The 70,731-nt window shown below is 49.1% G+C and overlaps 1 protein-coding gene and 1 long non-coding RNA gene across 5 annotated transcripts; one reads left to right on the top strand and one right to left on the bottom strand.

Annotated features, from left to right (window-relative positions):
* Positions 1-34,850: 34,850 nt before the first annotated feature.
* Positions 34,851-35,889, bottom strand: LOC113996724. The gene is made up of 2 exons (XR_005565414.1): positions 35,851-35,889; positions 34,851-35,357 (listed from the first exon to the last, which is right to left on the bottom strand). It is a non-coding gene; the product is annotated as an uncharacterized LOC113996724 (long non-coding RNA).
* A 1,019-nt stretch (positions 35,890-36,908) lies between these two features.
* TBC1D24 (TBC1 domain family member 24) lies at positions 36,909-67,318 on the top strand. Of its 4 annotated transcripts, XM_027737935.2 has the most exons (10): positions 37,318-38,189; positions 46,997-47,100; positions 48,062-48,274; positions 50,097-51,131; positions 53,309-53,326; positions 57,737-57,895; positions 58,609-58,672; positions 60,710-60,805; positions 61,482-61,716; positions 63,388-67,318. In XM_027737935.2, exons 4-10 carry the CDS (start codon positions 50,173-50,175, stop codon positions 63,540-63,542), a joined length of 1,686 nt encoding a protein of 561 aa, XP_027593736.1. In that variant the 5' UTR covers positions 37,318-38,189; positions 46,997-47,100; positions 48,062-48,274; positions 50,097-50,172; the 3' UTR covers positions 63,543-67,318. The 4 variants fall into 4 exon arrangements, with proteins under 4 accessions (XP_027593738.1, XP_027593740.1, XP_027593736.1 ...); XM_027737937.2 differs by lacking the exons at positions 37,318-38,189; positions 46,997-47,100 and adding an exon at positions 36,909-36,955; XM_027737939.2 differs by lacking the exon at positions 53,309-53,326 and having other exon boundaries at positions 37,313-38,189.
* The last annotated feature ends 3,413 nt before the right edge of the window (positions 67,319-70,731 follow it).

The following is a 70,731-nucleotide window of genomic DNA, read 5'->3' as shown; positions in this document are numbered from 1 at the left end:
CCCCCAACCCCAGCTCATGCCCTGCACCCTCCACCCCAGGGCTCCCACATCCCCTCTTCGCCCAGGCTCCACACCACCATCCCAGCCCTGCGTGGGCATCACTTGCAGTGCCACCCTGCAACCAGAGCAGGTGTCCCACCAGGACCAGCACTCAAATATCCTTCATTTGATCGCCTGGGTCAGGCACACACACCCTCATCGGTGCCTGAACGCCTGGGATCAATGTTCCCTAAAATGGGGAGGCCATCCTCTCCCACATCAATAACTTCCCTGGCCAAAAGTCTCCAAAAAAAAGGAGCCACCATGAGCCCTAAGCAGGGTGCTGGGGGTGCCTGGGCAGCTGTCGGGCCTCACCACAGATGGACAAAATCACATCTCCTGCATTATTAATTAGTGGTTTTTCATGGAAAAGGGTTATTTCCTTCCAACCTCACAGAGGATTTAATCTGCTGCACAAATCAGCCATACCATTGCCTCAGCCAGGACAGGACCCTGCAGGGACAGTCCCCAGGGAAATAAAGGGATGAGACATTTCATTATTCTTGTTCCTCTCAGTGAAGAAAAGATAGACCTGACCAAGGTGCAGGTCACTCCCACGTGCCCATCTGTCCCTCTGCATGCCCTTGCTGCTTGGCATCCCACTGCCTCATGGGGATGGAGAGCCTTAGCAGTGGTTCTTGAGGAGACCCTACAACGTGAGATGAAGGAGGAAGATGCTCCCTGTGTCCATCATGGACTCTGGTTACCTCCATTAGCACCCTGCAGATGGTGCTTCCCATGCAGCCACGGGTGGCTGAACTCCACAGTGCTCTGCCAGCAAGCTCAGAGCAGAGACCCCTTGGCCGGACAGAACTGCCCACACCTGCATAGTTGCCTGTCCCCACTTTTGGGACATCCTGCTCTTCTTGTTCAGTCAAGCCTCACTTGCCTGCAGCGTTGGTGGTCAGCAGTTTTCTGGTGGAACACATGGCTTCTGCAAGAGTAGTGTTTTCCCTCCAAGGCAGTTCTGGGTTTCTTGCAGAGACTAAGTCTCAGGCTTGTTTAGCCAAACCTGAGCAGTTTGACATCAGCTTTTCATGAAAACTCCTGGGATGTATCACAGGTTGCTGTCGTGCATCCTAAGTCCCACCACGATAGCCCAGGCCCCTGTGAAGCTCATCTGGGGAGAAGAGTGATGCCCCACCAGCTCCAGAGGGCACAGGCTCGTATGAGGGAACTGAAAATGAAGTTTTCTGAATTCAGCATTTCTGCCCTCTTTACTTTTTTTTTTTCTTTTGGAACTTTCCATTACAGGAAAGATTTTAACAAGTTGATTTATCCAGCCTTTTGAGGACAAGAGCAAATTCTGAAATATCATTTTCACAAGGACAAATCTCCAGATTTTCAGCCACTTTCTCCCAGGGCCTCTCTAGGAGGCCCCAGCCACCCACACAGAAGATGTCCCACATATATAGATAGAGACAGAGAAGGAGATAGAGATGATATATATAGATAGATATAGATATAGATATAGATATAGATGATATAGATATAGATATAGATATAGATATAGATATAGATATAGATATAGATATAGATATAGATATAGATATAGATATAGATATAGATATAGATATAGATATAGATAGATGTAGATATAGATGTAGATGTAGCCGTAGATGTAGATATAGGGATAGAGATAGAGATAGAGATAGAGATAGAGATAGAGATAGAGATAGAGATAGAGATAGAGATAGAGATAGAGATAGAGATAGAGATAGAGATAGATAGAGATAGAGATAGATAGAGATAGAGATAGATAGAGATAGAGATAGAGATAGAGATAGAGATAGAGATAGAGATAGAGATAGAGATAGAGATAGAGATAGAGATAGAGATAGAGATGATAGAGATAGAGATAGAGATAGAGATAGAGATAGATTCGTCTGGTTTGCAGCCAGGGGCTCTTGGGGGTTCCATAAGGCACAAGCCCACAGCATCTCCTCAGGGCCACCACATGGTCCCCTCTCCCAGCCCAGCCCCAGCACTGGAGCTGAACACTGCTGCCACCCCCACCAGCTTTCACAGAGACACCAAGGAGGAGGAGGTGTGGGAATCACGGGGGTCACAAGGTAGAGAAAGAAGAGGAATCAAGCAGGTTTGAAAGATCCTGAAGATTATGACCTCAGAAAAAAAATATGGGGGCAATAGGGCTATATTTAATAACAATGCTTAAGTAAAGATATTTTCTTACACAGAAGAGCCTCCAAAACACCTGCTTGGCAGTCAAGCTTAAGCTTCAGCAAGGATGCTTTTGTTCAGGGTCTGCCTTGCCCAATATCCCTCCCTTTGCCCTATCTTCTAGTTTGTGGAGTCTGCATTCAGAAAGAGTGCCAAGAAAAGGGAAGAAAAGAACAATTTTACTGGAGCTCACAGGGGTGCATTTAGAGACACCCCGCAAGGTTGCACCAGAAGGACTGGAGTTGTGTGTCCAGCGCTGCCAGCTCATGGATGCTGGACCATAGGAGAACGCAAGAGAGACCTTTCCAGGAGCAGTCAGTTGCTTAGGGTCATCCAAATCGCTGCCTTCAAGAGCTACCAACACACCAAAATTTCTCTGATCCCTTTTTTGAATTAAACATGGTCAACTGGTAGTGTAAAACAGCTTGTCTGTTGGTTAACTCTGAATAAAAGCTGCCGCTGAGGCACCACAGATCACCACAAGCTGGTCCCCGTCCCGTGGGTGCTGCTTGCAGAGACAAAAAGTGTTTGTCACATGGCAATTAGCTGCAAGGAATCCCCAAAACCCTCCAAAGCTGCTCCTCGCTGCCTCTGGCCCTTGCAATAAACTTACCACCACTCCCCATTTCAGCTGGCAGCTGGTCCTCATTTCTAGACCTATTTCCTTTCTACTAATTAATCAGCTCCAAATGTCTCTCTGCCTGAACATGTGGCCAGAAACACGATGTCAGGACACCCTCTTCCAGACCCACTCGTGCTGCATGTGAGGGGCCGGCAGTGCCAGCGGCAGAGCTGGGATGACCCTGTGTGGCCACCGTGCTGCTGCACAAAGCCAGACCCTGCCCTGCTGTGGGTCCAGGGCACAGCTCTGCCTGTTTCGCAGGGATGGTGGATGGAGCAGATTGATGTGGATCAGCCCATTGTGCTGCCTCCTGACCCCAGCACCCCCAGAGGGAGGCAAGAATTGGCCCCATTGTCACATGCGACTGCAACTCCCCTCCGTGCAGAGCTGGGGCTGAAGTCTCAGGGGTAAAACACGGGTTCAGGAGACAAAAGAAAAGCAAAGGGTGGATGAATCACTCTGCAGAGCGGGCCCAACAAGGTCAGCTTGGCTTATTACCCACAGCTGACATACTCTGAGCAGAGCTCACCATGGAGCCAGCCATGGGGAAATAAGAACAGGGATCTGTGTCCAGGGCTCCAGAGCCAGAGGAGCTGGGACCAGAGACACCACCAACACCCTGAGCTCTGCTGCTCAGCTCATGGTCAAACTCCCTTCCTCCTGGAAAAGTTGAAAGGAAACAAAGTTTTTCTTTTATTATCTTGGATCTGACTTGCGCAGTGAAGGTGCTCCAAGGCTGCCTGTGCCAGCACATTCACAGAGTTTCCCAGCAGAAGAATGAAGCAAAACAAGGGAAAGCTCTTTGATCTTTATGCGCCTGACGCTTTGAGCCAAGGAAGCAGCCAGCATGGAGCTGCCCTTCCCATCCAGGTTTGTGATCGTTCCTCCTGGCCGTGGCCTCAGGCAGCAGCACCGAGCCTCAGCCCCTTCCCACTGCTAGAGAGGCCTCACTGCAGCAGGGCTGACCACAGAGCTCTGACCTCGATTCTGCTGCTCACCTCAGTGCTTTGCTTTCCTGGGACAGAAGGGAAATCTCCTGGTAATCCTCTTCCAGGTCTCGGGCTGGAAAGCATATTTAAGTGTGAGGTTCCCCCACTTATATGATGCATCTGTAACAGGCAGCACGGCTGCTTCGCCACCATAAAGCTCTGGAGACAGAGGATGCCAACTGAACAACAGCCTTTTTGGCATTTAGTCCCTTCTGAATCAGGAAGGTCACTTGAGGAATTCAAATTGTAATCTGAATTTTGAGGATTTCATAGTACCAAGGAGGATTTTGTGCTGTGTTTGTCCAGCTCTTCTTGCAAACCCCATCTGCCCCAATGAGAATTTGAGGTTAACCTCCAGAAAGGGAAAGGTCGAAATTCCCAGGCTGATGGCCAGAGGTGAGGGATCACTTCACTCTCGTGACCAGTGACAAGACTCGAGGAAATAGCATGAAGCAGAGTCAGGGGAGGTTTAGGTTGGATCTCAGGGAAAGATTCTTCCCCAGAGGGTGGCTGGGCACTGAACAGGCTCCCCAGGGCAGTGGGCACAGCACCAAGGCTGACAGAGCTCAAGGAGCACATGGACAACGCTCTCAGGGACATGGTGGGATTGTTGCGGTGTCTGTGCAGGGCCAGAAATTGGACTCAGTGGTCCTGGTGGGTCCCTTCCAACTCAGCACATTCTATGGTTCTATGATTCTATGATGTGGACTTTTCAAATACCACCGTGAAGGTCCCATCCATCGCTGGTGCATGGGTTAGATCACCCAAGGCAAGCAACAGCTCTGGTTGAGCAAGCCAGCAGCTCTTCATGCAGTAAACATGTCCAAAGAGCCTGAACCTTGCCAGATCACACAACACAGATGCTGCAAGCTGTGGACCCTCTCTGGAAACCACCTCACATGGAGAGAGAACTCAGCAGCTACAGCACCAGAGCAAACAGCTCCCTGGAGCGATCCTCAGAGCCTCTGGCTTCTGCCCATGGCATAGCCCTGCTGAGAGCTGCCTCACTGGCAATGGGCTGCACCCACCAGGACCCTCCAGTCAGAGTGTCCCCTGGCCACGTTCCCCTGCACTGTGACCACCCTGCACTGAGGCCCCGCTGCCAGCTTTGTTCCAGCATTGGCTGCATGCAGGGTTCCAGGACCTCCTCCCGCTGAGGGATTTGTTTGTGCTATCTGAGCTATTCAGCAGGATATGAGCTGCCTGTCCTGCAGATGCCCAGCACACAAACCTCTGCTGAGGGACTGATGCCCTGCAGGCACAGTGCTGGCAGCTTAGGGCTGCCCACCCCACTCCCCAGAGCTGGGAAACCCTCTGCCAGCCCCCCCAAGCCCTCCTGGTGTGTGAAGAGCCCTCATATTCTTCAGGACATGGAAGGACTGCTTCCAAGTTGTACTGAACACGTTCTCACATTGCTGCCCAGGGAAAGGGCCAAACGCCTGTGGAACTGAGGCCCACAGAGTCATTGCACCAGTGGTAGCTGCAGAGCAGCCGGGGGGTGGAGGCAGGCAGAGGTGACCAGCAGCAGGGCTCTGCAATCACGACTCTTCTCAGCCCTTCCCAGCACGTTAGAGGGAATGTGGGAGCCCCGGCCAGAGGTGAGGGGTGGCTGATGAACGAGGTGTTAACACCTCGGCAAATGGTTCCAAAGGCTGCACCACGCTTGGGGGGTGCAGACAAAACACAGAGGTGAAGCCCAGATGTTTAACTTCAGCATCTGGATGTGATTCCTAAACAGAGACGTTCACGTCTGACCGGTCTGCCTGAAAATAAATGGTTTGTTTGACCTTCCCCGTAGCCTGCCCCAATATCTTCTGGGTCTCTCCTAAACACACAGCAGCTGCTCCCTCCTTGCTGGGACAAGCCATGTGCCACACAAGCACTGCAGGCATCCCTGCCGGCACAGCAGCAGTGTAGGTGTGGGGGACATGGCATCAGGGGCTTCAGGGCAGAGCACAGCACAGAGCAGAGCCACCAGTCCAGAGGAAAGTCCAGTGGGAAGGAAAACATCCCTCTACACTGCATCGTCCCTGTTTTGAGCTCCACTCAGCACATTTCAGAGCAGGGTACCAACCCTGGGTGTCCACCCTGCCCAAGAGCCTGGCTCATGGCCTCCACCCTGCCAGGTGTCTGCTCCTGCCCAAAAAGGCTGTGGGAAGAGAGAGGGATGGGACTGTAGAGTGGGACTGGTCTGCAACCCTGTCCTCTTACCTTCAGCCCCTGAAATCCCTGCCTGAGACTCACCAGAGCAGCCCAGCTGCCCGAGCACCCCTGGGCTCACCCAGGTACCCTGGGACTCAGCACAACATGGATCTCATTTCACCTCAGCAACATCCCATCACCTGAAGCAGGGACTACAGCTGGTGCTTCCTAAGACAAGGAGACACAAACCTGCTCAATGCCTCGGGAGCATTGAGCTTGGAGGAAGGACCGGCTTGGGGAGCCAAGTCCCCAGGACATGTCGAAGCCAAGCAGTGCCCTTCAGGGATGATATCTAATCTTGGATCAGAGACGCCACGCGCCGGAGAATCCACCACACTCCTAATAAATGGGAATAGTAGGCGCTGGGTGGTGCTGAAGCTGACAATGAAGATAATGATTAGTGATGACGGGCAGTACCAATTAAGGCTAATCTGCCTAATGGCCAAGTCTGAGGGTAGTGCAGTGTGACTGATGGTGACAAGTGATGGCAGCTGGAGGAGGCCACAGTGACCACAGAGATGTCAGACAATGCTGGTGGCAGACAGAGTGAACAAGTGGTGACACAGTAATCTGTTACTTGGGTTGTTTGTAATCCTGCAGACACATCTGGCTCCGAGCACCCCGTGGTCCTGCAAGGCTCCTGAAGGATCAAACAGGGAGCACTGGAGGCCAGACCCCTCTCTGCAGCTTCCTGTGGGCAGTGTGTGGTGCAAAGTGGTGGCACAGTGTGGTGTGGAACATCAACAGCCGACACCTTGGTCCACTCCAGCCCAGCTCCACCAGTGCCCTTCGACTCGCCAAGAGCAGGGCAGAGCCAGCAGGGAGCTGCAGGAGGTGTCAGACCCCACAGTGCAGTGGGAGAGGGACCCTGAGGTCCCACTGAGACCCAGCAACCTGCTGCCCACCACGGGGCACCCACCCTGGCACAGCCCCTGCACCAGCCAGTGCCTCACAGTAGGAGCAGCCCCATGCCATCACCACAACAGCTCCACGAGCCAGGAGCAGTGAGTGGGTGCAGCCAGGGTGCCAGCACAGCCAGCCCGTGAGGGTATGGGTGCACTGGGTGCTGTGTGGCCGCTCACAGCCCAGCCTGGCCCTGAGCATGCTGACAGCACCCCTGTGCCCTCCTGCCCTGCCTGAAGCACCAGGCACAGCAGGCAGGAGGGACAGAGGTGCCCCAGGCAGCAGAACCGCGCCGCAGCGCCGGGGCGGCGGGCGGGTGCGAGCCAGGCTGGCCCTCGGGGACTGGGGCGATACTTCACACGGGAGACAAGGGCAAAACATGTCAGCTGGCCACGATAGGAGCAGTCACACAAAGCAGGCGCCACTTGCAGAGCAATATGTTCACTGTCATCAGCCTGGCAGCACAGCAGGGCCCAGCACCTCATGCCCATCAGATTTATTCTCTGCCTGAAGTTAAAGCAGGGCTCAGGGCCAAACAAAGCTGGGGCAGATCAGCCAAAAGCTGCCCAAGTATGAGCACAGAGCTCCTAGCAAGCTTCAGGACGGCTGTGAAAGGCAGAAGTTCTGCAGCCCAAGAGCTGCTCACCAAGCCTGCCAGTTTGGGGTTAGAAAGGCCGGTTTTATGGCATCTCCCCAGGATGGATCTTATGGTGGTGCATCCTGTCCCCACCTCTCCTCAGGCCAGCTCTGTGGTCTCAGGAGCTCCTGATAAGCCTCTGCCAAGCCAGCTGAGCACTGAAGCATCCCTTGACCGTGCCAGCTGGGCAGTGAAGCGTCCCTTGACTGTACCAGGACCTTGTGCAAAGTACAGGAAGGAACGATCCTGCCTGTAACAGGAACATCAGCTGCCCAAACAAGGTGAGGAACAAAGGATAAGCAATCAGCCTTGGTAAATCATTTACCTGAATCACAGCCCAAGTGAATTGGTACCATTGTTACGAGACCTTTTCACAAAATGAGACCTAGCCCAAGTGGAACAGTACCATTGTTCCTGGAAAATAAAGTCCTGTAGCTACCAACTCAGGAACTGGCCAGGAGGGAAACTTACCAATGACTAAAGCCATTCATCTTGTGACCCTATAAACGTCGGTCCTAAGTGGGGCCCTCCTGTAGCTAAACAGGGCTTATCAGTACCTAAAGGGCTTACAAGAGGGCTGGAGAGGGACTTCTTGCAAGGGCATGTAGTGATAGGGCAAGGGAGAATGGCTTCCCACTGCCAGAGGGCAGGGTTAGGTGGGATACTGGGGAGAGATCCTTCCCTGTGAGGGTGGTGAGGCCTTGGCACAGGTTGCCCCGAAAAGCTGTGGCTGCCCCATCCCTGGAAGTGTCCATGGCCAGGCTGGATGAGGCTTGGATTCACCTGGGCTAGTGGAAGGTGTCCCTGCCCATGGCAGGGGGGGGGTTGAAATGAGATGAGCTTTAAGGTCCCTTCCAACCCAAACCACTCCATGATTCTATGGTGATGAACAAGTTCTGCCAAAATTCCTCCCTAGCAGGGCTGGCCTGCCCGTGCTGCAGCAGACCACGGTGCAGCTGCATCCACCAGACACTGTTCTTGGCACTTCCTTCTCCAAGAAAATACAGGGAGGCAGCTGATGGAGCTGGGAATACCTTGGTGTTCCCGTGAGGATGTGACTGTATCCCAGCTTGTAAGAGTTCACAGGGACTTGGAATGGAGGCTGGCAGTGGTGGTACAAGCCCAGAGCCGACCTGGCAGCGCACACCACACGCCTGGCAGGACGCACCAGTGAAGGATGCAGGCACCTGCAGCCCCCATAGCACCCTGTCCAGAGGAGCCACAGGTCCCCCAGTTCCACATCCCCACAGGCTGGGGGTGCTCCCCACTGGCAGTGATGGGGATGGCAGCGGGGCACGGCAGCACAACACTGCTCCCAGCTGGAGCAGGCATCTTCAGAGGGACGTGCCCCACTCTCACCCCCCACCCGCTGATCTTATCTGCCACAAGGCTCCAACACACTTCAGTCTCAATTTTGGATCTGCTCTGGTTTTAATTTGGGGGACGGTGCTGTATCCAGTGGTGCAGTCCTTGATTAGCACACGCACCGACACACACGCACACACCGCATTGCCAGACTCAATCACACATGTTTGCTCGAGACCTTTCCGAAATCTTTGGATTCAGACCAACTTTTCTTTTCTTACATGCATTTGTTGTAGTCCAATATTTATAGTTTACTTAAAATAAATGGCTCCTTATGTTTCCTGCTTCCCGCTCCTTAGGTGAGGGTCTCGTGGGGTTGCTGCCTGTCTTCTTCTCTCTTTCCTCAACCTTTTGCTGTTTTTTTCCTCTTCCATAAACATTTTTTGAGCAGATTCTACATTTGCCAGATGCTGCTGAGCCTTGTTCCAGGTCTTTTCAGTGGTTCTGGTGAGCAAGACAGTGGTTCAGATTGAAGCAGACAGCACAGTGCACAGCGGGGCAGCTGTGCCACAGTGCCTTCATGGAGCAACATGCTGGAGGAGGAGGAGGGTGAAGATGAGGAGAACAAGGCAGGGTGGTCTCTGGGTCATGGAAGCCAGGCACAGATCCTGCCTATGGTGCAGACTCGCTTGCAGCACTCGGATGTGAGGATGCAGCACCCGGACTCATGGCTGTTGCAGGGAATAGAAGGGGTGGCAAGATCTCCATATCCACCCTTGCTACCCTGCTTGGGTTGTGAGCATGGGGCTCCCACCTGCAAGCCCCCACTCCAGGAGGGACCCTCTCCCCAGCCCAGGCTGGGGTGCAGGGTGGTGGAGCCTCATGAAGCTCTCTGCTCCCACTTGGGCCAGCTCCGAGCAGGCTGCTCCTGGGATGCTCCACTCAGGTATCCCAAGGACGGATTCCCACCCTTCTTCATGTGAGTATCTCCAAGGACAGGTTCCCACCCCTTTCCAGGTTCCTGTTGCAATATTTGAGCACCCTCACAGTGGCCTTATGATTTGACCGTGTGTTTGTAGGGAATTTCCCCTATTCCAGCTCCTGCCTCTCACTGTCTCTCTGTGCACCTTTGAGAAACCCCGGGTGCAGCCTCCTGTTTGGCCTTGGATGCCCAAATGCCCTGTGCCTACAGAAAAGGGGATGCCAGTCCTCAACAAAGGATGGAAACCTCCCAGGAACCTCATTGCTGGGCAGACAGGTATGGGGGAGACAGGGAGGGGGAGCCAAAGGACTCCATGGGAAAGGAGTAGTCCCCAGGCTGCCTTGCAGCATCTGTGGGTGCAAGAGGCAGGGATGTTGCTGGAGCATCCCTGCAGGCAGCGGGAGGATGGAAGGATTAAACCAATGTTTGCATGGCCTTTCCCACCCAGCAGCTCTTGGCAGCTCTCTCCATCGCTGGGGACCATGAGCCCCATTTGTTTTGGAAGAGCTGTTTGTTTTCCAACCCTCTGCTGTGAAGGGAATGCCTTCACTGCAAAAATCATCCTCCCTTCTTATTTCAGGCCCTGGTGCTCCACTAGACACCTTCCACTAGCCCAGGTTGCTCCAAGCCCCATCCAACCTGGCCTTGGACACTTCCAGGGACAGGACAGCCACAGCTTTTCGGGGCAACCTGTGCCAGGGCCTCACCACCTTTCTTGTAAAAAACTTCTTCCTAATATCTAATCTAAATTTCCCCACTTTTAGTTTAAAGCCATCCTCCATTGTCCTATCACTACAGACCCTGCTAAGAAGTTTGTCCCATCTTTCTTATAAGTCCTCTTCAGGCACTGGAAAGGGCTCTAAGGTCTCTCCAGAGCCTTCTGTTCTCCAGGCTGAACAACCCCAAATCTCTCAGCTTTTTGCCACAGTAGAGGTGCTCCACCCTCTGACCATTTTTGATCCCAAAAGCTTCTTCCAGGCAGAAGCCTGGATGTAAAGGCAAGACTGTAGCCTGGCTTTCTCCTGCAGACAGCCCTGCAGGCACACCATCCTGTTGGGAAGTGCTCCCAGCCAACAGCACCACGCAGGGCTGGGCTGTTTCCGTCGATCACAGTTACATTTTTCCTTTTCTTTTGTCCTTCTTTTCTTTCCTTTCTGTTTTTTTCTTTATCTTTTTATTTTTTTTTCTTAATTATTATCATGTTTTATTTTTCCTCTTTTTTTTACCTTTTTCTTTTCCTTTTTCTTTTCTTTCCCCTTTCCCCCTTTTTCTTTTTCTTTTTCCTCTCCCTTTTCCTTTCTTTCTCTCCCTCCTCTCTGCTCCAGCTGCATGCAATCCACTCAAAGACCAGTTGACTTTCTCACACCCGTTAATCATTTGCCAGCCTGTCCTTTGAGCAGGGGCTGCACATGATCTCAGCAGCACCACAGGGTTGGGGGGCTGGAGGGGGGGGCAGCACAACCTGAGCCCCCTGTGGGGTGAAATGCCAGCAGATGAGCAAAAACTCTCCCAAAAATGCTCCTGCAGATTGTATGATGATGGCCTAAATGGAAGTGCCTCCTCCAAATAATCCTGCTGGGAATGGGGCCACCAGCAGGCACCGCCTTGGCAGAGCCACCACACCAGCACCCAGAGGGCAGCTGCCAAAAACCTTCCAATCCCTGGGGATAAAATGTCATTAGCCTGGGCAAAGTGTGGCCTCAGCTCTGGGGGTCAGGGTAATTTGCACTGCTGGGTGTTCAAGTGCCAGTGACACTTGGTTCACCCAGGGGCTGAGAGTTGTCCCTGCCCAGTTTACCCTAGAACAGGCGGGAGGCCCCAGGGATGGGCAGCCATTAGAAGAACACTTCTGACAGCAAACCCTGAACAAGAAAGGAGCATAGCACGAGCCGACCAGTATTTTCTGGAGTTCTTCTGGGTAAAGGCTCCAAGGTTCACGATGGAGGAGGGCAGATGGCACCCAGGTCGCTGCTCAGGGCACATCCCAAGCCTCACGGCAAACCAACTCCAGTAGCTACAGGGTTTATACCCAGGAGCTCAACAAGCATTCAGGTGCCTTTCTCCTGGTCTTCACTGAGCCCCTGGTCCTTGCCCAGCAGCAACCTTGGTCCCAGTAGCACGACCCTCTTGGATAGGGGGCTCTGGGCTGGGTTGATGCCACCATCCCAACAGCAAGAAACAAGACCCAGAGAGCCAAAACACCTCGAGTCCTGCAGACTGTTCACTGCAGGCTGAGACCACATGAACCAGGCCTGAGCATGGACTCCTTGGCCACCCTCAAAGGCCCTGGAGGCCTCACACAGCCTGGGGGCACCAAGGGCCTCTGCTTCCCCTGGGGAAATCAAGACTCCTCGTAGGACAGGATTTGGGATCCCAAGCGAGGCCATGGAAGGCAGCTCACACGTGAACTTCCCAGACCCCTGAGCCACTGTGCAGTGGGATGGCCCCATGGGAGCTGACAGCCCTCCAGCCACTGGGATTGCAGCCAAGATCAACTGGAGCAAAGCAACACTTCCTGGAGCCATGGGGTCAACATAACCCCTGGCTGTCCTGGGCATCCTCATGGGGACACAGCCGAGTGTGGCCACAGTCAGCCTCACACCCTGGGAAATGTCCCCCACCCATGTACCGTGGCACCCCCGATGTGGCCCCAGGGATCGGCACAACACTGCCTGCTCCCCTGGGCCTCTGACCTTCCCTGACTTCCACAGCTCCCAACTCCTTCTCTTCTGGCACAAGGAGCCTTCAGAAAGGGTCCTAGGCATCCAGTTTGGAGGGGAGCTAGAGCCAAGTGCCTGGGGCAAGCCACAAGGATGCTGAAGCATTTGGGAGCGTGGGGGCAGGCCAGCAGGACCTGGCAGGCGATGAGACGGGAGGACAATACAACAGCCCGTTTGTGCTCCTGGTTCCCGGCCCCCCTGCCCTGCCCCATGCCATAGTAAGGCTGGTATTCAGGAATTAATTGATGTAATTAAAGTGTGGCATGACTTTGCCATGGCCTCCGAAGGCGGTGGCGGCGGGCCAGGGTCTGCGGGTGGAGGAGGAGCCCCTTGCATGCTATTCTCCCTATAGAAAAAGGGCAGATCTTGGGTAGATCTGAGGCATGAAATTGGTAAAAAGGGGTTGTCAGGAAAGCGTAACGGTGCCAGGCTTGCCGTCGTCAGCAGCTGCAGGGTGATAATTCATCCCAAGAGGCTGCTGCATCCCATCCCACCACAGCAGCACCTCTGGCAGGAGGTGCCAGACCCGACACCGAGAGGTGTCCAGGCATGTGCCAACCCAGCTGGGCTCCATGGTTGCTCCACTCCAGTTCTTACTGCAGCTCCTGAGCATGGACAGGGCTTGGACATGGGGCTGGGGGCTGCGCTGGCAGGTTGGGACCATGCACCAAAGGACAGGGGTGTCTCCAGCCTCTCCCTTCCCCTGCCCCAGCTCTCAGAGGAGGCGCGATTCAAGCAGTGACAGTAACAATATCCCAACACTGAGAGCACACAGGGTGAGGGAACAGAGCCTGGCCTTGATTTCTGACCGCTTGCCCGGGTGGGAATAATTTTCCCACTGGGGTTCCTGTGTCAGAGGGCTGCCAAGCCTGGGGCTAGCCATGGCACGCCAGCTGGAGCCCTCCCAGCTCGCTGCCGGCCTGGCAAGGCTGTAAGCAACCCCTGGTGCTTCCAGCAGTCGGGAGAATGGAGCAGTGCAGCCCAGGGGAAATGGGATGCCACAAAGGGCTCTGTGGTGAGCTGATGACAGGGGATGCCTTGTTGTTAATGAGGTGCAGAAGAGAAGGCGAGATCCACCCCCTCACCTCCCCAAGGGCGCTGGCTCTGCAGCCATCCCAGCGGCTCTCCCTGGGTACTGGAGCAACAGCAGGACAACCCAGCACTCGACACATCTCCCCATCTAAGCACCAAGCACGTCCGTGTGTGCTGGAGGGAGTCAGGGTACAAGTCAGGGTGCTGGGCCACAGGCAAGCAGTCAGATCCTGCTAGCACTGGGGTCTGGTTACTGCAGGGGAGAGGAGTCCATCCCTGTCCCTACAGCACAGTGACAGCATGGGGACGGACCTCTGTCCTCTCCTGAGAGCTCCATGGCTCCTTGCACTGCACCGTCTTGTCCATCCACCCTCCTCAGCATGGTCCAGACAACAGCCCAGCCTGGCCAGGAGGAGGGACAAACCAGTCAGCTGGGAGACAAACAGCTTGGGTGTCAGCATCTCACCGGGGTATCCACCCCAGTAACCCCTGCAGCCTCAGGGGGTTACTGTGGCTGTGCTCTGCTTTCCCCCCAGAAAGGGAGAAATGAGCATGTGCAAGCTTATTTCAGACTGCCATAGAGGGATCACAGTTGTCCCTGTGCCAGAGTGGCACCTCCAGCCAGCCACTCCATCCCACATGAGCTCTGGGATGGCAGAGCAGGCAGGACACTCACACGGCTGCAGCCACTGGGCTCACTGGGCTGGGGACAAGCCAGGAGAGCAGCACCTCTGCGGACTCTCCAAGATCCAGAGCAGCAGGAGCCACTGGGTTTCTGGCACTGCTCCACCATCTGAAGCAGGAGGGAGAGCAGACATGAGATCAACCTCCAGAGCAGCCACCGGGAACCCAAACAGAGCCATCCAGCTGCACCACAGAGAGTTGAGACTCTCCCCATCCCTCCTTTCCAAACCCAGAGGCCACTTCTCCTGCCACTGCCAAAGCCACGCATCGGCTCCTGTGCCTGCAGAAGCCACAGCTCGAACGCCCTGCACTCTCCATCCTCTCCCAGTGGCTCTCAGACACCGTGGCTTGGCCCATGCCCTGCAGACTTGCGCCGGTAGCCCAGAGTAAACAAACAGCCCTTGCTCCAGGGCCGCTGCCTCCTGCCACCACAGCCATCTTCAGCTGGCCTGGCTGTGCCACAGCACAGCTCAGAGCTTCTGCAGGGTCCAGTCCTGGGGGGGCTGTGGGCTCAGGTGCCACCATGGCTGGCACAGAGCAGGGCTGAAACAACTAACAAACAAGGAATGTGGCTTGGCCTGCACACCAAAACAGAGATGAGCTGCTGCAAAAGCTGTATCCCAGCGAGACAGTGGAGCAGGGAGGAAGAGGATGGTGGAGCTGCCACACACTCGTGGGGAGCAGGCAGTCTTGGCAGACACTAGATCCCACCTCTGGGTGCTGGGGAGGGGAAGCACCCCGAGGTGCGAGCAGGAGTGCCCAGCTCCGGCCGTGGGATGAAGGCAGGTCAGGCTGGGCTGGAGGACGTTGTGCCATCCCCTTGTGCCACAGCCAGCACTGCCAGAGGCCACATGGCCGAGCACACACAGTGACAGTAGCAAAGGAAGGGCAGTAAATCATTAAGCTGCTCTGGCTGCTCTGTTAGACCTCACACTGGAATCTCTGGGCACCTCACCCTGCCCATGACTGCATGAGGGTTGGAGCTGGGGTCTCGGAACCCACCACCCTCTCCCTTGTGCAGACCCTTGTGCTCTGTCCCAGGGAGCAGTTGCCTCACTCCTTGGGCTCATTATCATTTTCTAAGCAAACAGTCTTGCAAGTGCAGTTTGGAGCAGAGCATCTGCTGTGAAGCTGGGACTGGGTTATGTCTGCAGCCCTGATTCTTTGGAAACTGCTGAAGCAGGCGAGGGAAGAGTTCCCGGTCCCCTCGAACGCACTCGACCTCCCCGGAGGAGTTGGCTGAGTGAGCGGTTTGAGCAGGAGAAGACTTGTGCTTTATTCCCAGCTCTGCCATTAACTCACTGGGTGGCTTTGAGTGAATCACTTCCCTCTGCCTGTGTTTCCAGCCGGGAAGTGCCAGCCGGGGCAGTTGCTGCTCCCCAGGCACAGGGTGGATGTACCTGGCTGGCTGCAGGACGGGCAGCAAGGGCACAGCATGGTGGAGAGGGGCAACTCTGGGCTCCATCAGGACCCTGAGGACCAGGACATCCCTGCTAACAGGCCCAAGGCAAAGCTGGCTGACACTCTGAGCCATAACCAGCCTGCTGCAGGCAGAGCGTGGACAACACTGCCTGCCAAAGAGGTTTACTCCCTCTCTCCCCTGTGCCCCCCCTCTGCCATTCCCACATCCCTGGAGCCCATCTTGTCCTTGGACAGCCTCACATGCTCCATCAAGCCAGGACAGACAGGACTCCCATACCTTCCTCCCCAGCGCCATGAGCCTAGTTGAAAAGATCCAGGTCAGACCCAGCCAGACTGTCCCCAGGATTTCAGATCCTTTGGAAAAAAAGAGCCTTGATGCTAGAAATAAAACTTGAAATGTTCTGGACCTTCATGATGACTCAATGCTGCTAATGGTGCACAAGATCTGTATCTTCTGGGCTTCTGTGCACAGATGCACAGCACCCAGGGGGCGGCACCCACAGACCTGTGGGGTGTTGTTCCCATGGCTCTGGGCAGGGCAGTTGCATCCATCAGGTGTTTGGGGTCAGGTTTCTGGAAGAACTTCCAGAAGAGGGGCCTCTGGGACACTAGAAGGGGATGAAGTAAAGGTAAGAAATGGAGGAACTGGTGGGGAATGTGTATGGGTGTCCCAGGCCAGGGCAGGTCAGGAGGTGCAGTAGGCAGTTGCTTGGAGGAAAACAAGGGTCAGTCCATGAACACAAATCCCCCGATGATATTGGCTCACAGTTTCCTTCCACATGGCCTTACCCAGGGACATGCAATCCCTGCATTTTCCTGAAGAGAAAACTGTGACAGCAAGAGGCAAGTCAGGTATGGAGGTCAGCAACAGGGTGAACATGAGAGCAAGCTTGGAGCACCCTGCCCAGCCCCTCCACCACATACAGCCTTCCCACAAGAGCACTTTTCCCCTCTGCAGGGCACAGAGGTGCCCCGGCAGTGCAGCCAGGCACCAGACCCTCCACAGCTCAGGATGGAGAGCCACAGAGACAGAGAGGGGAAAAATGCACCAGAACACAGGAAAAATGCACCAGAACTTGGGGGCCTTCCACAGATAATGCAGCTACTGGGGTCCTGGGGGGAAACAGGACAGGCAGGCACCTGCCAAAGGGAACACACAAAAATCCCAGTGTCCAGCTCTGTCCACAGGACTACAGAGGTTTGAGATCAGCTCTCCTGTGCCCCAGGCTGTGGTGTAGCCCTGGGCACATCAGCCCCAGTCCCTGTGAGGGCACTCCACATACCGTGGCAGCTGGGTTCTCTGCCGGAGAGTCTGCAGTCAGCTCCTGGCACAGCCGTGTCCTGGCAGAGCCCAGTGAAGGCTCAGGGCCTCCTCTCAAGGCTCCACAGGAGTCATCTCTGGCAGATCCACTCCCAAATTAAACAGTCTGTTCCTCTCCACTCCCCGCTGGCTGCAGGCAGGGCAGGGCTTTGTGTGCACTGGGCAGGCAGCAGGCAGGGTCAGAGTACCCTCTGTCGCTGCTCCTGATCCAGCACCCAGCTCCCAAACTGGAAAAGGAGAAAAACTCCCAAGGCCCAAGCTTATCACTCATATAACAGGCACAGCAAAAGGAAGTTTATAAATCTGGTCCACTTCTCTAAGTGGATTTGCATTTGGCATCTCTTTCAACAGGGGCAATGAAAACAGACTTTGATATCATATGCTATCATTTTACAAATAAAACCAGACCACAGTTGCCAAATAGATCTGAGCATCTTAAAAGTGCTCTTTGAATTAAAGAGACGTTGCCAAATTCGAAGGGCAAGTTCTTAGTTCAGGAACTGGCCTGCACCAATTAGACAGGAGGGCAGCAAGAGGAGAGGCAGGCCGAGCAGCTCGGTGTGCTCAGCGCAGCTCTCCGTGCACGCAGCTGCCTGCACACGTGTCTGCTCTGCACCGCTGCTCCAGCAGCAGCATCCCTGGCTGCCGGGAGCATGTCCTGGGCCCGCTCCCGCAGCACACCTGCCTGGGAGGGCCGGGCTCCCGCAGGAACTGCCGCTGGCCGTGCGGAGCCGAGCTCTCCCACGGCTGCGGGGCCAAACCAGGGATCCCACCTGCAGACAAACCTGGGGGGTGAGATCCCCTCGGGGACCGGCCCACGGCACAGAGCTGGGAGCCCTCGGGGTTGGATCAGAGGGGATCTGCACTCGGGTGGAGCAGCAGCTCTCCAGCCCTGAGCATCTCCCGTGACGCGGCTGCTACAGGGAGGCAGCGGCGAAGCAGAGCCGCCCCCAGGCTGCTCCTGCCCTCCTCAGCTCTGCAGGGCCCGCCCGCAGGGCTGTGGGTCAGAGCATCGGGGCCCTGCTCTGCGGAGAGAATGAGGGCCCAGCAGCTGGGACAGATACAAAGCCTGTCCCTGCACATTTCTGTGTCTGAGTCACTGGCTGATGCTGGCTAACAATACAGGGAGTTATCAAAAAAGCAGTTGTCGAAAGGGATAAGTCTGATTGTTCTTGTCCCTGTCTGCCTAAACCTGTCTGCATACCTTCACACCACATCGGCACAGTCCCCAAGGCTTGGAAAGGCTCCCACTTCCCAAAAGTCAGCAGTTTGGAGGGCTGCTTTGAGGAGTCCCAGCCTCCACTCAGTGTGCAGGAATATGCAGGGGATCAGCTATCACTCCTGCTGGCCTTGTCCCCTGGGGAGAGGGACCTCTGTGCTGGATGGAGTTGCCAAACTCTCTCCGTCCCAGGACTCCCAGTCTCAGCTCCTCACAAAGAGGACTAAAATTGGGAGAGGTGAATCACCCCCTTCTTCACCCCCAAGGCAAAGCTGGTCAGGAATTTTCCTAAAGGAAAATCCACTTGTGCCCAGCCACACTTCTCAGCTCTGTGACCTTTAAAATTGACTGTCTGTTGGGAAAGCAGGAAAAAAACAGATTTGTTTGGTTCAGTTTGATCTGACTTGAAATATTTCTGGTTGTGGTCCTGATCCAAAGTGTTTCATCTCAGATCGGTTCCACATTAATCCGTAATTCCCTGGCAGGCTCCGCTGCCAGCAGCGCTGTAGCTGGGATGCTGCTCCCTCCTGGGGCCCTGCTCCTGTGCCAGGGTGGATCTCTGTGGCTGCCCCTACCAGCCCTGGTCAGGTGTGCCATGAGGGTCACAGGCAGGAGGTTTGTCTGGAGGTGCAGGTCCCCAGATGTGGGTGCAGGTCTGTGACAGCCACCTCACACTGTGCCCGAGCAGTTCAGTGCCCACATCTGTGCACTGGCTGAGGATTTGGCCTACGGAGCATCAGGCTCAGCGGGAGGTTCCTCTGAAGCAGCTCCTCACTGTCTTTAACTTTTTTCACTTCTCTCTGCTCTAGGATCATCCCATTTCTTCCCAGCATTTGCCCCATCCCCAGCAATCTTTGCCTTCTTGATACTGTACCCCCGCCCCACTCATATGGCCCCGTGAGAGCACGGGGGGAACCTGAGCCCTGCGTGAACAGACATAAAACCTTTGCTGCCTCTGGTGCCTGGCTGCTCTCCTGCCGTAAGGCACTCGCTGTTTCAGCACACACAGACTGAGGGCACCGTGTCAGGGCTGGCAGTAAACAGGGGCTGCAGACAACGGGGAGCTGTGTGTGCCTGTCCCACAGCAGCTCCCCTGGGCAGCCCCGGCTCCAGGCAGACACATCCCGGTGCAGGAGGTGTTGATGGAGCCACGGGCCTGCGTGGGGCCTGCTCACAGGAGGCTGTGTCTGAGACAGAGCAGGGCTGCTGCAACCAAGAGAGACCTCTACCTCTGCAGGCAGAGACCCCAGGGCAGTGTGAACCCGGGATGTCACATGGCACATGTGCTGTCCCTCTCCTTCAGTCCTGGGTGTCCTCAGCCACCAGCAGAAAGGGCTTGCAAAGCATAAGGATACTGTCCTTCCCCCTGGTGGGATGCACCTGTGGGTGTGCACGCAGAGAGAGCTGCTCTGCAGCAGGGTCAGCCCCATGGGTGTTTCTGCTGGACATGCACACCCTGCCCTGCCCTGAAATCACGAGGGAGGCCTCAAGCATCACTCACCTCGCTGCCATTTGCTGCAGAAGTTTGTCCATACACCAAAACATCCCAGCCAGCCTCAGTGGCATTATCTGGAGGGTGGGAAGGAGCATGCCAGTAAACCTCTGTGCCACTAGTTACAGTCTCCTTCCTCTACCTATTACAGAGCAACTGCAGGTAATGTGGGAGCCAGCTTCTGCATGTCCTCAGATGGGAGGGAGCAGAAGGCATGCTGAAGCTGGGGACAAGTCAAGACAGTGGCCTTGGGTGGAGGTAAGGTGTGCAAGGATCCTGATGAACACCATGAACCTCTGTGGTCTAGCACAGCCTGGAGCCCACAGCCAGGCCAGTGCTTTCAGAGGGGAACATGTTTCCTCCAGCAATACTTGCAAATTGTATTGCAAGTACTGTAATAACCTCAGTATCTCTGTTTCCCACTATCCTGCAAAACGGTTTTATAAATGGATAGCTCTTGCCATGGGAGACTGGTGTGCACACAGCCCCCAAGAAAGATTTTTAGGTTGGTTCTGCAGAAAAATCTTACAGTCTCTGGGTGTTTCAGCCTGCCTGACTGAGATAACAGGCACACTATCATCTCATGCAGCCGGGGCTCCCAGGAGCAGCATTAGGAAGGCAAACATTTGGATGCTCTAGATTGCTCTCCATGGCCCCACAGCACATCTTTGCTGTCTTGTTTGTTTCTAAAACTCTCCTGGTCTCCAGGCCGGCTTCTGCACAGAGCTACAGGACACACATCTACACACTCCAGCAATTTATCACTTGAGTACCCAGCTCTCTGAGCTCATTTCCTGGTAAAAAACTCACTGCACTTCTCCTCTTTGAGTCTGAACACCAACACTACCTGCCACAGGAGGGGAGCATGACCCCATGGATAAAGACCCCATGTGCCATCCCACCTCTGTGCTGGAACATCCTCCCCTGTGGAGGGGGACTTCTTATTTCATGAAAAGGTTGAGGCTGGAAGGGACCTCCAGAGCTCACTTTGTACAACCCGCTCCAGGAGGAGGGAGATCCACATGGAAAAGCAGATGGCTCTAGGGCCAGGCTATTCTGACATGCCCACAGGCAGCTGCCACAAGACAGTGGAGCCATGCTCATATATGACTGTGTTACTGCTGCTTGGCACGTTGCTGCCAGCTGCCATCCATGACTGTGTGGGTGCTGCAAGCCGTGGGAAATGCATGGAATGCTGCAGCCATGAGTTGGTTCCACAAACAGCTGTGTGACCACAATGCACAGACCTGCCGAGCAGGGACCTGTGCCAGGAACTGCACAAGGAGCCAGACAGCTCACAGGCAGCGCCGGCGTGGCACGAACCACCTCCATCCACCCCTGACAGCACATCTGCTCCCATGGCAGCACAGCACCAAGGAGGCTGCAGGAGGGAGATGAAGGATGGGGCAGAAGGGCAATGGATGGGCACAGAGTGGTAGAAGAATCATAGACCCATGGAATATCCTGAGTTGGAAAGGGACTCAGAAGGATTATCAAGTCCACCTCCAGGCCCTGCACAGGACAACCCCAAGAATCCCACCATGTGCCATGAGAAGAACTGTGAAAGGGAGACTGCTAGTGTGATTGGCCATGACAGAAGACAAGGAGCCAGGAAGGGTATTTTTTGTGACATAAAAATAAGGTCTTTCAGCTCTTCATCTTTGCTACCTCCAAGGCTTTCAATGCTGAGGACTGAGATGTACAAGATAGTTCAGAGAAACACCAGCTGTGCCTAAACTGTAGGACCCAGGAACTCATTTCAGCACTGGTATTTGGTGGGAACCAAATCACATCACAGCTCCACAGCAGGATAACAGAGTCATCCTTCCCACCCGGTGCCAAAGACAGTCAGTCCAGGCAGCAGGAGCTGAGCAGTTAGGCGCTGTCCTGGACTCACACACTGCCCTAGGCAGCGATAGACCCTGCCTTTAGCAAGACCTCAGGGTGCTGGGCAGATGTTTGCAGAGCATCAGAAACATGGAAATGATGTGCTGGGGGGCTCAGCCAACTCTCCTCTTTCAGGCTCAGAGGAGGTCACAGCCTGCCCAGTTGCTCATGGTGTCTTTATTCTGGCTCCCTCTTAAAATGTTTGCCGTTCTTTGTCTAGAAACACCTTTGCTGCTTGAAGCAGTTGTTCTTCCTAACTCAGCAGTAACTCACTTTGTATTGTTCTGTTTATGTTTCCAAGGACAGTTTGACTGGTTGTCCTTATCTCCTCTGTTCTTCTTAAAGAGCCTTGAATCACACTGGGGCAGCATCTCTGCTCACTGTTTTTGTGGTTCAGAATATGTTGATTGTGGTCACTCACACCAACTATGGACTGTTTGACCTGCCCTCTCCCTTGCTGAGTTTTGGGGGAAGGAAAGATGGGCATAGAGCCTGGAAGGAAACTGTGACATGCTCTAATCCCGTAGTTTAGGCATAATTTATTGATGCAGGGTAAAGAATCAAAGTCAGGGGAGGTTTAGGTCAGATATTGGGAAAAGGTTCTTCCCCCAAAAAGTGGTCAGGCACTGAACAGGCTTCCTAGGGCAGTGGTCACAGCCTCAAGCTTGGCAGAGTTCAAGAAACATTTGGACAATGCTCTCAGGCTCAGGGTGGGATTGTTGGGGTGTCCTGTTCAGGGCCAGGAGCTGGACTCGATGATCCTGGTGGGGCCCTTCCAATTCAGAACATTCTAAGATATTATGATTCTGCTGTGCTGCAGAGGGAGACTGACTCCCAACTTTTACTTTACTGCCACAGACAAAAGTCCTAGGTAGTCAGGAAAGCCAGACTATTTGGGTCACCTGTCCCAGCATCTTCATCCTCCTCTCTGGAGTCCAGTGGGAAGGACCTGTCTGGAGCAAGCCCACCCCACCAGGGCCAGCATAGTCACTTTGAAAGGCTGCAGCACCTCACTTCTGTGTCCCCATTGTGTCAGCAGGTCTTGCTCTCTGTTGTCAGAAGCCCAAGATCAAGCATTTCTTCACCCAGTTTTTCCTCTGAGTACCTGATCTTTGAACCCCCGGTGCAGCAGGATGTGCGGTTTCAGTCCAGCTGCTGAACATCAGCATCTGTTCGCTGGTTCCAGTGGCACAGAACGAGTTTACACCAAAAAAAGATCCCATCCAGTAAGCAGGAAGCATTGTTCTCATTACCTCTGCAATGCTTTTGGTCACAAGTTATCCCGTAGGGAATGGTGGAGCTGGTTGTTTCAGCCTGGTTTCCACTGGAAACAAAACTTAAGCAATCATGCCATTTGTGTTTGTTCATCCATCCCCAACAGCTCGGAGCCCATCAGCAAATTTCACCCAAATAACACTGAGATGTCAAGAAGCCGATGGTCTGACTGGACCTGTGACATGAGACCCTGGTGTGACTCGGTGTGTGTGACATGAGATCCCTCTTTTCTACCAGTTGCGTGGCTATGAGAGCTCAGCTTCTATCAGACACCAGGAAAGAACACACAGGGCTTCCCCAAATGCAGAAACACAGAGCTTCCTCATGCAGGAACTTTGGGTGGGACTCACTCTTTCCAGGACACCAGAGGATCCACCAGAGAAGAGAGAGCCCTGGGAGAGGAGGTTTGCTGCCTCTGGTTTTGCACTGAGGATGTCACCACCATAAAACAGAGAAGTTAACACTGATAAACAGAATGACTGAGAACACCTGTACCTGATGGAAAGAAGCCCCACCTTGGGAGACCAGCACTCAGAAATGCCAGGCAACACCAACCATGTCCCTGAACAGTATAAGAGTCAGGATTTCCTCACCCTGACAGATGAGGTTTAGAAATAATGGTGTCTTTTCTCCAGGCTTCACCAAACACTCACAAGGAAATCCAGGGGAAACAATTGATGTCAGTGACTGATGTGCCCACTACAGTGCTTGAGCTGGTCATAGGAAGAAGCACAAAAATAATACAAGTTCACTGTTTATCTAACATCAGCCACAGGCAAAGTCAACAAACAGCCTTGGTATCTCTCAGGAGACACAGAGCTGACAGCCCCAGCCTGCCCTCAGCGGACATGGGACACATTGACTTTGGCAGCACTGCCTGCTGCCTGCTGTCATGTCAATAAACATCCCCATACAGATATCTGAGGAAGGTGAATGCTCCTGGGACATGGAGAGGAGCAGTGCTTGTTATAAAAAGGCAAGGGAGGGCAAAAAATCACTCTTATAAATAATAACACCTCCCTCTATGATGTGCCAGGAAAAGTAGGAGCACTGATGGGGGAGGCAGTCCCAGATATTGTCTGGAAGACACGGTATTGGCTGTACTGCTGTGCAGCTGGGTACAGCTGAGAAGGTGGTGATGCTGCTGCTGTTTTCCTGTGTGCTTCTAAAACACCCTTACCTCACCACACAGTGTGAACCACTCTGGTTGCTCATCTCCAGGAATAGAGTCCCCATGTGCCAGTTTGCAGGGAGATGGATGCAGCTCTGTACGAGGCTGTGGCTGGAGATCTAACCCAGAGCAGTGTTCCTTCCAGCCCACACCTCCTCTCAGATCCAGCCCCTTTCCCACCTCGGCCAGCAAAAGTAGCTGACATAGTAGCTTACACGTGGCAATGCTGTGATTACATCCTTGTGATACTGGTACTGTGGGAAAAACTATGGCTCATGGTGCAAATTTCACTCTCTGAGGTGTGACTAGTCTAACACAGTCCCTTCAGCTGCTCACTTGGAGAAGGGAAGCTTGTTTCCACCATCTTTGAAGAAAGAGAGCTGCCTGAAATGGAAGCAAGAAGCAAACGAGCAGCACAGGTGGCAGAGAAAAGCCAGGCCATCAGCCCTGAAATGTACAGCACAAGACAGGCAACAGCTCGTGAAGTGCCCGCTGAGCAGCAGCTGTGCCCTCTGGGGTATCAGCTGGTTGCCCCCAGGCTCACTGAGAGTGCACTCTAAGCCATTAAAAAGGCACTAAACATTATTAGTCCCGGTGTCAAAAAAGTATTGAATATCTCTGCCTTTTCCATGCCCTTTGTTTCTAGGTCCTCTGCCCCAGGAAGCAGCAAGCCAACACTTTCCTTAGTCTTCATTTTGTGTCTGGCATACTTGAAAGAGGCCCCTCTTGGTGTCTTTCATGTCTGCTGGCTCCAGCACTTTGGCTTTCCTCATTCCACTCCTGGAAGCTCAGGCAATGCCTCAATGCCTGCTGTAGGTAAACTGTCCCCGTGTCTACCACTGCCCCTGTGTCCGCTCTTGGGTTCCCCCCAAGCACTGCTCTTACATCAAGGAAGTTGGTCCCTGTCCAAGATGCTGCTATTTCAGTGGATCCAGGAAAAAAAAAGGCAAAGTTTCAGTGCAGTCTATCCAGGGGGAATCAAGAGTGAAATTCCACTCTTCCCAAAACATCTAAGCTGCACATACAGTGCAGGACCATTTTAAGAGCAACAATGCCCCCTGCCTGTCTCCATTCCAGTGCTCTCTTCCGATTCCTCTGAATTTTCCACCTACAAATCAGTTGATTTAGATCCCTTCTCTCATACCACAGCTAGGACATGCAACTCCAGGTTTAGGGGAGATGGATCTTTCAGGACTGAATTCTATTTCAAGATGCTGGAGAGTAAGAGTGGCTTCACTGAAGTTTCTGCTGTTCAGCCTGAGCCAGGGCTTGGTCAGGGACAAGCCAGGTCCCTTTCAGAGGCCGACATCCTCAGGAGCACACAGAAACTCAACTCCTTCTGTTTCCAGCTTCATATTCCATACTAGTAACTCCATCCTGCACTCTTCTTTCAACTCCACCACCTTTTCCAAACTCCCACTGTGCAAAGAGAAGATGCTGAGCTCTCTAGGGTGCTCTGCATCTTCTTGCTCTCCAAGGGTAGAGCCTTGTCTTGACTTACTGCTTTCTCCAAGGGGGGAACATGAGCAAAGATGGAGGAGAGGCAGGCCCTGGTGCCAAAGGAGGGCTGCTGGGCTGGAAAGGGTTTGTGCAGTGAGGTGATACACTCAGAGCCATGACCTGGGTCCCCACAGGGAGCTGGCTTGTCTAAGTACCCTCAGAAGAGGACTAGGAGGGTCTGAACCCAGAGAAGATCATTGAGACTCCACAGAACAGAGCAGAGGAGCTGCCAAAACTACTCTCTGGACAGACAAGGGGCTGCGGTAGGATCATAGACAACCCTGACGCAGAGGAAACCGGGCACTGGGAACCTGGAACAAGGGACTGGGAAGCACAGCAAGGGAAGAGTTTGGGGTGATGAGTCACAGGCTGAGCGCAAACACAAGCACAGGCTATCACGCGGTAACCAGTTCCTGCGTGTCAGCATTGCAGTCCATGTGCATTCGCTTAGTCCGTGCAAATAAGGTCATTTCAGCCAGCTTAGTGCGGTTCTGTCACGTTGGCTAACTCAAATTGACTTGCGTGTGCCATGGATTAAGGGTGTGCACACAGATGCCCCCCACCGCCAGCTGATGTGCAGCAGTATATTCCTCTGTGACAACTTGTCCAGTCTGTCTGTGCCTCCAGCTTCAGAACAGCTTCATGAGTGGGACAGGGAAGGCTCAAGGAAAAGCACTTGGGGTATGGTAAGGTGGTTAAGGAGGTCACACAAACCAGGTGGCCAGTGGGGTTATGCTGAAGCACAACAAGGACCCATCCCATGCCAGTTCAGCCTTCCACCTTGGGCATGCCTTCTCCAGGACCACAGCTCTCCATGTTCCTCTCCTAGGCTGGAGCCTACTGGGCTTGGAGATGGCTGCTTGACAGAACTGCCTCGTTAGGAGGTTTCGCAATCAGCTCCCTGTGACTGCATTAAGCAGCCTGCATCATCTGTTTTGACTTTGCTGGATTTGTCTGTGTTCAATATATTTCTCGCAAGGGTCCCAGTTCAGCCCTCATTGACGTCAATGGGAGTCAGTCCATTCCCTTCAGTGAGAGCAAGAACTGTCCCTTGGTGCTTGTATCTTGGCTGTTCCATTTCAGTACCCAGCTCCATACACTCTCCTACCTTTCCCATCCTTTCCACATGGCTGGCAGCTCTACCCTCTCCCTTCTGGCTGAACAGCCAGATCCTGTCCCAAACTCTCTCCTTGTTCCCTGACACTGTTGTTCACCACAAATCTTGATTTTCTGAGCACCTTCAGCATCATATTTCCTCAGCTGGGCCCTCAGCAATGTTTCCATTTCCTAAATTTTGCCAAAGCAGGTTTTGTTGGTTGGCCTCTCCACCTGGGCAATGTCCTCCTTCGACAGCACGGTCATCCAGCTGGACAGTAAGGAAGGCTTTCCCTTCAGTTAAGTTTATTTCCACATTAGCTCCTCGAGGGTCAGTTCCCATCCTAACTTAGATCTCTGTGTGGATGATAATCAAAGAGGAAAGCTGGACAGTCACAGGACTCTGAGAATCTGTTTTCAACACCACGCTCTGTTAAGGATACCCACTGAGATTTCAGATAAGCCATTTAAATTCTTCGCTCCCTCCTGTAAAACCGGGAATCGTGCTCCCCTCTCTCCAGTGTTTTTTGATGGTGAGATGTCCTCATAGTACTTTTGAGACCACTACTAAAGCTCACGCAGAGAGCTTTACATCCCCAAGCCTTTCTGAGTTAGCACCACCGCGGCTTCTAAGACACTTCAAAAATGGACAAACAAAGATACAAAATATTTGCTGATCACCCACTAGATAAACCTTTCACCACATCCATGGAGTGTCAGAGAACAGGCAGGACAACACACACCATGCCTTCATTGTTCCCAGCCCTTTCCTAGAGCACTCACTCCAGCAATGCTGTAGAGAGGATCCCGCACTCAACAGCTCCATGGCGTGACCGGTGCAGCCCTGCTTACGTTCGCACGTTCATCCTGGAGCCAAACTGTCTGTCTGATTTATGTTATCCTAAGGAAGATCTTGAGTTAATGGCACCACATTTCTTCAGAGAAGACCCATCTCATGGCAAAGGGAAAAAGACAAGGAAAGAGGGAACCACGGGAATTCTTCTCCTTCCACATCCCAGCTGGGCTTTGGCTGGAGCTGGCTCCAATTATGCTGATGAAGCCCAGCACTGCGTGCACTTCTGAGGCTGCCACAATGACTCCCAGTGCCAGAGATGCGCTCTCAGGCAAAGTGGGAAGCAGATGGGCCAAGAGGGCACCCCCAGCTCCTCGGGGCAGGCACGGCTGGAGAGAAGGGGGTCGTTTCTATCAGTCACAGAGATTCTGCTGGAAGGGGTTGGCTTCCTGTGGGCTCCAGCAGTGAGGAGGGAATGGCAAAGCACTCAAACAGCAGTCAGCCAGGGTTCCAGGGGAACACTTTCAAGATGTGGTCTGTCCCACTTATAGGCACTGACAGAGAATTCAGCCTCAGGAGCAACCCTATATCCCACCAGATATAGAGAGGAGACAATGCTTCAAAGGCTGATGGTGTCCAGGGTCCCCCTGCACGTCATCTCCCTGAGGATCTGCTGAGGCCCATTAACTCTGCCACAGGGAAAGCCACTTGGACTGAAGTGCTCACTCAGCTCTCATCTCACAGGCAAATCCCAGGGAATGAACTGCCAAAGCCAAGACCTGCCAGCTCTGCACTCCCTCAGCCCTTTACCTGCACAGCAGTGGTACTGGCAGGGGATGGGGACATGCAGTGACACGGCTGTCAGACTAAGGAGGAATCAGGGATGTGAGAAAGGAGAAGGAGGAGGGATGGAAAAGGTGAACATCAGCTGCCAGAGCCTTGCTCAGGTGGGAGCTGGGCAGAAATGGCAGTGAATCCACTATTTACGAGGAGTAAAGTGCTACAGAGCACAGCTGGGCCTGGACTACCTTCACCAACACCACAGCCTGCCAAGCTCCTAATAAAACCCAACATGGGTTGACTTGGGTTCTCATGGTGCTCCAGAGCAACAGCTTCCCCCTCCCCACCTGGGGCCCACATGCGCTGTGAAGCAAGTGCTGCCCCAGCATCTCACCACATCCAAGGTCTCCAGGGCCTCCCCACCCACCTCTAGAGCCAAGAGAGCAGCCCAGGAATAGTGGGTCCATGCCCTCACAGCTTAACCTGCCCTCCACAGCCCCACCTCTCCACACACACCTCCCCACTCCGAGCAGGGATGGAGTACGCCCATGGTCTGTTGTTGTTGGTTTTGGCACAGCAGTAGCAGGCTGCTTCCAGCAAGAGTGGTATGAATAATTGCCCAATTAACTGGAGGAACTTCCAGATGTGTGTTTGCTTTCATACCCATCCAGCCCCCCTCAATCCCACGTGCCTGACGCTGCAGAGAGCGGTGGGGGTGGGAGAGCCCCGGCTCTGCGAGCTCGCACAGCAGCGTGGGCAGGGCTCGCCCGCTGCCTGGCTCAGCTCCCCTTTCCATCCCCACCTCCCTCACGCTCTTTAAATGGGGAAATGGTCTTTTTTTAACGACCCTGGGGAGGAGATTTGCCCTGCCTGCCAGAGCTTGGTTACACATGCCAAAAGCCGAGCAAACAGAGAAGAAAGTTGATCCCATGTTATGATTTTTATCAGGTGCACATACAGTGAACCCTCTTAAGACGGGTATTTTTTGCCATTTCCCCCCGCCTTTTCCCACGGAACAATCTCACACTCAGCAGAGGTTTTATTATCAGCCAAACTGCTTTCACCTTGCGGGACACTCAGGAACCTTTCAAGGTTGTGGTTCTTCCCTGTTATCAGCAGGATCCGATTCTAGAAGCACCACCCATCTGCTTCACACCGGCTGAGAAAGGGAGGCTCCTTCTAGGATCCAGGTAGAGATCTGACCTGGGCACAGGGTGTCTGGAATTCAGTCAACAGAACAAGGCCAAAAGGTGGCTCAGACCCCACAGACGATGTGAGCTTTCCCCCATCCCTCCCTCACACAAAAAGTGAAACGGGTGGTTTTCACCTCTGATTTTAGCACCCAGTTTGGCACCTGAACATCTAAGCTCCAGTGAGAAGAAACAGAAGCAGCTACAGAGCAACCTGCTCCACCCGATAGTGCTTAAGACAAACGAGCTGATTCACTCACAGGAGGCTTCAGTCTCTCCCCACTGCACAGCACAGATGGAGCTCAGAGGACAGAATTATACCAGATGGCAAACTTCTAGACAGATACTGTTTGGGGAAATAAATGCCATCCAAAACACACTCTCTGTCCAACCACAGCAGGAATGAAGCAACTCCAGTTCAAAGCATTCTCCCAGACCAAAACCTCAGCCCTGAGACCCTTCAGACAAAATGTCCAGAAATAACAGCAGATAGGGGTGATGGCTCTGGAATTGGCATTAGCTTGGCACTGTGGGCTTTGTGCGACTCCTTGTGTCATCCAGCTTCCAAAGCTTTATCTTCCAAACCTTCAGACAGCAAGCAGCAGAGAGCATTCAGGACTTAGCAGCAACATAACCCCAGCCAGAACATCTCCTTTAGCTCCAGCACATGGATGCACACACGGCACTGTTGAAGCAGAAGGCTCATAAGACCTGCTTCTCACCCAGCAACTGGCAAAGTTGGAACCAAGGAAGGAGGATGAACTTCCCCGTGATCCTTCCCTGTGGTGAACAGAGAGCCAGGCTCACTGCAGGCCAAGCAAATGCTCTCTCTAACTGAGCAGCTTCAGGGAAAGTGTGCTCCTGAAGCCAGGAAATGGTTTGGATGATGCTCTGCTCCCGTCCTTTGAATCAGGACAAGTGGACAGGGCAGACAGCCAAGCTCAAAATACCTTTGAAAGATGAACGATGATGTTTTCCTGAGAGGAGCTCAACAGCCAACATTAACTTTTCAATCATCAGCAAATAGCCCAGTGTCAAAAACTCTTTTTCATGCCAAATTTCCATACCACCCATCACAAGACTGGGATATAAAGTCCCATTTCTCACAAACACTGGAAAAGTCAGTGCTGCCAGGAATGACTTTCCCTTGCCCCTTAGATTACTATTCAAATCCAGCCCACCTACAGCAATGACAATTCATTTGCCCCCTTCTCTCCACAGCACATTTTCAGGTCAAATCCAGACACAGAGAAGAAAATGATTGGGTTGTTTCATGCAGACAGAGCATGAACCAGTTTGCTGGAGAGCAGCTGTCCAACTGCAATGCCTGCCTTTTGGAGGAGTTACTCACAGCTCTTATGCTTGACCTGTTGCACATAGGGCAGCTTCTGCCACATATGTGGGAACATGAGGGAGATCTGAGATCCTGACCTGAGGGGTGAGACTGTGCAGGACCAGAAGTGGTAAAGATGGGGAATTCGATAACTGCCCAAAGGGAGGAACTGTGTGTTTCCTAAGGACAGCAAAAGCTCACATCTGTTCCGGGCACTGGTGTCTCAACTCTGCCATCAGCGGGGCAGGGCACTGAGCTCGCCGCCCACAGTGCTGCTGTCAGAAGGCAGAGGAAGCTTTTAGACCGTGCAGTATTTAGCAAGGGTGGAACAACTGGCTTCCCTTCCACAGCCATCACCCTCCCCACCACCCCACAGGACTCTAAGAGGGCCATAAATGTTTTCAGCATGGCTCTTTACCAAGCATATGCCATAAATTACAGTCCTGTGCCGATAATAAGTCAGGTAATAGCAACACTTTTTTGTCCTGCCAACTGCACAAAAGGTGGCAGAGGGGAGGGATGAAGGTGGGGGGAGACGCCTATTAGCACCAGGCTGGATTTTACACGCGATGGAAAGTGTTTGTTCAGCTGGAAGTGAGAAGGGTCCTTAACCCAGAAGCACACACTAATGCAAACAGAGTGTGTGGAGGGTGAGGGGCACAGCACAGAGCAGCGATTCACACTCCGGCGCAGGTGCAAGGGCTGCAAGGACCAGGCCTGGGCCAGAGCACCCACCGAGCCTGCTTTTGCTCCAGCTCCATTTCACACCTTATGGAAACACTAATTGCAGGTTCTGCCTTGCCTTAGAGGAGAACACAGGCAGGTGTGAAAGCACCCAGTGCCACAGATTTTGGTGTAAAGCCCACTTGAGAGCTGAGCCAGGGACCTGCCCTGGCCCTTTGGCTGGAACAGACAGGATCCCACTCCAGGCAGAGGGCCTCTGGGCACCACACCCTCTTGTCCTTCACCCAGGAAGGCTCAGCCTATTCTCAGGTCTCCAGAAAGCAAAGCCATGGGTTCACAGCCTGGTTTTGCATTTACTTGTCCAGCCACCTCTGCTGTGAACTCTTCCGGTCCCTCACTGCTCCCACTCCATCACCCTACAAGGTAAATGCACTGAAGACCCAGAGCCAGCTGCCCAGGCAGAGGCACAATGCTATGACGGATCCCAGTCCCCAAAAAACGGGTCCTGCTTTGCCTGGTGAAAGCCAGTGAGTCCCCTGAGAAGAGACAGTGATGTGTTTGGGCTGGTCAGAGCAGTGCAGGGGGAAGGAAGGGACCAAGCCACTATCGAAGAGAGTGCAGAGGAATCAAGGAACATGTATGTATCCATCCATGTCTGTAGCACGTAACTCACCAACAGTCCCTGGAGTTTATAGGATGCACCTCCACTTGGGAATAAACCAAACTCCTTCAGAATAACCTTCTCAGGAAAAGACCTTGGAAAATAAGCCATTCCCTAAAATCCCACAGGTCATCAGGCAGACACTCCATGGATGCAGGCAAACTGTGACATCCAAAATCCCTCTGCAATGAACTCTCCTCCTCCAGAGAGTCAGGAGCTGGCAAGAGTGCCCCAAAAGTGCCCAACAGCCAGAGGGGTCTCTGTGGACTGGACCTTACCAGGTACCAAACACCAGAGCAGTACCTGTAGGCAAAACTGGATGCTAAAAGGCAACATCCCCCTCTGGAATACCTGGTGTGATATGCTGAGAGTGTACTACACACCACCACCCCGTCCCCTCAGGGAGGAGGGAGATTAAAGTCATCCTAAAGGAAATCTGCTAATTCCTTCCTCACAAATCCGCTGTCCAAATCAAGAGGATCATCCAGTACCAGAAGTTAACCTTTCTCATGGTATTCCTGGCACAATGTGACTGCTCACCCCTAAAAGGCAGGAGCTGCCATAGCTGGGGCAAGGGAAGGGACAAAAAAACAGGAAAAGGTGGCTGCAATCCATTTGGTGTCATTAAAACATCCACCAGCACCCTCCCAATTTTGGGACCACTGGCTTGAGCCTTACTCTCATTGCCAAGAGGAACAGCAGCAGCTCATCCAGAAAGGCAAAACCAGGTCTGGTTGCTGCAGGTGGAAGTGATCTACACCACTAAGCAAACCTTCCATTAAGATGCTGGCACGTGATAGGAAAAGGATTTACTTAATTATCCCATGGTAATTCCCTGTTTCACCCACAGGAGGTCACACTTTGCCAAGGCTTATCAGCTTTCCATGCAAACAGCCCAGTGCAAACAGCACTGCTGTGGGACCAGCAAAGCCACGGTTTTACTAGCCCAGCATCCTAGCATTCTCTGATGATCCTCCATCTGCTCTCCAGCCCACCCTAGCCACAGTCCAACAGCCTGAGCACAGGCTGACACAGATCACTCATGCAGCCTCCAAAACACCCAGCACCCACTCCGCACACATCATCTGACATTTTTACAACCTCTACAAGCCCACAGACTGCTGTCGCCTTTTATCCTGCCATTACACAGGCCCCCCTCCTGAAGGATGTCCCCATGCTGATCTTCTCTCTGTGCAGGGCTCTGCCTCCTTGAACACTACCCCCTATGGCACCCAGAGTACTGGAATTAGGTAAAACCATCAGGCAATGCAGAGGCTTTGGCAACAAAAGTGTCACCATTACACTCCTAAAATATCTCTTGATAGTGCACCACTACACTCCTAAAATATCTCTTGATAGTGCACCACTGAGCATCACGTCAGAAGTTTGGAGAGAGCCTTCAATTATTGCTATTTTCAGTACACTGAGAACATATATCAGGCTAAAGGGTATGTTCAGTTCCAGTCACAGTTTACATTTCAGTAGAGAAATTATTCCAGGAATCCAATCCCTCTCCCTGTGCCTGCTCTTGCTTTCCTAAAGCCTGTCAATTCCCAGCTTTTTTTGCCTCCTTTTTTGCACCATGTGAACACCTTCCCTCGGCTGCCATTTCCTGGGAGGGACATGGGAATACCAGCCCTGCTTTCCCTCAGAGAGGCACCATGAGCCCAAATATACAGACTACACAGGCCCCACATACTACAGGGAAAGGATCTATAAATGCTGAAGACAGATGGAAGTTTTTCATCCTCCTACAAAATCTTACCAAATGCTGCCCACACTTATCTCTGTTCCCACACCTCTCCATCCACTTTCATCCTCTTCTAAGCCTGCTTTCCTTGCAAGCTCAGCTTCATTTAGCACAGGGAATATAATCCTTTCCATGTGTGGAACTGCCCTCTAGGACTCTACAGAGCTTACAAGTGAATATAAAATGATGTACTATATTTCCAACTTAACATGTGAATAAACAAATGGCTTCAGGAAATGGCTCTGGCATGTGCCCCATGACATCAGTTCATTGCTCTCCACAGCAGCATTGACCAGTCACAAGGAAGCCTGGAAGGAAGCACTTCAGGAGGGCTGCTCAGTGCTTCCCACCAATTTGGAGCTTAGACCTTCCTTGGAGCAGTGGGACTGCCCTGCCTGGCCACCAGCAGAGGCAGGGGCACGGCAGTGCCCGAGACCCCACTCACCCTGTCACCCTGTGTCCCTCTGCAGGACTTAACAGGGACCTGTAAGAAAGATGGGGACAGACTCTTTTAGCAGGGCCTGTAGCAGTAGAACAAGGCTGATGGTTTTAAACTAAAAGAGGGAAGAGTGGCGAGGCCCTGGCACAGGTTGCCCAGAGAAGCTGTGGCTGTCTCATGCCTGGAAGTGTTCAAAGCCTGGTTGGATGGGGCTTGGAGTAACCTGGATTAATGGAAGGTGTGCCTGCCCACGGCAGAGGGTGGAACTGGGCGATCTTTAAGGTCCCTTCCAACCCGAACAACTCTAGGATTTTATCTTGCCTCTAATCACTGCCCAGTAGTTTTAAGGTAAATACAAAAAACCCTCTTAAGATCCCCATTTAAAATCCAGATGCAATGGCTACAAGTCCTCTGTGTGTTCTATGTTTCATTATCATGCTTTTTACTTTCCTTGTGGTCCTTTGTGGTTTCCTTAAGATTGTAAACCTTCTGGGTAAGGGATTTGTTATCTCTTTGGCAAGATCCTCCGTTACCAAGCTGTGTACATTTACAACACCATATAAAAGATTAGGACTTTATTGGTCACTGAAGCATTGCTAGTTAATAATCTTTAATGTGGCAGTTATTTATCCAGTCGTAAACAGAACACTGCTGCCAAGCCAAGTCAAATAAACACTATGGAAATCCTCCATCTTTAAAATGAACCAATTTCTGTCCCGGACATTGTAGGCTTTGCAAAAAAGCAGTCACATTGTTACTGAGCACAAAAGTAGTCAGATTTTAAAGCTTTCCTAAAGCAATAGTTGTATCCAGTATTTGCCCTGAGCTTTTCCCAGCCCAAAGGGCAGAAACACAGCCCAAGGCCTCCTCACCCCTCACTGCTGTCTGTGGGATGCTGACCAAGGAGCCAGGCAAGGGCTAGGGCTGAATATCTGCAGCCTATGCTGTGTATCCTCTGAGTTATCTCTGTGGATGGAGATCTGCACAGCTGATGTCAGGAAAGGCTCAGCTGGCTGAAGGAGCAGGTCCTGTGGAGACATGGTCTGGCTCTGAGGAACAGAACAACAGAGAACAAAGTTGTATGACCAGAACTTTGAAGGACACCATGGGGGAAAAAAATAAAAAACGTAACTTTTTTCTGATTAAGCATCATTTATATATTAAAACACACACCCTGCATATGCTAACAGACTTAATTAAGTACATGCTCCCACATATATGACTCATCTAGGCTCTCTGCCTAGATCATGCTATACGTGAAGAAGGAGCAGGGGGATAAGATTGGGCTGTATATATGGAGGGTGAAAATTTCACCTAGTTAGGAGGAAGACCCAAAAACACCTTGGAGACAGTTGATGGGCTACTCTCCTCTCCCTCCTCCGAAGGCTTCTTGCTAAATTTCTGCATAAGATTATTATTACTTGGACTAACATTATACTACTGTTATTGTTAGAGCTCTATCACAGCTAGTGCATTTATCCAGGGCAATTCCAAATCTCTATTTCATTAATGGGTTGGGTTGGAAGGGACATTAAAGCTTACCTAGTCCCAACCCCTGCCATGGGCAGGGACACCTTCCACTAGCCCAGGTTGCTCCAGGCCCCGTCCAACCTGGCCTTGGACACTTCCAGGATGGGGCAGCCACAGCTTCTCTGGGCAACCTGTGCCAGGGCCTCACCACCCTCTCAGTAAAGAATTTCTTTCTAATATTTAATCTAAACCTACTGTCTTTCAGTTTGAAGCCATTCTCCCTTGTATTTCTGCTGCTTCAGTAAACCACACTATTCATGAATTTGTGATGGTGAAAATTCTAATAGAATATTACCCGATTCCCAGTTTGAGAACCTGTGCTTGCGGAAGTTCCTATCGAACACAACCACTTACAGTGCCAAATTGGTTATAATCAGAGATTAAGCCCAGCCACCCCCAGCCCCTCTGATCTCCAAAGACCAGCTGAACAAGGGTGTTTCTTTTCTGCCAAATTTCTATACCCTTATCACCACACTGCTCCTACTGCCCTGTCTGCCCACACTGCCCCTCACCACCACCCACCAGCTCTCACAGTCCCCATCACCTCTCACAGCCACTCATCATTACCCTGCATCCCCCTGATGCCTCACAGTCCTTCACTGTCACCTCTCACAGCCTGATCCTTCAAAGCTCCCACTATCACTCACAGCCACCTCTCACAGCCCCCCATTAACCCTCACAGGTCCTCACCACCCCCCATCACTCCTTACAGGCCCTCATAGACCCTCAAACCCCCCCCATCCCTCACAGCCCCCATCACCCCTCACAGCCCCCATCACCCCTCACAGCCCCCATCACCCCTCACAGCCCCCATAGCCCCTCACAGCTCCCTGTCACTTCTCACAACCCCTCACAGGCCCCATCACCCCTCACAGCCCCCATGGCCCCTCACAGTCCCTCACAACCCCCATCACCCCTCACGCCCCCCCCCATGGCCCCTCACAGCCCCACCCGCCCTCAGGGCCGGGGGCGCCTCGCCCGCTCCCGCCCGCCGGGGACTGCGTGCGCGCGCCCGTCCCGCCACCGCCCCCTCCGCGCAGGCGCGGGGGCCGCGCGCGCCCCCGTCCCGGCGGACGCGGCTCGGCGGCGGCGGAGTGCGGAGAGGGCGCTGAGGGCGGTGAGGGCGGTGAGGGTGCGGCTCCGGGGGAGGCCGGGCGAGGGATGGAGTTCGGGGCCGGGCGGCCGCATCTCCTCGCGAGCGGCCAGGCTGGACCCCGGAGGGGGGCGGCCCCGAACCGGCCTTCTCCGGGCCCCGTGTCCGGGCCGCGGGTCGCCCGCCGTGCCCGTGCGAGGCCGGGCGGGAGCTGCGGGGGAGGCTGTGTCTGCCTGTGGGCTGCGGAGCCTCCCGGAGGAGTGGGTGGCCGCGGGGGCTCTGGACAGCGCTCAGGGGCTGCTGCGGTGTGTGCGGGTTAAATGGCCTGTGAGTGCCTTCCAGTGCCTCCAGTGCGGGTCCACCCTGTTCCAGTCCCTGGAATGTGGGAAAAGCTGGGGGTGAGGCGGAGAGGATCCCCCGGTGGCTGGTGATGCTCACCCAGAGCTCACGCCTGTCCTTGCTGGCCGGGCCCCTCGGAGGGGCGGTGGGTCCTCTAAACCCAGCACTTGTGTTCTGCGGCCTCTTCCTTCAGGGTTTTAAGATCTGTGAAATGAAAGTAAAATTTTGTTAAGGGTTTGTTCTCACGTTGCTCTTCCTCCAGGAGCTGCTCTATGAAACACACATATATATATACACATATATATGTATATGTCTGTACAGCCTGTCCTTCAGTGAAAATTGCTGCTGTAGTATTGGGACTGCCAAACTGTTCCCCACCACCTGAACATCAGATTTAGGGTACCTGCCGAAATGCTTCTCTGCCTCTCTGGGCCTGTGAGCAGGAGAGCAATAGCCAAGGGGATGCAGCATGTCTAGGGGTGTCCTAGGGCAGCAGGAGGGATGACACCTTGCAGGTGCCTCTACCTGTGATGAGAGAAAACTGGGAGCTTCTCAGTTGGACTGTATTATATCAATCCTTGCATTTTTATATGTATATATATTTTATCCAATTCCTACAGGAAGCTGGAGCATCTCAAAGCTTTTCTGGCTTACAAGAAATCCCAATAGGATTGTCAGAGCATCCAGGAATACCCAGAGCACAGAAATTACATAGGTCACAGCTAGGGAGCTGTATTACTAGAAAAGAGAATTCCCTGTTGTTGGAATTTCCTTCTTTCTGCAATCACTAGCAATTAGAGTGTTGCAAAAGACTTCTCTTCAAGATAGTTACTCGGGAACAGCACTGACAACTTGAATCCAAGGATTTCTGCAACATTTTATGGTAGCTCTTTGTTCCTTTGAGCAGTATGTGATACTTGTATCCTTTGTAATTTGCAAAATGGCTGTGGATAGTATTGCACAATAATTAGCTGTTGGGAATCCTTGTCCTGAATGTCTTTTCTGTCATTAATATTTGAAAATTAACAGGTGTTCCTGCAGCCAGGAAAAGGAAAAACAGCTTTCTCCCTATCTTTTTTTTTTTTTTTTTTTTTTTGCTGTTAATAATTAAATGCTGCCAAGTAAATGTTTCTAGCAGGCTGTTTGTGGATCTGTCACATATTTAAGCACGTCTGCTCTTCCCAGCTCAATCCTTTAATTGTGACCTTTGTTTTCTCCCCTTGGTTCCATTTGCTTATTCATTCTGTTAATCTGAAATCTGTAAGGGCCTCCATCCCCTGATCAGCCTTGTCATTTGGACTGTAAAGAAAAATGAAACAAAAAAAGCTATCCCTGCAGTAAAATGACCCTGTCTGTATATTTAAGGCAGGCAAGCAAAGCAAACCAGTCCACACTGCACATGTGTCTCACCATCTCCAGCACCAAGGTTATTGCAATCTGATAATGCTGCCCTGGCATTTGTTTGGGTCACAAGTGCCTTTCCTTTAGTGCTGAAGCCACATACAGTCAGTGACAAGCAAATTATTGGCAAGATACCACGAGTTCAGTGCTTGCTGTTCTTCTGGCTCTGTAGGATCCACTCTGCCCTGCCTATGAGGTTGGGGAGGACATTAGAACTGCTGCTGTTGGGCTATGGCTACAGAGCTCAGACACATAAATGTGTGTTACCAGTCCAAATAGATAAATTGTGCCAATGGTCTGAAAGAAAAATATCTCCTTATATTTCATCTGTACACAGCCTTGGATTGGGATTGAGGACTAAAGAACTACAATTTCTCTTAAATTTGTTTGGGGAGGCCTCTATTGTCAGGTTTAGTTGCAGCAGTCTGACAGGTTTGCATGGGGTGTGTTGGGGGGTCCAGTGGATTTTGTCACAGGAAGGGTATTCTTGAGCCATTTTCTGCTTTTGTACTTGACCAGACAATCATGTGACCTTTCTGCACTGTAATTAGTAATTGACTGCCGTGGAGTCCACATGTCTTGGTGGGAGTATGTGCTGGAGATGTCCAGCTCTGCAATAAAATGTTTTTAATTCTCTAATACTAATATATGGAAGTGCTCATATCTGTGGTGTTCACACTCTTTAGATTTTAACATAACTCATTTGTTCTCCTCTTGCTTAAACTTCTGAGGTTAGAGGACAATTACCTGAGCTTTCAGACATGCTGCAAAGGACCATGAGCTGTTGATTCCCACTGTCCTGGGAAGGAGATTCAGAAGAAATCTGTGTGACTGCCAGTGTCCGTGTTAATGGGGGTGCTAGGGGTGTAGGCAAATACATTATCACAGAAACACAGAATGGTTTGGGTTGGAACGGACCTTAAAGCTCATCCAGTCCCACCCCCCGCCACGGGCAGGGACACCTTCCACCAGCCCAGGTTGCTCCAAGCCCCATCCAACCTGGCCTTGGACACTTCCAGGGATAGGGCAGCCACAGCTTCTCTGGGCAACCTGTGCCAGGGCCTCACCACCCTCACGGGAAAGAATTTCTTCCCAATATCTAATCTAAACTTTCTTTCAGTTTAAAACCCTTCCCCCTTCTCCTGATGATGCACCAACACTGGATTGTTTTGTTATGTTTTTATGGGAAAAACTATTTGAGGGAGAAATAACTTGTACACAAATTTGTTGTAGTGATTGTTTTTCAGGAAACTAGTACTGGGCTATTTCCAAATCTGTTGGGCTGAGTATCAGTCGTTTGAAAAGAAAAATAATGTTCAGATTAGGACAGATTTTTCTACCTAAGAGGACAGATATCAATCCTCAGCAAGTCAGATGGTCTAACCCCATAGTCCATTGTGTATCTTCAGCTGGGTTTGTTTCAGAACTGGTCTTCTAAACACTGTAAACTGAATTCTAAAACCCCCTACCTGTGCAGCAAACACCTCTTATTCCCAGGAAGAGAGACATTTTATGGAGATTGCCCATTTAATGCAGGCTTTTGTACATCCTGTATAGAGGGGGGAATTCATGACACAGCTGCCACAAGTAGTAATCCTGCTTGTTATTTTAGAGACTGAAATGAGTTGTTTATGCTGCAAGCACTTTAATAATGTGGTTAATTAGCTGTTCTTCTCCACTGTGAGGATATTTGTCACCTTGTTTTCTGTACCACAATTCCAAGTATGAAGGTTGGGAGCCATGCAGGCAGATACCAGTTTTTGTTTTTTAAAGGTTTGGAGGTCACTGGTGCACCTGATGCACATCAGTGTTGCCCAGTGCATTGCTTAAAAAACAGTCTAATTTTTACAAACATTTTTTTCCCTTCACAGACAGGCCCAGGAGAATGGAATAAGTTATAAGAAGGTCTATACAAATTAAAATTCAAAGCTAAGACTAGAAGATTAGCAATGTACACTAATAGTAAGATTATAAACTTGGCAGCCAGTCTGTTTTTTTAAATGCCCTTTGATTTTAAAATCATAATCAGAGTAATGCAGGACTAGTTTGGGATTCTACACTGATCAGTTTTTCTTTATGAGATGCTGTTTCTGTAGCTTTGCTGCCGCACAGGAGTGTTTGTTGCTAATCTTTTACTTTTAATAGTGCCTGAGTTTAGAAAGACAACAGAAATCAGTACCCAGATGAAGAAGTGTTGTTCCAATTCCCTGAAATGCAGCTGTTGGCTGAACTTAGGTCCTCCTTTAGCTGTAAAGTGTAGTTGGAACTGGTTGGTGTCTGAATATCTTCTGAGTGTAGGATAGCCTACACTTTTTTCAGGAAAGGGTAATCCATTATTTGGCATACAGGATTATTGAAGCTTTTCTCCTGAGCAATCTCAGAAGAAAGGAACAAAATCTATAGGGTTTTGCAGAGACGGAAGAAAATAAATCCCGAGTAAAATGACACCTTTAATTTTTATATGCTCATCTTACTGTAAATTGACTTTTTTTTTGGAAGAAAACTGCTACACCCTTACACTTAGTGAAATAGTCTGAGACTGTAAGATTTTCCTACCCTGATTTACGCTGCTGGCTGAAATTATGGAAGCACAAGTCTACCCTGGAATAAACAAGTTCTAGGGATAACTGCTGGCATGAATAGAGTATATGTCCCACTGGCTTACTACAGAGTCAAGGAGTGTGTACAGTGATTTCCATAGGCTCAGCAGAGATTAGAACTTGTGTGTTCCACTGCACCAGCGTTACTGCTTCATCCACCCGTTCCCTAATTTAAGTATCTCTTAAGCTCTCCAGCACTGCCACTTAAGGCTTTGTATATTCAAGTATTGCACTGAGGGGTCTTAAATCACTATAAACATATCAGTTGATTTAACAGAAAAATTAAATTTGCATAAGTTTCCACACTGATACTTGAATTGCTTTGATTAATTTGCCTTTTTGTTTTGTTTTAAAGAACATGTGGGGAATTGGGACATTGGCCTGTTTCCTTAATAGACTTTAGATGGTACCATTCGTATTTTGAACCTTTTGTAAGAGACAATGTGCAACATTCATCTGTGTGGATGTATTTTTGATAAATATGAATATTGTGAAGAAATTGAGCATTACTTTTTAAAAATAGGATGTATATGTCCATATATTGTATATATACAATATGTACAGTGCAATGTATGTTTTGTGGGTGTGTATATATATTTGAAAGGAAAATATATTTGTATTAGCAAGTTACTGCTGAGACTATGATGAGCTAGTTCTGCTTGTACATCACTTGAGCAGCAAAGGCTTCCCTGGAGCCTGCAGACAAGGCTCCTGGTGCTACCTGGCCCAGCACAGCAGACATATTGTTAAATCCTACATGGAAAAAGGCTACTATTGTATGGAACAGAAGGATAAAAAACAAAAACCCCACAGTTACAGTATGGTCCAGATCATGACTTGGAGAGGTTGTTGGTAGGAGAGGCTTTGTCACAAGGTGCGTTCCTCCTCATGGAGCAGCTCCCATCCCCTCCCTCAGTGTGAGGATGACCATGGCAGTCTGAGGCCAGGGGTAAGCTAGCAGTCTAAGCCCCGGGAAGCTGAGGGGTTTGTTGTATTCTAGCTGGGCTGTGTTAGCTCTGGGACCTGCACCTGCTGCAGTTTGGGGTGCAAAGCGTCCCAGCAGCTTGGTGGTTGCACAGCGAAAGACTGGCCCAGGGTAGAAACCCAGTGATCCATAGAGAAAACCCCTGGTCACAAAAACCTGTTGAAAAGAAATAATCACATGCTGTGGAGACTGCTCAGGCAGTGGGAGGAGCAGGTGTAGGAGGTGTGAGCTCTTCAGCCCCTGAATGGCTTTGTCCTGCTAATGAAGCCATGGAACATTGCCAAGGACTGGGAATCGCTTCTTGGCAAACCTCTCTCCTAGGAGTACCCTTTCCTGGTATCTCAGATTGTGCCTTCTGCATGTAAAAATCTCCCTGTGTTTCCATTCATGCTGTCAGCTGCTTGTTCTGGACCTGAAGAAGCACTAACTGTGTAGGAAATAAAACCTGATTACATGTACCTGTGGAGTACATGTACCTGTACCTTCTGGTTTAGATAAGAGAAAAATAAATCGGTTTTCGACATAAACCAGTGCAGACACCATGTCTAAGAGGAGAACATTTCAAATCACAAATATTTAAATATGTTTTTCTGCCAGTAAATGTTTGTAGTGGAGAAAGATCTAGAGGTGATAGACGTCGAACTGACAGAGCAACTCAGTGCAACAGAGCAGAAAAGGGGATTGGTTTATTGCATATGGATTTGATACCATGTCAGGTGTTTCACTGACAGTTGCACTGTGTCTTTGGTTCTGTGTAGCTGACTGTACTTCCAAATGGAGAAAGATATAAACTGAAGGTCTTAGAGGAAGGAAAAAAAATAAGAAGACTGAAGACTGCCTGTGAATCAGAGTTTGCTGTTGAAGGGAGACATGTTTCTAGTTACTCCTATTTCTGGAACAAAGGGAAGAAGAATAATTAGCACAACATGAGGAATTTTTTCAGTCTTACACTTTGGAAGAACCAGAAGGAAAATACAGGCAATGTAGTAAAAAAATTACATTGATAATTACATTGATTTTTTTTGCACTACTTTGACATATATCTTTTTTTAATGGATAATTTTTAATACATCATGTAAAATAGTTTTGCTGGCTAAGTGCAGTTTTCTTTTGGTTTGAAGGGAAATAAGATAGGAATTATCCTCTTTAATTTCATTAATTGTTTCTTGTGTGTTTTTATGATGTAGGCAGGAGAGAAAACTGCTAATCTGTGGCTTTGATAACATTTATCTCCAGTATCTTCTTACAGAGCTCTGCTCTTTAGCTTTTTTGACCTTTTGTGGAACCATGAACCATTCTCTTCCAGTTTTTCAACAAGAACGTGTTGTGGTTTTTGCCAGACTTTCCTCTTGCTTGGTTTTGTGTGTTTATATTGTGCCTTTATGGCATTTTACTGATCAATGCAGCTCACAGGGATTGAGCATCATTGTGTCATCCCAGCCTGGATGGGAAAGAGGGGCTGCTTTCTATTGAAGTGCTTGCAGCTATGAGATGTATTTAGATTGGATGTTGGGAAGAAATTCTCTGCTCAGAGGGTGGTGAGGGCCTGGCACAGCTTGACCAGAGAGGTTGTGGCTGCCTCGTCCCTGGAAGTGTCCAAGGCCAGGTTGGACGGGGCTTGGAGCAACCTGGGCTAGTGGAAGGTGTCCCTGCCCATGGCAGGGGGTGGGACTGGATGAGCTTTCAGGTCCCTTCCCGCCCATAGAATCATGCCATGATTTTATGGCATACACATTCTCCTAAATATAAGCTACTGTCACTTACCTACCCAGCAGTGAAGAGCTCAATGTGTGTCTGAACTTTAGACTGTAATGAAGCGCACAACAAATTAATTACAGATAAATTAAAGAGGTGGTAATAAGTTCCTAGGGCTGAACACATAGGATTCTAGGACAGACCTCTGTGACTGTGCTTCATATGCAGCACTGATATCGCAAGAGAAATCATGTAGATGGCTAAAATTATTTGCCTGTAGAGTACTCTGATATCAGGTCTTTTATCAGTTATTTGAGAGACCGAGAAGTTTCTAGACTTTGTCCTAAAAGAATACAAAAAACCCAGCAGGAAGCAGCTCCTAATCCCCTATCACATTGCTGGTAAACTCATATTAGGACATTATCAGGGATTTTCTCCCTGGTACTCAGCGCGTGCTGTGCACAGCGCCCAGGGCACCACACAGAGATCGAACTGCATTTAAAGCAGTTAAAGCAATCCATGGATCTCTGTGTGCTCTGCCAGAAGGGATCGTGTGTTCCCAATCTCTCCATGCTGTTCTCATGCTAAATGGAGTGTTTAATCCCAGCTCTGGAGCACACAGCTGCCCTGGGGAGAGGTGGCAGAGGACCTCACTGAGGCTGTAAAAGTGACAAACGCATAGAAGTGACAAACCGTGCTTGTGAACAGGGTTGTTTGGGCAAAGGGGAACTGTGGTGTCCAATCTCGTTTCCAGATCCACAGAGCAGAGATGACAAGGTGTGCTGCTCTAAGTCCAGGCTTGAGAAAGCTGCGGGATGCACTGGAATACTGGGAAACGAGAGGGAAGCTGCCTGCCCTGTGCCTTTTGTTCTGCAGTTACTGCTGTCTTGCTGTGTTGCTCTGTGCTTCTGTCAGACTCTTCCATGCATGAAGGAAACATCTCGGAGGTGATTTGAGTATTCCTCACGGATGGAAGTCATCTACTCAGACTTTTGTGGTTAATTTTCTCATACTGGGATAAGGACTACTTACAAGCTGTCTAGAGGAAGCAGTTCTCATTCTCTCTTCATGTGCCTTCTGCATGGATTAGTCCAACAAGATTATGAAAAAGAGTAAATTTGAGTCTTTTCCCTGCCTATCAGCAGTATAAACAGCAAATGATACTCTGCAGGTCTGGAGGTTTACATTAGTCTTGATTTGCAGGGCAGCAAAAAGGAATATTTGCTTTCTGTTAGCAACTTATAAAAATACATACCAGTATGTGGTTGTTCATATCTGGCTGTGTCTGTACATAGCAAAGGGCTGAATCCAGGGTGGTGTAACTGCCCACAGGTAAGAAGAAAAATGTTATTTTCAAAGTTTGGAGGTGCCTCTTATAGAGCAGCCACATTAGATTTAAATTAAGTGTCTTAATAAGCTTTTAAACTGTAGTCAGACTTTCAGAACACGAAGTTGCAAGAGTACCTAAATGGAATAGGGGGCAAGGTTTTCCTGATTAATCATAGCTTGAGGTTTTTTAGGACACTCTTCTGTGTTTATTAAAAGCAATATCAAATCATGTAATCTCAGGCTTTAACTAAAGTTGGAATTTATTTTTAAGAAGTTTAGATTGTAAATATTTCACTACTGCAGAGTACTGGGTGTACTCTGGATTTGACTGCAGTAATTATCCTCTGGGTTAGTTGTACTTCAGATATTTCAGTTTGCTATTTCTCACATTTTGGAAAGAAAAAACAAAGCAAACAAACAACAAAAAACCTCCTTTAATAATAAAATAATTCTTTTCAATAATAAAATTATTGAAGTCCCCAGACATGTTATCTTTAGTGAAGGCATTATATTCCCCATAATGAAAATAAGTCATAATTCAAATCTTTTTTTCCTGCTGATGTGTTTTTAGACACTTTCAGAGATTTTTTTCTTCACAGGCAGTATGGGAATTTGCCTGTCGCGCTTGGCTTCACTGCTGGGTATTTTATACAGATTCAGGCAGTTTTAGGCAGTCTTCTGAAAGCAGCCCAAAAGACAATGGGAAGAGCTATGGGAATGAAATGGAAAATGTGGCTAGACTAGCAAGCTAAATATTTCCTGAAAATTCAGTCACTGACTTGAACTCATGCCAGTTACCATGGTCCTTGCTCGGGTTTGAATTGTAATGATTCTTTGCCTGCTTCATAGTTTAAACTTAACCTTGAAAATTTTTGCCTCTGCTGCAGCCATTGTTGGCAAATCTTCAATATGCATTTTCTAGTTGTAATTCTCACTTATGTGCTTGCTTTTTTTTTATATTGCACTTACCTGAAGAGCTCCACTAATAGATCTAACAATCTCCAAATTGTGGGGCAGGTACTACGAAAAAAGTCTTTTCTCCTGTTTCTGTTCTCTGTTAATTCCTGCTGTGTTGTGCAAGTCAGTCTGATGAGAAAGGATAATGACTGCTTCCCCTAAATAAGGAATACAGAACTTTAGAGCTTTGTCGTTGCCCAGAGAAGCTGTGGCTGCCCCATCCCTGCAAGTGTTCAAGGCCAGATTGGGTGGGGCTTGGAGCAACCTGCGCTAATGGAAGGTGTCCCTGCCCACGGGTGGAAGGAGATGAGCTTTAAGGTCCTTCCAACTCAAACCATTCTGTGGTTCTATGGTCATTATAAGTAATGTAATTTTTTTTCTCTTGAGTTTTTACTTGTAGTTCTGTTCTGTCACGTACTTGACAGCAGTTCAGTTCTGTGCAGTTCAATTGCTGATCCCTCCTGTTGGTCCAATGTCCAGTTAGAAGATATTTACCATAATGTGATGCTGGCTTCTCTACAGCTACTTCAGCAGGAAGGAAAGAGTTTTGCTGCAATAGGGGCTATGAGTCTCTCTGCCTGCCTTTAACCACATCTTCAGACAAACATTTCATTCTGAAATGGTTCTTTCCCTTCTGCCTGTGTCTTGGCCCTTTATATGTGTAAGCAAGGTAGTTTAGGTGAAGATGGGACTTTGTGACACAACTGCACTCTCACACAGCCATCCTCCTCTAGTTTAACTCTTTAACTGAAACTCCAGCCTTCTATCCCTCCAAATATGAATCTGCACTGCCTGGTTGCTGCCTTGTAGTGGGAGGGATGGGCAGGAGACAGCCCTGACTCACTGGCCCTTGGCTGCTGAGGGTGAGACATCTTCTGTTTCCTCTTCCCACCAGCTCAAAGTTAAGCATTGCTCTTCACATGATTGCCAGAAGAGAGAGAACTTGCCCTGCAGGAGGGAGGGATGGAGGAAGACTCAGAAAGAGTAGGAGGAGGAGAAGGCGGCTGTCTGGAATTTTCCTGAGATTTCTTGGGCTCTTCTCCTTTGGCAAGTGAATCCTCCTCATTTGAGGCCTGCTGGCTTACAGTAGCTGCTGGCACAGTGTCAGGAGCTATGCACCATTACACTGGAGCACACGACTTCTGTTGGTTTTGCAAGCAGAGTTAAGAGCTGGTCATGCTCTGGCAGCCTTGACAATGCCCATTTGCTTTGCTGTCACTTTTTCTCACAGCATCTCGAGCTGTGAAAAGCATATGCAGCCAGACATACTTGCAGACCCAGCACAGTTATCCCAGCCAAAGAATGTATAAAACTGTGAGCTCAAATCAAAACCTCTGGCAGTCTGACTGCCATCCTCTAGCCATGGATTTCAGTGAGCTTCAGGAGCACATATTCATCAAATTGGTAAATTCCTGGAATGGGCAGTAGCTGCTAGAGGGAAAAATGACTGATGCAGCCTCTAAGTATGCCTGCATCTCTGGATGATGGAAAATAAGACAGGAGAAGAAAGTTTACAGGAAAAAGACAGACAGCCAAGATGTATCTCTGGGTATCTTAGAAGTTGTCTTATATAATGGACATTATACTTAACCCTCCCTCATATAAATCAGGCAGCTCCCAAGGGATGGTGGCACAAGGTGGGAGCATGTTGGAGAATCCAGCAAGAACAGGGCAGTGATAGTTTCTATGCTGAAGTGTCCATGAGCAGAGTGGCTCATCTCTGTGTCCTTTGGCCACTGCAAAAATAGATTGAATTTCTCTTCTACACAGGGACCTTATTCTAGGATTTGAATTAAAAATACTGAGTGTTTCCATGATTCCCAGGTGGAGAATGACGGGGAAATGTTAACTTCCCTGGAGCTGACGTTGGCTCTGCGATGGACTGGTGTCCTACTGCACCTCCTGGAGACACACACTCATCTCACACCAGGGCCCGTTGCTGAACCCCAGAAGATCTCTCAGTGTCAGGACAATGGGTTGCCTCATGTAATTACCATCTGAGAATTAGCTTCAGATGTGGAAGAATGCAACAAAATGGTGAGCATTTTTGTATTGCTCTTACACTGTACAAAGACGATTCAAAAAACCCCTGAAATATGGTAGAGAAGAGCCATCCAAAAGCCTTCTCTGAAAGGCTCCTGTGTGTTGCTGCCAACTTTTAAAAGAGGAGATAAAATTTGGAGTTTCAGCATGTGATTCCAAAATACACAGATTAGTATTTAGTCAGAATCTAAAACTGGCTGGATTAAATATATGGCAGCTTCAGACAAAATGTTCAGTTTACTTTCCTGTGTGGAAACCAGGAGGGCGAGCTCCCTGCCTTGATAGTGTATCTACCTTATGAGTTTCAAATCATTTTAAAGCACCTGATTTATGGAAGACCATGTGATAAATGTCAAGTTCCATGCATTTTCCAGTCTGTCAACACAGGAATGACTAAGGGTTCTTTGGAAGTCTTTCAGTAACAGCTTTTGTTGATTCAGCCTTGCTATATAATGTCTTAATTATACAAAACAGTTTCATAGGCCTGTTGCATTTTATAGGGATTGTCTGCCTTTGCAGAGTGTGCAGCATCCACAGCCATGTTCCCAGCTTCAGTCTAGCACTGTGGGCACATTGGCAGAGGGTCCAGCAGGGCAGACCTGCTGTGATAGTGGAGGTTATTGTATCTCCCCATCTGTTTTGCACTGACTGATTAAAGCTGGTTCGGGTGTGGCCATTAGTGGTCGCAGCCACACTGTCTGCTGGGACACAGCTGTGCCCTAAGCCTGCAGTCAGCTGGTAGATGAGGTAAACACGGGGTGTGAGGCAGCGAGGCCAGAACCTGATGTTTGCCAAGGTGTCTGTGACATCTCCAGTGCAGGGGACAGCAGGCCCTCTAGTGGGAGAGCTGCTGTGTACCTGTGTGACAGGGCATGGCCTGTGTCCAGAGCACCACTGGGAACATGGAAGTTCTGTAATGAAGCTGTTTGAAGCTGACCCTAGCATGTACTGCAGTCAGGAGGGGTGGGTCTGTCCTGCACTAATCTTTGTTGTGGCACTAGTGATGATCTGACTGACACAGAACCACAGGATCACTGAGACTGGAAAAGACCTCCAAGATGGAGCCTACCCTGTGACCAATCCCCACACTGTCAGCTGGACCAGAGCACTGAGTGCTACATACAGTCATTTCTTGAACACCATCCAGGGACAAGGACTCCACCACCTCCCTGGACAGCCTGTTCCACTGCTGGACCACCTTTTCCATGAAGAAATATTGCTTATCCAATGAAAAACAAAAGTCGTACCAGATTAACAAACTGATCTCAGTGACTGTGTGGTCACACAAGTGCCCGTACGAGCACCAAGAAATGACTAGGAGCGCATGGCTGTGGCTAGTAGGAGATCAGATCTCACTGGCCACACGGTCTCAGAACAGTGTAAACTACTTCTGAGACTGCATCCTTCTAGCATGAGTACTGCTTAACTTCCCCAGAGAACTGGAAAGAGAGATTGCAAATTAAACAGACCTTACAAAGGATATTTTTGAAGTGAGCATCTTCTGTTTTCTTAAGTAAGATGTGAATATAAAGATCTATGCCTCACCTTAGACCTTCAGTTAGGGAAATTAATTTCCTGGGAAGATGTCCTCAGGATCAGTGTCTTGGCTGGACATTGACCAATTACTGCAGTAGTAGTTACTGACAATGCAAGGAAAGTTGGGCTTAAAAATAAAGAGGCATCTTTAACTTTCTTTGCTGTAGAAAACAGTTTTGCTATTGCAGGAACAAGTTGAATGTCCGTGTCTCTGTTCCTAAAGAAAATGGGAGATTACCTGTTACTCAAACTTCTATTTTTTTTATTGTTCCTTTTGCAGAAAAATCTGCGACTCCTTCAATGACTAAGTAAGGTCTCCGTTCTCATGATTTATCTGATTTACTTCTCCTGGAGCCATGGATGAGTACAGTCGCTTTGTGGACTGGGACAAAATGGATGTGAGTGCCCAGAGCCAGGACACGAAGGAGCTCAGCTGCACCGAGTTCCAGGAGCTCAAGCACCTGGCCCGGCAGGGCTACTGGGCCAAGAACCACTGTCTGAGAGCCAAAGTGTACCACAAACTCATCAGCAGCATCCCGTGCCGCACGGTGACCCCAGATGCCAACGTGTACCGGGACATCGTCGTGAAGATTGTGGGAAAGCGCAGCAGCAGCTCCCTGCCCCTGCCAGAGTTTGTGGACAACAGCCTGGTCCCCACGTACTGCCTGAACGCAGAGGGCGTCGGGGCGGTCAGGAAGATCATCCTGTGCATCGCCAACCAGTTCCCGGACATCTCGTTCTGCCCGGCGCTGCCAGCGGTGATCGCGCTGCTGCTGCACTACAGCAAGGATGAGGCCGAGTGCTTTGAGCAGGTCTGTCGCATCCTGGCCTGCAATGACCCCTCCAAGCGGCTCATCGACCAGACCTTCCTGGCCTTTGAGTCCTCCTGCATGACCTTCGGGGACCTGGTGAACAAGTACTGCCAGGCAGCCCACAAGCTGATGGTGGCCGTGTCCGAGGATGTGCTGGAGGTGTACTCGGACTGGCAGCGGTGGCTCTTTGGGGAGCTGCCCATGGCCTACGTCGCGCGGGTCTTTGACGTGTTCCTGGTGGAAGGGTACAAGGTTCTCTATCGCGTCGCGCTGGCTCTTCTGAAGTTCTTTCACAAAGTCAGAGCTGGGCAGCCCATGGAGTCCGACAGCATCCAGCAGGACATCCGAGCCTTCGTGAGGGACATCGCCAAGTCAGTTACTCCGGAGAGGCTCCTGGAAAAAGCCTTTGCTATCCGCCTTTTCTCTCGGAAGGAGATCCAGCTGCTGCAGATGGCCAATGAGAAGGCTTTGCAGCAGAAAGGCATCACGGTCAAACAGAAAAGGTAGGGGCTCACCACAGGCAGCCTGAGCCACCTCCGGAGTTTTCCCAGTCAGGCAACCCTGGGGCACTGCTGGGACGGCTCCACTCATGTGTGCTAGTGTCCTCTGATGTTTTCTCTCTGACGAAAAAGCCAGCAGCCCCAAAATTAAGCATTAGTGAGAAGTGTAACTGAAGTGTTATGACACAGGCGGAACAGAGCAGTTTCTCATAGCTTGCTCAGTGATGAATTTATACAGGTACATATTAATTACAAGTATTGCATCTCAAAAGTGTCTTTCTTTTTTAAATGAAAAGGTATTTTAGCAAAGCTGGAAAAAGCACTGATAATTTACTTGGAAGAAACATACACAAACAACTGTGAAAATTAATTCTTAAATATGAGATTAGCTGTATAAAATGTCAAATTGATGCTGCCCAGTACTGTGAATTCAGCAGTTTCTTTAGTGTAACTAGGTGCTGTCCCAGATGGGAACATTTTGCCTAACTGGGGAGTTATTTTAACAGAGCAAGGATGAAAAAAGTCTTATTTACAGGTTACTTTTTAAGTTAATTTGACTGCAAGCCTCCTGAAAGTCAAGAGTATTGGTCAAAGGTAGGAGTTGATCTATTTTGTAACAGGTTCGTGTACTATTAGAAATAATGATTTTGAAAGAAATGTGGGAGAGAAGAGTGAGTATGCAGGTCCAAAACGTGATTGTGTCATCACAATTCCTTTTCAGAAATGAGGGGAGGAAAAACCAGCTGTGAAACTAGGGAATGAAATCCTGCTCCACTGTGGTAGTAAAAGCCATGCTAATAAAAAGCCTAGCTGAAAGACCTCTCCATGGATATAGAAAAGGTAGCAATTTATGAATCTAATCAAAATTAGCATCCTGCCAAGTGCAAATGTATGTGCAGGTAAATGCTGGTGGTGCATGTGCTGTTTCTCCAGAGGCCTCTGACAGCAGCAAACTTCTCCCAGCCGCTTTTGAAATCTGAGTTTAAGTGTTGGATAGTTTTATGAGCTGCCCTGCCCTCTGAAGAGAAGGGGGACTTCTACACTCCCTGGGTCAGTGAGTGTGTTCTCTAGAATTTGGTATTCTATAGGCACAGTCTCATTTTCTCTAAATCTTCAAAAATCCAAAGGTACCAGCCCCTGATGTAGTAGGATCTTCCAGCTAACTGTTGCTGAGTTAGTTGTAAACAGATATCATTCCATGGAATGGAAATACACACTGAGCACATTTCAGCCTATAAAATAACATAAATCTTAGCTGAACCTCCTTCATGTGTCTAAGCACATGTAAAGTTCCCTCCAGTCTTCTCCAGTGGTTAATTTTTAGACTCACAACTTGTTTACAATCAGCTGCTTCATTTTTCTGTCAGATTCAACTATTTCAGGGCCTTTAGCCAGTGGATTGTCACATCAGGGAGAGTTCAGACCGTTGCATTTGAGACTCACAACCAGAAGTGTTAACTCTTTCAATATGTGTCTTTTCTTCCTGTTCTGAAGTTCAGGAGAGTTGTATTATCCTTTCTGAGTATATTCTTCAAAACAGAACAAGAACTTTAAAAAAAAAAAAAAGAAAAGAAAAAAAAACTCCACACCACAACTAACCACAAAAACTCCAGAAACTCCTGCTGTGTTACATGTCGCAGAGAAATTCTCACTCACAACTGTGGTGCCTTTAAAGCAAAATACAGTAATATACCCAAATAAAGCCAGTAGCTACTGCTACATCAAGCAGAATTGCTACTGAAAGGTTTGTATCCTCTCTTGGCTACTTTTGTGAACCCACTGAAACTTCTCAGTGTCCTGGGGAGCTTGGCTCAGTTTGGATCCCAGCATGGGCAGATGTGGGCGCAGGAGAAGTGAGCTGTTCTCCAGGGCTCCATAGGATGCCAGTGAGTTCTCTTCTCCAGGTCTGTTTGGCCTGTGCAAGGAGATGATTTATTTTCCAATCACATAACAAAAAAGGGGGGGGGGGGGGAATAGAAATATAAATGTTTTAACCTGTCTGATTGTTTTTCTCATGCTTGGTGACTCAAGTCAAACCTTGCTTTGTTTCTCTCCAGGCTCCTTTCACTCACTTTGTCACGGATGTAGGAAGTCACTGATCTTTTCTATCTTTTTTTGTCTTTCTTCTTGTACATTCTCCTCTGTCCATTCCATCCCCACTGCACCCCTCCTGTTTGCAGCCTTGCACCTCCCAAAAGGTAGGTTAAAACACTTGAACCCTTTGTACTTTGCTGGTTTCCCCCGTCTTTGGCTGGTTATTTGTTCCAAGGCTGTTGTCATCGCTGACATTGGGGCAGGAGAAGCAGGGCAGCAACTGGAGCATCCCATTGCTGTGCCACAGCTCCTGAACACGCTCCTGCAAAGTTAGTTCAAAGCACCTGCAAAGCTGTAAGGGAAGGGATCGTGGCCCAGGGAGTGAGCAGAGCACTTCAGACAGCAGCACAGCTGTGCCCTGCAGAGTGGGAAAGAGTAATGGACATGGTGGGATCATGGTAAGGGCTATAAAGGGCCGTTATAATAATGGTCCTTTCTACACGAGAAGAAAAGGTGGTGGGTTTTTTTTAAACATGTCAAATAACATGTTTTCAGAGCTGCTGGGTATAATCTCACATCCAAACCTGGTATATGCTCTTGCATTAGATGTGAGACACACACAACTTTTTTTCTTCTTTGCAAGTTTTCTGCAGTTATTTGGAAAGATTTTTTGAGACTGACCCCAACTTGGCACACTCCTAAAAGTGACCTGTCTCTATTAATACTAGATTATATTTATTTTTAAGTGGGCAGAGGGTTTTTAGAAGTGAGAAGACAAGACTCTTTTCCTGTGTCAAGGAGGCCAGAATTACTCAGCCATAGAGCATTAATGGTCAATAAAGTCATTCATCAAGTCTTGACCTGGAAAGTAAATCTTAAAGAACAAAACCCGGTGGATTGTGTTGTCTGATTAGAGGAGAACTTGGAAAGGAAAAAGACTACCCTGTGAGTACTAAATACCACAGATGTTTGGGTTTAAATTGATGCATTTGAGAATCCTCTGGCCTTGCTGCAGGTGCCCTGAGTTAACTTTAGTGGGTGATGGACACTAACATTTATACTAATTTATAAAATCAAAGTTGGAATTAATTTTCTTGTGTTTTCATGTTTGAAAGAACATCTTAAGAGACTTATCAAAGCATGTTTCATACCATAACTTCTGTGTTGAGGATTTTACCCCTTATAAATCAGCAGGCTGTTAATTCCAGCCAAGCAAACCTTCAGCATCTGTGTATTATTTTGCTGCAGTTAAATTGTTCTGAAAGCAGCAGAAAGCCTTAATTTCTGCTAGGAAATAGATTGGGTTTGAGGGAGCCTAGGTAGGTGCAGGGTGTCTGTTGACCTTGATCTCTACACAGGATTAGGTTTCAGGTTTATGCACCACAAATTACTTATATTGCCATCTATGACTGAAAAAGAACATCTCCCCTTTCCCACACAATTACGCCCTCGCTGAAATTATAATGGAATTTAAAGCTAATGCAGCCCCTGTAAGATTTGACCCAAACCAGAACAGAGCAGGACGATGTAACTCAGTGAGTCATACCTTGGAGGGGGGTATTTGTTGTCATGGGCATATCACTGGGACCTTTGAGGTGTCTGAAGCACACTGTATTAATGATACAGCTGGAAAAAACAGCATTCCTAGTGAAAGCAGCAAATAAGCTGCTTTATTAAAAATTCATTGTGCTGGGTTTCTAAATCTCATTTCCTTTGGTATAATAGCAGTTGAAAAAGTCTTTCCGACATCAGCAATCAATAGAAAGTTGTCATTCTCATCCCAGTAACTGAGGAAACAGTAAGGCAGGGTAAAATCTTACTGAATTTGTTCAATTTTAGTGGTAGACTGTAATGCTATCCAAATTTACTGATTTCTCAAACTGCTTGTTTTTTTACCAGATAACCCTGAAAGACCTGTAGTATGGTGAAGACTAAACTTATTTTTCCTCAGTAAATATAAACCAAAACATTTGTTTTTTTTCTTAGTCAACTTGCGTTTGTTCATTTTCACTCATTTACTACTTTGAAAAGCAGCTGCCAGACTGAAGGAGATGATTTTTCAGTGTCATTAGATAAATACTGTCAAAAATAGGAGAATTAATACAGGTTAGATACTTGTAACTAGATGCAATTTTCTGGGCCCTCCCCCCCCCGCCCCCCCCAGAAAAACCCCTTATATTTTTGCTCAGCAGCACAGATGGTTTGACATAGGCACAGGCTGTGTGTGGACACTGGTATCAACACAGGGTCAGGTTTCAGTCTCAGGCACCTGCAGCTGTGATTTGTGACTGGGAAATAGCAGGTCATTTGATTTCACATCCTTTGGCCAAGTTGTAGTCTAGGTTGAACTGGATGATGAGATTAAATATGGAATGATTTGCCATGATATTCAAAGGGAAGGAACTGTATTCCTGGGATAGTTTTAAATGGTCAATATAGTGGCAAATGCTTTCGAGTAAATCAGAAAGATCTGTTTGAAAAGGTAATATTCTACCTCCATGGAAGAGTTGTGGGAAGACACGGGGTTCTGAAAGGGATGTGTTCCTGGAAAACTGCTGAGCTCAGGCTTTGAGTGGGGCTTGGGGAGGAAAGTCCTTAAACCAGCAGTTCAGATCAGCCAGAAGGAACAAAGGCAAAAGCAAAGGCACTCTGAGTGTGAGAGCCTCTTAGGAACAAGAGCTGAAGTTTGGTTGCCCAAACAGCTCACAGAAGTGTGAAAAATATACGGACCAGAAATACAAATAATTCTGAGGCTTGCCTGTGGTGTAACTTTAAAACTTTTGATATTTGCTACTAACTCTTAGCCTATTTATCATCGTTACTTTTCCTCCAGAAATTCACTCTAACAAACTAGTTGATTGCCCTGAATACTTTTTGATTACTTAAATATGGAAAAAAAAAATCTAATTTCTGCTGAACTGAAACCAAGGCTTTGTTTCTCAGCTCTGTTCCGTAGTGCCACCAATTTTAGCTGCAGACCAGACAGGATCCAGAGAATGAGACCTAAAGTAAGATTCTGGAGATGTGGGTTCAAAGCTTGGCTCATACTTTGCTTCAGTGGATCTCTCCTGTGGCTCAGCTTGCTGTTTAAAAACACGAATAATTTCCCTAGTCAGTGATACTGTAAGTTTTAAAAGTCATTAAGAGTTACAAGTTCCTTCAATACGTGCCCATAAAAGTTCCTTGCTCATTAAATAACTCAGGGTAGCAATGCAGGGAGTGATTTGGTTCATTTGGCTGGAGGAAGCAGTAATTTTAGTATTTTTTTTAAGTGACTTAAGGAGTCACTTCATTAGAAATGCTGACACTAAGGCAGCTACAGTGAGTTTCAGAAAGCAGGTCCCAGTGTCTCCAAGCAAGCACCACTCTGAAGTACAGTACAAATGCTGCTGATTTTTTGGTACTGCAAGCATAAAAAATAATAAACAATTATAGTTAGTGTGTTTTAGGAAGTGAGCTAAGCTGTCCAGATCCATGTAGATGTACACTACTGAGGGTGTCTTTATGTTCCATGAAACTGAAAGAAATGTGTAATTATCAGAAAAAAACCATCAGAAATAGGCAAATACTTGCACCTGAACCCTTGCATGCAGAGCAAACTGATAAAGCTTCACTTGACTGCTGGCTGCCCAGTAACTCAGTGTCTTGTGTGAGCTCCTGTGTCACTGCACCATGTCCTTGGCTGTCATCTTTGCATTTTGAGTGTTTAACATGGCATTAACACTTGTTTAATCCCCAGGCTCTGGGTTTGTGTGCTTGTTTAATCTGAGAACTGAGGGCTGGTTAAGATGATGATGGTTGTTACCCTCAAGTGTTTAAAAGCCATTAATCAATCCTTATAACTGTATCAGACCCCTCTGGGGGGCGTGGGGGTTTTCTTTCCATTGTCCATGTCCACCATTCCTTCATGTTCTCAGGCTCCATCTGTAACCATGAGCCCAGGAACTTCTTTGGTTCTTAATGAAGTGGAAGTCATTGCTAATGACATGTTTCCAAGAGGTGGAACTTTCAGAAAGCTTCAGATATTTTCCTTGGATTAAAGTTGCCCAACCTGGTAATACTAATTCCTCGAAGGTTTCTGAGGGCTTTAGGGATTCTCTAACTCCTGATACAGGCAGGACCTGAGGGGGGGGGGGGGAAGTACTACCCCTTCCTTTCAGATCCTGGCTGTTTGTTTTGGCATTCTATTCTCTGTGCTTAAATACAAGTGCAATTTGAGAGAGAGACCATCTCAAATAGCAAATACAATTCGAACTATTTAAGGTCATGGTCATCCTCACTGGCTCAGCATTGTGTCCTCTGTGTATAAAGGTGCAGGCAACAGCTGCCATACAGAGGAATAGCTCCAGGTATTTCAGTCAGACTAGATCTCTGCCTCTCAGGACTATGTTAAATTGCAGTAATTTATTACCTTCACTAGGCCATGGCCTTCTAATCCCGTGAGGTGGAGCTGTGAACAATAATTTATCTACTAGGGTCTGTTAGTGCTCAGCTATCTTTGCATGTTACTGTCCTGTAATCCAAAACTCGTTAAACAAAACTTGTTTCTCAATGTTTTGTGTTGTATTTCTCAGGCAGAATGTGCACTTGGCAGTTCATGCTGAGAACTTCAAGTCAGAAATTGTCAGTGTGAAGGAAATGAGAGACATCTGGTCATGGATCCCAGAGCGATTTGCTCTGTGCCAGCCCCTCCTGCTTTTCACCACCTTGGAACATGGCTGTAGCCTAAGCAGGTAAGGACAACCTTCAAAGCTGTCAAACTTCCATCAGTTCCCTGACTGTGCTGGTCTGAGACTGGTTCATTCCTCACGGGGTCGAATGGTTCAATTCAGTGGCAGATCTTCGGGCTCTTTTGACAGAAAACCATGCTGAGACTGATCCAAGGAATAAGGGAGATTCCTCTACATGAATCTGATTGTCGTTATTTTTTAAGTGGGATAAACTAGATATGAGTTCTCCTTCCACTTGGCACAGAAGACTATAACCCTATAGCTCCTAAAAATGACTGTCGTTGGCAGGTGAGGTACTGAGGCAGGGAGTGACCTGCTCTCCCAGCCCCATGTGCCTGAGGAAGAGCAAAAGCAAGCAAAGAGAATGCATCACAATTAGTTTCTATGAAGACCCAAAGCCCTTCAGACACAGCCGTCAGCCCTCTGGGTTGTTTTAATTCAAAATGCTGTAAAATGCTGGTCAGGTTTCCAGTTATTCTGCAGAATATAAGCAACTGCAGAGAACTGAGTAGAGAACAGCTGCTTGATAATATTCATTTACACTCAGCTGTATGATTTACATGGACTGTAGAAAGCATTTGCAGGAATGTTCTTAGTCTTCAGATGATTTTTGCTATGGCATCAGCTGGAGGAGGAGATGGTGCATGATGCTGAGGAGGGAAGGAGCTGCAGTTGGTGGTAGTTGAGTGCTCATTTTTGTGTGCTCTGCACTTCAGGTTCTATTCCCACAGTGAGGGACACGAACCAACTCTTCTCCTCATCAAGACAACAGCAAAAGAGGTGAGTGAAGTGAAAGAGAAGTGATTAAACTGGGTTTTGAGCAGTGTGCAATGCTGTATTGCAACACAAAACTGTGTATAATAAAATGAATAAGCAAGGGTTGGTTTTGGTTTTTTAACAATCCATGCTTTAAATGATTCCATATGTTGGTTATAGGACTATGCATTCTTGAGTAGGTCTTGTAAACCAAGTCTTGGTCAGCTGCTTTTTCTCCTGTAACTAATGTGGGATGATGGACTAAAGTAACTCATTTTGCTCTTGGACAGACTCTGAATTGCAGAATCAAAGGGACAGGGTGGGAATTGTGTTAAACTCATGATGCATAGAAGATATTTTCTTTTCTCCAGGATATGAGGAGAAAAAGTAGCAGAATTTGAATGGTATGAATAATGCTACACTACATAATGTGAAAGCAAAAGCCTTAGCTTCATCTCCTTCTTGACTGGGACAAAAATAAGCCAGGGCAGCTGTGAGAAGCTGAGGAGGAGTGCACACAGGTGCCTTGTTTCTGCTTTGCTGTGTGTGACAGTATCAGGCAGCATAATGTGAAAGCAGCAGCTTTAATACATAAAACAAGAAGTCTTCCCAGAACCTTCTCAGGAGGGCACACAGGAGCTTCCTGTGATGGTGCTGGTTATTTGTGCCACTGTGCATGACTTTTAAATATCCTGTATATTACATTAAGCTGTTTGCAGCCTGTGGGCTTATATTCCTCCCTATGTCCCTGCAGGATGACTGTCCATGAACAAGCCCATTTCTACTCTTATTTGCAGCTACCTAATGCTCAGACTCCAGGTCATTTCATATTTCTGATGGTTTCTGGACATCCAGGCCTGCATTGACATGCCAATGGCTCATGGAATACCCCCGGTGTCTAAAGGAGAAAGGGGGGAATATTTGTTTATTATTTTGCTTCTTGTCCTGGACTATGTCAAAAGTCTTTGTAAGGGATGCTGGTTTTTCTAGCATGGTTTGCTTCTAACCTCTCAAAAAAATATATATACAGCAAAAAAAAAAAAAAGCAGGAGAAAAATAAGGAGGGTTTCATTTGGTGATTGTGGGTTTGAGGTTTAATGCAAAGGATTGTTCATCCTCTATTCATACATCTATAGTTACTTTTTAGAATGAAGAAAATTTGCCTTCTGATTTTCTGTTTCTCATATCCATCAGGCATATCACATCAAATGGACTTCTGGGTCATTTAGATTTAGTTCTAAATTGACATTTAACTCCAAATACAGATTTATCTATATAAAAAACTTGTTCTTCAAGGATCTTGTCCTAGGAGCTCTGTTTGTAATGCTGGTTAAGGCTAAACAGCAAGTGTTGTTTAGAATAATTCTGTATAACCATAACTGGTTTTCCAGTTTCTGGGGAAAAAAAAGCAGGAATGCTTTCACCCCGCTCTTGGAGCTTCATTGTGTGTGCGTTTGGCAGGGATGTGTATTGCCAGTAGCAAAAAATTCTTCTCCTGCAAACAAAAGGCTCCAGAAATCAGCTCAGCTTTCTGAGGGTGCTTCCCTTTGTTGGAGATTAGTGACCCCCCTGTGGTTTGCTGCTGAATATCTGAGCTGGTTCACCATTGGCTTAGCTAAGCTGGCTTTGGCCTACACTTGGAAATGTAAGAAAGCCACCAAGGCCACTGTTTATGACCAGAACATGTTCAGGCAGAGCTGCTCATACTGTAAAAACAACACTGTTGCTTTGGATGCCAAAGTGAGGAAGTGGGAGTCAGGCTGTACAGGTTTGGAGTGATTCGTGCTTTGGTACTGGGGTTCTGTTGGAACATATCTCCCTTAAGGCCTCAGAGATGTGAAATAATTCATGAAACTCTTCAGATTTAAGGGAAACCGCAGGCGGATTAAAGCAATTTAAATCTATCTTTAGATATAAATACTTGTGCTGCTTTAATCCACTGGTAGAGAGATTCTGAAACTCCAACTAAAACCTGCAGTTTTGGCCTCTGAAATGTCAGTATCAGTGGGTTTAACACACTTCCTCCTTTGATGGGAAGCCTGACTATGCTGTCTTTGCCAGGTCTGTGGGGCCTACCTGTCCACTGACTGGAGCGAGCGCCGGCGAGGAGGGAACAAGCTGAGCTTCTTTGGGACTGGAGAGTGCTTTGTGTTCAGGGTGAGTACAATTTTATTGTTCCTGCCCAGTAGCAAGACAGAACCACTGTACTTGTGTAACTCTTACTTCCCTTCCGCTTAAGTTTCTTCCCTTGCGTGGAATATTTTCTTAAAAGATCATAGAATCATTGGAAAAGACCTTAAAGATCATCAATTCCAGTTGTCAATCCAGCACCAGCACCACGTTCATCACTAAGCCACGTCCTCAAGTGCCACATCCACACAGCTTTTAAGTCCCTCCAGGGATGGTGACACCACCCCTTTCCTGGGCAGCCTATGCCAGTGCCTGGCAACCCTTTCAGTGAAGAAGTTTTCACAATATTCAACCTAAACCTCCCCTGGCACAACTTAAGGCCATTTGCTCTTGTCTATCTCTTGATACCCGGGAGGAGAGACCAACCCCCACCTGGCTCCACCGTCCTGTCAGGGAGTTGTAGAGAGAGGTGATGCAGAGATGAGAGATGTAATAAGGTAACTCAAAAATCACTTCATCATTTCTTCAATCACCTAAAAAGCAAAGGAATAAAGAATACAACATCTGGCCTCAATAAGGGTTGATCCAATCTTTCCCACTGCCTGTGCAGGTGGCGACCGAGAGTCTGGAATGTCCTTTGCTGAGCAGAGCTCTGTGCAGCGTGGGCACTAACTACAGCCCTGCTCTCTCTGCCCCTCTGCAGCTGCAGCCAGAAGTGGAACGCTACGAGTGGGTGATCATAAAGCACCCAGAACTGGCCACAGCTGGCCCAGAGACAGGGAACCACTCCTCCCCAGCTCCCAGCACGCTCTCCTCCGGCAGTGGCCCCTCGGAGCCCTCGGATCGCCTCTCTCCCTTCCTGTCAGCGCGGCACTTCAACCTGCCTTCCAAAACTGCCTCCATGTTCATGGCTGGCAGCAGCGAGTGCGTCATCGTCGGTGAGTCGGAGTGAGAATCCAAGCACAGATCCTACCCCAGCTCTTCCTATCCACCTCAGATATGTGGTTAATACAGGTGACCCCTGTATCTGTTTCAGTATCGCCACAGTTAGAGATAAAAACTGCCCAAAACCTGATATTATTTCCCAGCAAAATTTTTCTGTGGGAAAACTTGCATGCAAGCATTTTAGAGAAGACTCGTGGCTTTAAGCACAGCCATTCCTTCAAACTGCCTAATTCAGGATGAGAAGTAGTTCTCAAAAAGGAACTTACTTTACATCAAGGCTTTTGAAACACAGACTAAACTATAAAACATGTTAATTCTCCAGGAACTTTACTGGATCTGTGGTGCTACTGACTTTGGCAAAATCCTTCTTAGTAATGTCACCTAAATGGGATTTACAAGGAACACGTATAAAACCATAGTTGTCCTTTTCCCAAAAAGCTTTACTTGACAGTTGTTAGGAGAGCAACTGGCCTGTGATTTCCTCTGTAATATCAGGTGTTGGCTGATTTCCCACCCTGCAGCATGTGCTCTAATCATAGACTTATGGAATGGTCTAGGTTGGAAAAGCTCTCTAAGATCATCAAATCCAGCTGCTCCCCCAGCAGTGCCAAGGCCACCACTAACCCCTGTCCCCACATGCCACATCCACACAGCTTGTAAAACCCTCCAGGGATGGTGACTCCATCACTGCCCTGGGCAGCTGTGCCAGGGCCTGACCGCCCTTTCCATGAAGACATCTTCCCCGATATCCAACCTAAACCTCCCCTGGCACAACTTGAGGCCGTTTCCTCTCATCTTGTCCCTTGTTCCCTGGGAAGAGGAACCCCCACCTGGCTCCACCCTCTTGTCAGGGAGCTGTAGAGTGTGATGTGTCCCACCAGCTCTTCCTATCAGCCTTGGGTAAGGGAGTCACTTATATTTACCATATTCTACACTTATAGGGAGGAATAAGAGAGATCCAGGCTTGGGTGGTAGATACAGAGAAGTGAGTGTTGTACACAACTCCAGCTGTGGACCAGAATTCCCACCCTCTTGATTCCTCAGATGTTTTTGGTAGATGTTCTTTGATGGTTGCCCTATAAGCAATAGGAGATCTTCCTTTTTGTTTTCCTAACATATTTCTGTCTAACTTTATTTCAGTTCTCTGCATTTTCTGACTGTAAGCAATGTGAACCTTGACATAGACCCACAGATAATCAAAATACCTTTAATTCTTACATGTTTTATGGTGATTTAGAAGACCAGACTGTTACTTACTGATCTTGTTCTTCTCCCACCTTTGATTTTTGACTGCTAACAGAATTATTTGTTTTTTCTTAACTGGAGGGCAAATTTGCAGTTGGTTGCTTCCAGTATCCTCCAGCATTGAAAAAAAAATCTTAAGTACAGGTGTTTGAGTCAGGCTTCTTGTTCTTACTGAGCTGCATTACTTTACTTTATTATTATTAAAAGAAATTATCCAGTTCTGATATTATCATTTAAAACCTTTACATCGGATCATACTCTTGTTACACCTGAAGACAGCTCTCAGACATCACTGAGGGCTTCCAGTTACTCGCATGAGAAAAGCACTGAAGTCTTTCCTTTATTTTGGTTTTGTGTAGCTGTTTCCCATGCTAAGAAACGCAGAGACCCCCCCTGACCCTCTCTTTGTCTCTTTCCAGGAGGAGGTGATGGCCAGGCTCTGTACCTGGATGCAGATCTGAACCACGGGAGAACCAGCCACTGCAACACTTTCAATAACCAGCCACTGTGCTCTGAAAACTTCCAGATCTCTGTGCTGGAGGTGTGGGGCTTCAGGGACACCATGAATGGTTGACATGACTGTCATTAATCAACTAGTTTTTCAGTTGTTCTAGGATTCCCACGGCAAATTCCAAGGCAGGAGCCAAGTTGGAACATCCTTTTTGCTGGGCTTAGTGCTGTCAGTCATTCCTAAGTGGTGCACTTGGATACAGGGCCTAGTTGTTTACTCTTGTTTTAGACAGGTCAAGGTGAAGTAATGTCAACTCCTTGTCTCTTTACCTCTAGAGCTCTGTATTCAGGCCCTGCTATTAGGTGGAAATGAACGTGTGATGATTTCAGACCCATCCTAGGAGGATACAGGTCCATATCCTGTATGGATAGGATAGGTTTGGCGTTTGCAGTTCCTCAGAGGCACAGCACTGGCTGAGCTGTGCTGCAGAGCTCTGAGCTACTGGCACCAGAACCTGGCCTGAGCCAGGAATATCAAATGTCTTCTCACAGGGAACACTGGTGACCTCAGATTTGATGTAGAACAGTAGTTCATAAAACCATTGCCCTACTCTGAGCAGACTTTGTGCAGACAAATCAGTACCATTAAGTTATGAAGCTCTTAATTCACACCAGAACCATGATTGCTAATCCTCTCCTTGTACCAGAACACTTGGCACGTCCCAGTTGTATCTGTTTGAGGAGTATGCCTCTGAGAGAGGCATCCAGGCTGGACAGTCATATCTCCAAGGCTTGATTTTGTTTACATTCCTACTCCATATCAGTATGATGACTTCAGACTGACTTGTGTGTCAGGCAACTGGAAGCCAGAGCATATCTGCAGTGCTCAGAAACAGCCCTTTCCTCATCCTTCCTGGGAGCTGAAATGGAGCTTTAAATCTGAGAATAACTGTGCTGATATCCCTGTGTGTTTGGGGAATTAGACATGGTGACACGGGAGCTTCATGCTCTCCCCACAAGCGAAGGAAGAAGATGGGAGGAAGATCCTGGAAAAAGTAGCAGTTTCCTGCCAGCATGTTCTAGTAGGTTCTGAGTGATGCAGAGAGGCTTTTGCTCATTCCTGAGCATTCCTATAGTCCTCTTTGGGCATGGCAGGTGGCATGTAATATCTGGAGGCAGCTTCCCAGCGTCTTTACCCAAAACTTGCAGTGTCAACTGTGGAGCTTCTCCCACATGAAGCACAAATACATAAACATCAGTGAGAAGTCAAGAGCATACAACAGGATTCTCAAAGCTTCAGTGAGTAACTCACCAGTAAGATTTATCACAACAGGTAAAATGAAGGGAAAGAGAAATTGCTGATTCTTTCAACAGTTCAGTCTAAAAAATTGCTGTAAAGTGGGAGAAATGTTATTGCTACTTGAACTTCATTAAAAGGAAAAATTAAGCATTAATAATGTTAAAAGTTCGGCTGGACAGGCTCACGTTCGTGTTCAGAGGTGAGATTTTGGTGATGGTGGCTTGTCCAGCTTGGCAGCAGTGACAATCCCAAATGGCTTGGCAGAGGGCTGCTTCTTGCAGAGTATGTGAACAAACTTGGCAAAAATATGATTTGCTGCTTAAGGTGCCATTTTGAATTTTTGTCAAAATAACTCTCTGAAATATTGGCCTGTGTGCAGAACAGTTTAGGGTGTCTTTTGTACCATTTGTGTTTGCAACTGGATTCTCTCACCCAGTGCTGAGGGTCAGCACTGGGCCTCCCTTTCTCCTCCTTCCCACTCAGTGAGTTCTGTCCAGCTGTCTTTTCACAGGTTTACCATAGGCTTGATTGAACTGGGAGAGATAATTCATTTATACTGATGTATTTAGATGTGGAAGAACTCAGTCATATCAGGCTTTTTGCAAACACTGGCCGAGGCTGCCTTCTGTTATATTTTTCAAAGCCACCTGTGTCACTTTGCCCTTGCAGGTATCCCACAATCTTCCTCAGACAAAAGAAATTACTCAGAACATGTATCCCATTTAGTAGGTTCTCCTCAGTGTAGGTGAGTTTTCACTTTTGTCTGCATCTTCTCTTTTGAGCTTATGTGAGGTGCCCTTGGTAAAAAAAAAAAGAAAAAGACCAACTCAAAAACACAATAGCATTAATTTCCAGGTTGTTGTCAGAAATTCCCTGGAGCTGTGTGTTGGCAGGATTTGTGGGAGTTGAATATTATGCTCCAAATGAATAGGTTTTATCTGCAGAATCTTTGCTGCAGTGTGATGGGATTTCCTCAGCAGTGTGATGGGATTTCCTCACTCCCATCCCTACTGGATGCAGCAATGGCAATACCTTATCGTAAGCCATATCTAAGAAACATGCCTCAGAAACATGCTCCTTTCCCTGCCATGTTCTTAGTGCGCAGTGATTTGGATGTTTGGAATCAGAAGTAATTCCTGGTTGCTCAGAAATCCATTGTTGTGTGAGAATCCAAGGAGCAGTACTGGACACCAGGCACAGGGTTGGTTTGGTTTGATAAAGGCATCCTGTGGGACTGGTCTATGTGGTTTGAACTGGAATAGCCTAGGTAAGCAAGAGGCTGCAACAATCCTGGGAGAGGAGCTGTACAGTCCTGTGGCATCTTCACACAGTCCTTGTGTTCAGTAAAAGTGGATGTTCCTTGTCACATGCAAATCCTCATCTGTCATTCCTGTAGTGGTTGTGAGACACCTTAGAGGAACAAGACTTTGGCTTCTTTCCAGTACCAAAGAGGCGTTTTTCCTCTCTGTAGTTAATGGCTGTTGCTGACCAAGTGTTTATCAAAGTTTGTTACAGTTTGTCACATGCAAAGCCCTTGAGGTGGAGGCCACAGGCTGGTTTTGAAGACAATGACTGCAATGGGCACCTTATCAGAAAGTTCAAGTTATCTCAAGTGCTCCAGCTGTGAAGTGCTTTAGTCAGTTGTTACTTGCAGCTCTGAACAAGTGTTGGTGTAGTTTGTAGTCCCTCTTTGTGGTCCCCCTGGCAGCAATGATAGCAGTGCCAGAGTCAGGGAATGAGCCCTTTGTGGAGCTGGGCTGGGCCTCAGCCACCACCATCCTGCAAGAGCATGTCTGCCTTCCTGAGAACCTGCTTTTGCTGTGGCATATTCTCTTGAAAGCAGAAAAGATTCAAAACTCCTGACATCAGAAACTTGACTTCATTGTGAATGACATTCAGGCTGTTTGCAGGCCATGGGAACTGTTTCCAGCTGCAGCCAGGCTGGACAGACTTCCCTGCTCCTGAGCTGCCATTCCTACAGCTCCTGCACTTTGGCACACTCCCTTTTCTGATTGAAGCACATTAATCACCCTCCTGTTAACAGAGGCAAATTAACAAAGGGATGGGAAGAACTCCCATTTTCTCTCTGGTGACATATCTGAAGTCAAAATGGAGTGGGGCCAGTACTGTTCTTTAAAGAGTTAAACCATGCCAATAGAGATCTGTGGTTACCCACGGAGGAGGGGTGGCACGTGCAGATCCTTCAACTGCTGTCTGTGTGTGTGCGTTCAATTTGTGTACTTTCTCCTCGGAAATCCATCGTCATTTTTGATGGGGAGTGATGTCCTCTGCCCGCTGAGCACAGGGACACTGATTCCATGGCCAGCAGGGACCAAGAGCTGAGCTGCAGCTCCCGCGAGTGACATCCAAGGCGTGCGCACCCGGCTCTTGGGACGCCTTTGTGCCAGCTCTCTGTCCTGAATTTCAGACTATTCACAGTCATGTTGAGTGTGTGCACTATTTGGGGTGATGTTCTCTCAGATGAGTGGTGGTGTGCTGTTGATTTGGTTTTCTACCGCCCCTTGGAATCGCTGCCCTACGTCGATGGTATTTTTGTCACTGTGCGGAATCTTGGATTATATTAAAGGTATTTGACTGTGGGGGCTGCTGACCTTGTCCTTCCTTCGGGTCTTTTCCTTCCTGTCGAGCTTGTAGCAAAAGGCACCCTGAAACAGAGAGACCTGGAGTGTGTGTTCTCGGGCAGGACTCTGCACTGTGGTGAGGTGATTACACGGTTTCTGATTGCTTCAGAACTCACAGGACTTCCACTGAGACCAGGTACCAAGCTGACTGTAAAAAAGCTCTTGACTGGCAAATTCTGACATGAGCCTTCCTTTTGCAGGGCTCAGGAGCATGGTTTGTCCCAGCCCAGCCTGAGTTTAAAATGCAACTTAGAGGCGTCTTATGACCGCCAACACCTCTAAGTTGTGACCACACAACACAGTGACCAAGGATGTAAATTTTAAAAGTGGAATTCCACTAAATTTTGGGGTTTAAACAAAACTCCTTTTTCCAAAAAAAAAAAATAAACCCCCACCATATCTGCCTCATACACAATTCTGGGCTTCCCGTGCTGCCATACATGGGTGTTTTCAAGAGCAGAGCTGTGGTTTAAGGCAATGCAGTGTGGAAAAGAGGGATTGCTGAGCTGGCAGAAAATTCCCAGAGGATTCTCAAGCCAGCTCTGCACTTCCCTGAGGATTTGCTGCACAGAAAGCCCGCGGCCACTAGAGGTTCCTCTCAGCCTGTTCCTCTCCCACTGTCACCAGTAAATCCATTCTCGCAAGCCAGAAGTCCCAGAATTTAGTATACACTATCAGACTGTCCTTCTTTGTCAAAGGAGACAGGAGCAGGGAAAAATGGTGTGAATAGACTTCGTTCACATGGTTTCCTTAAAAGTGACCTTAGCTTTAAACACCACAAATCACAATTTTACAACTCCCTTAAGGGCCTTAATATCGAAGGTGCTTAGTAGCAGGAAGGTGTAACCGAGGGTCGTGAGGAGCTGAGCAGTACAGGCGACTGGTTTGGGACCTCACAGTGACTGAGAGCTGTCCTTGGTTGCATCAGGCAGTGGGAGCTCTGTCCTGCCTGGAGGATGGTGGGAACGTGGGTGATGTCTCACAGGGCTGGGAGCAGCTGGAGCCTGAACTCCTGGGAAAGGAAGGCTGTGCTCTGTCTCACCAGGGTGCTGCAGCGTGAGAAGAGCCTGATATTTGCTAGTTGTGCCTTTTTTCCTGGATTTTTTGTGCAGGCTTTTCTGTAAATGTCTCACAGTTACCCGTTTCCTTGGGAGATGTTTTATAACCAGCTGGTGGCACCACATTGCCTCTGGCAGCAAACTTCAAGGGTTTCCTGCCTTTTCAAGCCCCCTGTTGGGTGTTTCCAGACCTGCCCTTCCCAAGCACCGCTTTGGGCTGCGGAGCCTGAGGCGCTGGAGGGTGGTGGCCCCGCTCCTTGGCCGTGCTCGGTGCCATGGGCTGCTGCTGACTCTGATTTCAGGCCACACAAACAGCTGCTCCGTGGAGCTGGATCCAGACTTCAGCTGGGGGAGATCTGAGCGTGTTCCACTCCTGCTTTGCTGTCCTGCTGCTCTTGGGCAAGTGTGGATAGGCACCAGGACTGTCTGAACACCCTGAACCTGGGGACGTGCCTCCCATTGCTGACACAGCTTCAGTTCATGGCTTGCAAGGTGATTCACCTCTCTTTCCGAGGATGAGTGGTCCTCCAGAGTTGTGGCTGTGCCCTCCACCTGCCACTGACTGGAAGGTTTCTGATCCCTCCAGCCGGGAGGAGGAGGAGGAGGTGGCTCTGGAAACCTGGAGGGAGGAGAGGAAACCCAGCGAACCAGTGATTGGTACCTCATCCTCCCAGCCTGGGTGATGCTGGATCCTCTGAGCCACAAGCTGAGAGTGCCCATTTTTGACCTGTGATCATTCCAGAGCAGCCCCAGCGTTGGCTCCACCAGCTCCGCAGGCCCAGCTGGCTGCAGCCAGCGCTCTCCTGCTGGGACACAGTCCACTCCTCTTCCCTAAACATTCGTCCTTGTGCTGTGGAATCCTGCTGCCCTAAATCCCTCTGGGTCCATGTGAAGAGCCACTTTTGCCCTCTTACTCTGGGAAGCTCTTAGCTGTGCTGCAGGGAGCCAGTCCCTTTCCCTGCACTTGGGCTTTTGCATCCGTTACCTGCTGCAGGGGTCTGAGTATACCCCGTGCTTGGCACACTCAGCTTCATAAGGCTCTGAATTCAAGCCCAACAAATACCACAAATCTAATCAGGTTGTCTGCTCTCTGAATCCTGCAGAGCAACAACTTGTCCCACAGGGAAGGGCTATGGCAGGGCTGGGACCCTGCTGGGGAGCAGAGCCCCCCCAGTTACCCGCCCTCAAGACAAAGTCAGAGGAAAATGGATTTCAGCAGTTCCACAGCTCACATAAATACTTGTGGATGCTCTTTTCCTCAACAACAGCCATAACCTCTCTCTTGGGTTCATTAGGCTTTTCTTGCGCTCCAGGAACATCAGCCACAGATCTTACATGTTCTCCTGTGGGGGAAAGCATTTCCTTGCAGCCCCCCATGGGTTATGCCCCTGGGGTTGATTCCCACTCATAAACTGAACTCAGAGCAGTTCAGCTCCGAGGACTGCAGGGCCATAACCGCCAGCATTCCTGAGGGTGAGGATCTCCTCGGGACGGTTTCCTCCTCTAATGAGCAATAACAGACTCATGAACAGATTTGTGAGATTGCAGAAGCAGAAACCACAGGAGGAGCAACTGACTGGCTGAGGAAATCTGATGAATGTGTTCGACAGAGCCCTGGGGGGGCAGGTAGGGGCAAGCCAGGGCTTTCCAAGAAAGAGTGGGAGCACCTCTCTTTTCAGCCAGCTGCCTGCCTTGTGCTCAGCCCTCTGACAGTGTTGGAGCTGCCTCCAGCTCAGACTGGCCTCTTGGGGAGCGTTTCTAGCCCACATTTAGGAGGGAGATGTGCTGCTCCTTTGGCTGGCAGGAGCAGATGTTCCCTCCAGCCCGTTCCCTGGGTCAGAGCAACCTCCAGCCGGTGCCAGCCCCGGCTCCCAGGCTGTCCCAAGAGCTGTTGGCAAAGAAGAGGGTCCAGGGCTGCCCGAAGGAAGTGGAAGGGCAGGCGCTTGTCCTGTAAACCAGCACAAACAAGCTCCAGGCAGAAGCCTTTGGCCGGATTTGTGTCTCATGACCTTTGCCGTGATCTGTCTCTTGTGCAGCCAGAACCTTCTAGCAGGGGCTGGATCCGTGTTTCCTTGTACACACGACAAGGGTACAGGTTCATGGCATCGCACAGTCACTCCTGCCCTGCCTTCACTGGTTTTCTGAGGCACAGGATGTTTTTAAGGGTTTAATGTTTAATCTGCACCCTACTGACAAGGAGAATTGCAGAGGTTACAGGAGCCTGTGAGGTGGCTGCCCAAGGTCCTTTTCCTTCCGAGGCTCCATGTGGCTCCAGCCTGGGCAGTTTTCAGAAGCACAGGGATGTGAAATCCA

Source organism: Pipra filicauda, unplaced genomic scaffold, assembly GCF_003945595.2.
Source record: "Pipra filicauda isolate LSUMZ 115617 unplaced genomic scaffold, ASM394559v2 scaffold472_size498715_pilon, whole genome shotgun sequence".
Taxonomy (NCBI): Eukaryota; Metazoa; Chordata; class Aves; order Passeriformes; family Pipridae; genus Pipra; species Pipra filicauda.
The sequence above is the reverse complement of the archived record's forward strand: the minus strand, read 5'-3'. Positions and strand labels throughout refer to the sequence as shown.

Coding starts and splice junctions, on each gene's coding strand:
- TBC1D24 (XM_027737937.2), top strand. CDS start 50,173: ATGGATGAGTACAGTCGCTTTGTGGACTGGGACAAAATGGATGTGAGT. Junction 57,896..58,608: donor CATGGCTGTAGCCTAAGCAG/GTAAGGACAACC, acceptor TCTGCACTTCAG/GTTCTATTCCCACAGTGAGG. Junction 60,806..61,481: donor GAGAGTGCTTTGTGTTCAGG/GTGAGTACAATT, acceptor GCCCCTCTGCAG/CTGCAGCCAGAAGTGGAACG.